This window comes from Oryctolagus cuniculus, chromosome 5 (assembly GCF_051225735.1).
Source record: "Oryctolagus cuniculus isolate XC-2025 breed Fujian yellow rabbit chromosome 5, ASM5122573v1, whole genome shotgun sequence".
NCBI classification, from domain to species: Eukaryota; Metazoa; Chordata; class Mammalia; order Lagomorpha; family Leporidae; genus Oryctolagus; species Oryctolagus cuniculus.
This window is the reverse complement of record NC_142871.1, coordinates 136,021,349-136,088,856: the sequence shown is the minus strand read 5'-3', so window position 1 is coordinate 136,088,856 and position 67,508 is coordinate 136,021,349. Positions and strand designations below refer to the sequence as shown.

The window sequence follows — 67,508 nt, the reverse complement described above, 5'->3', positions numbered from 1 at the left end:
AGCCTCCTGGCTCTTGGCTTTGACCTGGCCCAGAGCTGGCCATTTCGGCCACCTAAAGAGTAAAACAGCAGATGGAAGATCTCTCTCTCTCTCTCTCTCTCTCTCTCTCAATCTCTCTGGCTCTTTCAAAGTAAATAAATAAGTCTTAATGCACCCAGGAAGACAGCAGAAGATGGCCAAAGAACGTGGGTTCCTGCCACCCATGTGGGAGACCTGGATAGAGTTCCTGGCTTCAGCATGGCCCAGATCTAGCTGATCTCTCTCTTTCTGTGTGTGTGTGTGTGTGTGTGTGTGCACGCGCGCGCATGTGTCTTCCTTTGTCTCTATCACTATGCCTTTCAAATAAATAAACAAATCTTTTTTTTAAATGTACTTTTAGCTGGGTGGCAGATTGTTTGCACCCTGGTCGTTTGCTACACAGGACTTCAAGTACAGAAGCGTTTTGAGGTCAAATGTAATTAAATGCAATGTGACTGACTTCAGGCTTAAAACTCCCCAGACTGTCAGATAATAAATTTGTGTTGTATAAAACCACTCGACCGTGGCAATGTTAGAAAGGGTCCCTTAGACCTGCGAAGGCAGCAGATGGCCCAAGTCCTTGGACCCCTGGACACACGTGGGAGACCCAGAGGAAGTTCCTGGCTCCTGACCATTGGGGCCATTTAGGAAGTGAACCAGCGGAGAGACAATTCTCTCTCTCTCTCTCTCTCTCTCTCTCTCTCTCTCCCTCTCCCTCTGCTTTTCTGTAACTCTGCCTTTCAGATAAATAAATTATTTCTTTTAAAAAGGGGTCCCGGGGCTGGCGCCATGGCTCACTAGGCTAATCCTCCGCCTGTGGTGACGGCAACCACAGTTCTAGTCCCGGCGGGCGCCGGGATTCTGTCCCGGTTGCCCCTCTTCCAGTCCAGCTCTCTACTGTGGCCCGGGAAAGCAGTGGAGGACAACCCAAGTGCTTGGGTCCCTGCACCCGCATGGGAGACCAGGAAGAAGCACCTGGCTCCTGGCTTTGGATCAGCACCAGCTATACCAGCCATTTGGGGGGTGAACCAATGGAAGAAAGACCTTTCTGTCTCTCTCTCACTGTCTAACACTGCCTGTCAAAAAAAAAAAAAAAAAAAAAAAAAAAAAGGTGGTCCTAGGGGGCTAGCGCTGTGGCGCAGTGGGTTAAAGCCCTGGCCTGAAGCGCCGGCATCCCATATGGGCACCTGTTCAAGACCCAGCTGCTCCTCTTTGGATCCAGCTCTCTGCTATGGCCTGGGAAAGCAGCAGAAGATGGCCCAAGTCCTTGGGCCCCTACACCTGCGAGGGAGACCCGGAGGAATCTCCTGGCTCCTGTCTTCAGATCAGTGCAGCTGATCTTGCGGCCTTCTGGGGAGCAAGCCAACGGATGGAAGACCCCTCTCTCTATCTCTACCTCTCTCTGTCTGTAACTCTGTCTTTCAAATAAATAAAATAAATCTTTAAAAATAAAGGGGGGTCCCTTAGAGCAGGAATGGTAATGTCAGCAGAGATGAGTGAGGAGTTCTTGTCTTCACGCAAGAAAGAACTCAGGCATGAGACAGAGCAGTGCTCAGCAAGGTAGCAGGGTGTACAGGGGTGGGGCATCCGTCAGAACAGATGGGATAGAACCCGAGATACAGGGCCCAGTCACTCAGACTGGGGAAAGCAAGGTTACGTGAGTAAATGGAGAGAACACAGCTGGCAGGCCAGGCGGGCGGCTCCACAGAGGGCTGAGTGCCCAGTGCGCCGTCTGTATTCATCTGGGGCTCGTGAGAGAAAGTGTCCAGTTCTCCTCCCCCCTCCCTTCTCCTCAGGACAAAGAGTTTGCTGAGTGTAACTTAGGAAAATTCCTCCCCAGGTTTTGCTATGGTGCCATCAGACTGGGGAGCCCACCTGGCACAGACAGAGGAGCGTCCCCTAGGGGGCCTGCCTGGAGGAAGGGGCAGTGATTTATCACTCAGTGTATCAGGCCAGGGGCCCACTAGATGCTGAGGAGACAGGATTCTCCTGGGAGCTTCCTGGGGAGAGGGCTGAGACCACCCGGACAGTTATCAGGGTCTGGGCAGGACGTCACAGTGTGAGATCCTGGCTGCTTCCAGGGTGGGCTTCTGCAGATGTTCCGTTTTGCACAGGTCCCTTTCACATACACGCATAGGCTAATTTCTAACTTCCTACCTAGCAGTAAGAAGGTGGAGAGGACAAATGGGCGAAAAGCAGGCTCAGCTGTCCAGGCCACACAGCAGGTGCGGTGGCTGGGTTGTCCGGGACCAGTGTTGGGAGTTTGCTGAAAACAACCAGCTCCCCCCACCCACAGCCCGAGACAGAACTTCTTCTCTGTCCTGTACAGTCACAACCACAGGGAGGAAGGACAGATAAGAAGGCAGGAGGAGCTCGCCACTCCTGTAAACTTCCCAGCAGGTGTAAAACCCCCACATCACTGCCTTCAATGTCTTTTTCCTTCTGAAGAAGCCTCTCCCAGCTGCTTTCCTGGGAGCTTGCTCTCAGCTCCTCTTTTTATTATTATTTTAAGATTGGAGCAGGCATTGTGGAGTAGCAGGTTAAGCCTCCATCTATGGCGCCAGCATCCCATGTGGGCACCAGTTCGAGTTTTGCCCGCCCCTCTTCTTATCCAGCTCTCTGCTATGGCCTGAAAAAGCAGTAGAAGATGGTCCAGGTGCTTGGACCCCTGCACCCACGTGGGAGACCTGGAAGAAATTTCTGGCTCCTGGCTTCATATCGGTGCAGCTCTGGCCATTGTGGCCATTTGAGGAGTGAACCAATAGATGGAAGACCTTTCTCTCTGTCTCTCCCTGTCTGTAACTCTACCTCTCAAATAAATAAATAAATCTTTGCTTTTTATTTATTTATTTTATTTGAAAGCTAGAGTTATGGGCAGGGAGTTATAGGGGAAGGCAGAGAGAGAGAAAGAGAGAGATCTTCCGTCTGCTGGTTCCAACAGCTGGAGCTAGACCAGGCCATAGCCAGGAGCCAGGAGCTTCTTCCAGGTCTCCCAAATGAGTGCAGGGACCCAAGCACCTGGACCATCTTCCACTGCTTTCCCAGGCCACAGCAGAGAGCTGGATAGGAAGAAGAGCAGCCGGGATTCAACCAGCGCCCATATGGGATGCAGGTGCCGCAGGCGGCAGGTATGCCACAATGCCATCCACTCTCTCTGTTCTTTTAACCCCTTTCCTCTTTAAAATAAAACTCTTTTGCTAAAAATCCCCTTCTTAGTTTGTTCATCTGCCTCACATTTCACTGAGGATAGAACAAGTTCCCGGATTGAAATCAGCTGTAAGGTTGTGGGGAGCGCTCCCTTCCACTTCCAGCTGTAACAAGTTGACACAGTGAGGGCAGAAAAGGAATAAGCCCCATACGTGAAAAGGCTCAAAGCCCAAGCTCTGGGGTCAACTTTGAGTTCTCATCATAGTTCTGTCACTTCCTGCCCACACGAATATGCATGTGCCATCTCTCTAGGCCTCCTTTTTCCCACCTGTAAGAGGGGACCATGTAATAGAATTAGTGTCAGGGAAGAGAAAATGGGGAGACAACAGGGCAGCTCTGTTCCATAACAGGTCTTATAGAAATACTTTATATTTTAAACCACAACCAGGTATAACTTTTGTTTTTTTAGATTTATTTATTTGAAAGGCAGAGTCACAGCCAGAGAGAGTCTTCCATCAGCTGGTTCACTCCCCAGATGGCCACAATGGCCAGTGGGCTGAGCTAAAGTCAGGAGCCTGGAACTCCATCCAGATCTCCCACATGGGTCAGGGGCCAAGCACTTGGACCATCTTCCACCGCTTTCCCGAATGCATTATCAGGGAGCTGGGCTGGAAACGGAGCAGTCAGATGCCAGCGTCCCAGGCAGCAGCTGAACCTGCTCTGCCACGATGCCGGCCCACCATGGATAACTTTTTAAAAGATGAAACAATTTTAAAATATTAAAATAATTAAAGAAATAAAAAAGATAAAGTGATTCTTATTTTTATTTTCTAAGATAAAAACTCTGACACATTTAACTCTTAATTCTTCCCCCCAAAAAGAGTAATTACCACACTTGCGAGATTTATAGAGTTCCTTACAGTTAATATAAATATATTCCTACACAAGAATCTAATGCAAATTTAATTATATTATGTTAAAATGCTAGCCAGATTCTGCTAGGTTATCGCTGCTGTTTCTTGCACAGCTTCAGGAAGCTCAGGAGGTTGTCTACAGAAGAGACAGAACTCACACAGCAGTCACGGAAAATCGGAATAAGAAGGTCTCAGTTCTCATTATGCTGTGGACACTCCAAAGAGTTCTTTTAAAAAAAAAAAACTATTTATTTATTTATTTATTTGAGAGGCAGAATTACAGAGGGAGAGATAGAGATCTTCCATCACTGGTTCACTCCCCAAATGGCTGCAACAGCCTGAGCTGGGACGATCCGAAGCCAGGAGCCAGGAGCTTCTTCCAGATCTCCCATGCAGGTGCAGGGGTCCAAGCAATTGGACCATCCTCCGCTGCTTTCCCAGACCATTAGCAGAAAGAGGGGCAGCCTGCTGGTATCACAGGCAGAGGCTTAGTCCACTACGCCACAGCGCCAGCCCCTCCAATGTCACTTTGGACAGAAAGTACTAAGAAACTGACAAAAGCAAACACTCTACTTGGCTGTCAGCCACACAAACCAAGAAAAAGTGCAAGTGCTGACTGCAGAAGCAGCTTTCCAAGCGTGGCGACAAACCCTGGCAGATGATTTCAGATCTAAAATATGTAGGAGACAAGTCAAGATTATCTTTCTGATAACTCCGATAGGACAACTTTGAATACTTTAAATGTAACCAAATTAGCCTGCGTAGCCTTCAAAGTAGGATTGGCTCTCTGGTAACAGGCTCTCTGTAGGAAACAGAAAGCGCATCAGAACTCCGGGGACCCACAGCAGGCAGTGTGAGGGGCGGGGCTCTGGGACCCACAGCAGGCAGTGTGAGGGGCGGGGCTCTGGGACCCACAGCAGGCAGTGTGAGGGGCGGGGCTCTGGGACCCACAGCAGGCAGTGTGAGGGGCGGGGCTCTGGGACCCACAGCAGGCAGTGTGAGGGGCGGGGCTCTGGGACCCACAGCAGGCAGTGTGAGGGGCGGGGCTGGGGATCCACAGCAGGCATGTGAGGGGCGGGGCTCTGGGACCCACAGCAGGCAGTGTGAGGGGCGGGGCTGGGGATCCACAGCAGGCAGTGTGAGGGGCGGGGCTCTGGGACCCACAGCAGGCAGTGTGAGGGGCGGGGCTCTGGGACCCACAGCAGGCAGTGTGAGGGGCGGGGCTCTGGGACCCACAGCAGGCAGTGTGAGGGGCGGGGCTCTGGGACCCACAATGGGCAGTGTGAGGGGCGGGGCTGGGGACCCACAGCAGGCAGTGTGAGGAGAGACAGCAGCCCGGTGGCAGAGGATATGCAAGCATGGGGAATCCAAGTGTACTATACACAGAGCTTGCTTGTGAAACAGACACGAGGGGTGTAAAATAATCAAATAGAAGTGCAGTCTCATAACAAAACTAACCTGAACGAAGCCTAAAAACCAAAACAAGTGCTTACATAGGTGAAATAGGATCAACTCCGTCAGCAACTGGAAAAAGGAGTTACGATATGGCATGGAGTCCACAATCAGAGACTCATGTAGACGCTCTGTGGGAAAAATGAAGTCACTTGAGGAGCAGTAGAAAAGGCAGCTGTGATACAGTATCATTGATGTCCTCTGCAGGGTACTGGGCTACATAATTCAACATCAACCCATGACAGATTCTCAGAAAAATGAGAATAGAGAGGAACTTCCCCCAGCTTGGTAAAAAAGCATGTTAAAAAAAAAAAACTTAGAGCTAACATTGTGGCAAAATACAGAATCTTGTTCCCCCACAGATCAAGAACAAGGCACACTGACCATACTCACTAATCGTAGTGGTAGAAGTTCTAGCTGGTGCACTAGACAAGAAAAAGAAATAAAAAGCGCACAGATTGTGAAGAAAGAAAGAAAACTGTTCCTGTTTTCAGATGATACATAGAAATTCCAAAGAATCTACATATGAACTACTAATTGAGTAGATGAGTTCAGAAAAATCACAGAATGCATGATAAACATGCAACAATCAACTGTATTTCTATAGAAAGTACTACCAAAAATTCGTGGAAAATGGAATTAAAAGATAAGTTTATGAGGCCAGCCTTGTGGTGCAGCAGGTTAAGCTGCTGCTTGCGATGCCAGCATTCCATAGGGTGCCAGTTGGAGTCCCAGCTGCTCCATTTCCAATCTAGCTCCCTGCTAATGACCCGGGAAAACAGGGGAAGATGGCCCAAGTACCTGGGCCCCTGCCACCCATGTTGGAGAACCAGATGAAGTTCCAGGCTTCTGGCTTCAGCCTGAGCCAGCCCTGCCATTGGGACCGTTTGAGGAGCGAACCAGTGCATGGAAGATGGTCTCTTTCTTTCTCTCCCTCTCTCTCTTTCTCTCTCTCTCTCTCTCTCATGCACCTTCTGCCTTTCAAATAAATAAATCTTAAAAAAAAAAAAAACTCCATCAAAAAACTGTTAATACTAATGGCTCAAGTACTTGGGCCCCTGTACCCACATGGAAGGCCCAGAAGAAGCTCCTGGCTCTTGGGTTCAGTCTGGCCCAATCCCAGTTGTTTTGGGGAGTGAACCAGCACATAGATCACTCTCTGTGTCTCCCTCTCCCTCTCTCTCTCTCTCTCTCTAAGTCTTCCTTTAAAAAAAAAAAAAACAAAAAACAAAAAACAAAAAACAAACAAAAAAAAAAAACATTTGTTCACATCACCACAAATCTCAGCAGAAAGGTCTTTAGGTAGTGAGAAGTGTAGCAAACACTAGTTTCCAAAATTTTTAATTTTCTCTTGGAAATCTCATTTTCAATGTATGGTCATCCTTAAAATTCTAGACTTATTGTGTCCAATTGGAGAAAATGTTTACCAAACACCCACACTTGAGTAACCATGGTGTGTCATTCGTTAAAGGGAAAACAAAGTTCCTTTAAAACAAATGGCTCTATTTTCAACCAAAACAGTTTTACAAGGCAGGGCCTTTCCATCAATACACAACAGAAATGTTGCCGGTTTTGTCACACTATCTATTAAAACAAAGGGTACCTGAGGTTGGAGATTTAGTAAAACGAATGATTCATCGAGGCCATTCATCGAGGCTGGGATTGTTACTGCCCGTGCAGGGCAGGGAGGGCTACAACAACCCCCTGCATGGTTGGGTGTCACTCCTTCATGGGTGCTAAGTCACCACCATTTTATACCACAGATTTCGTGCTCCCAGTGCAAATGTCAGTGAAAAGTTAAACCACATCTTGCTACTATTACAGAAACAGTTTTGACCTCACTGGTCACTTGGAAGAGTTCCAGGGACTCCCAGGGGGCCATGGGAATACAGAACCTTGAGAACCACTGCCCTGTAGCAACACGGACATAGCAGTGGTGCTGAGTAAGCACTGCCACTCACAGAACAGAGACCAGGATGAAAGGGAGCCTTCTCTGTAAAGTATATAACCCACGACTTTAGATACTGTATAACTGCTAAAATTAGTGAATACTGGGGAGATCAAAGACATTCTAGCTGTGTTCAGTAATCATCTAGAGTTCTGATATAAATACTGATATCCTTAACTGCTGTGTATGTAATTTGGAAAACAAGTGACATTCTAATTGTGTCTGTCCTGGTTACCTTGAAAACAAGAATAACCGGTATGAAAAGGAAGGAGATGCAGATATTATATAGAAGAGATTCATTTTTAAATATGTATGCATTTTAAATATATACATTTAAATAATTTTAATTTTTCCCATTATAAATTGTGTATGTTTTTAAAACAAAGATCTTTTTAAACTTATACAATTTTTTTTGACAGGCAGAGTTAGACAGTGAGAGAGAGAGACAGAGACAAAGGTCTTCCTTCCGTTGGTTCACCCCCCAAATGGCCACTATGGCTGGAGCTGTGCTGATCCGAAGCCAGGAGCCAGGTGCTTCCTCCTGGTCTCCCATGCGGGTGCAGGGCCCAAGCACTTGGGCCATCCTCTGCTGCTATCCTGGGTCACAGCAGAGAGTTGGACTGGAAGAGGAGCAACCAGGACAGAGCCAGCACCCCAACCGGGACTAGAACCCAGAGTACCAGCACCGCAGGCGGAGGATTAGCCTAGTGAGCCATGGTGCCGGCCTAAACTTATACAACTTATAATTTTTTTAGTTTATGGCTTATTCAAACCACAGATATCGCCTCATACCTGTGCCATTATCAAAAAGAAAAAAGTCCACGAATGCTTGCCAAGATGTGGAGAAGAGGAAATCTCTATACACTGTTGGTGGGAGTATGAATTAATACAGCTGTTATGGGAAACAGTCTGAAAGTTTCCCAAAAAGTTAAAAATAGAAAAGCATGTGATCCAGAAACCTATTTACCTAAAAAAAAAAATCAGCATGTTGAAGAGACGTCTGCACTCCCATGTTCACTGCAGCACTGGTCACAAAAGTCAAGATATATAAACAGCCTGACTGTCCATCAGCTGGTGAACGGATAAAGAAAATGTGCTACATTCTCACAACGGTGAAGTGTTAAAAACAAAAAAAGTTAAAACTGAAAGAACAAGGTGCCGGTGCTGTGGCGTAACCCGTAAACCACCACCTGCAGTGCTGGCATCCATATGGAAACCGATTTGAGTCCCAGCTGCTCCACTTCCAATCCAGCTCTTTGCTATGGCCTGGGAAAGCAGCGGAAGATGGCCCAAGTCCTTGGGCCCCTGAACCTGCATGGGAGACCTGGCAGAAGCTCCTGGCTCCTGGCTTTGGATTGGCCCAGCCCTAGCCATTGCAGCCATCTGGGGAGTGAACCAGTGGATGGAAGACCTCTCTCTCTCCCTCTCTCCTTCTCCCTCTCCCTCTCTCTCTCTCTGCCTTAGCCTCTCTGTAACTCTGCCTTTCAAATAAAATAAATAAATCTTAAAAAAAAAAAAAAGCTGGAGCTGAATATTAAATAAAAACTTAAAGGCTAGCGCCGCACCTCAATAGGCTAATCCTCCGCCTGCAGCACTGGCACACCGGGTTCTAGTCCCGGTCAGGGTGCCGGATTCTGTCCCGGTTGCCCCTCTTCCAGGCCAGCTCTCCGCTGTGGCCTGGGAGTGCAGTGGAGGATGGCCCAAGTTCTTGGGCCCTGCACCCCATGGGAGACCAGGAGAGGCACCTGGCTCCTGGCTTTAGATCAGCATGGTGCACCGGCCACAGCGCACCAGCCACAGCGGCCATTGGAGGGTGAACCAACGGCAAAGGAAGACCTTTCTCTCTGTCTCTCTCTCTCTCACTGTCCACTCTGCCTGTCAAAAAAAAAAAAACTTAAAAAAATTTTAAAAGCAAAATGTCTACACATACACAATGGAATACTATTCAGTCATTAAAAGGATGACATTTTGTCATTTGTGACAACTTGAATGGAACTGGAAGTCATTGCCAAGTGAATTCAGCCATGGACAGGAAACACAAGCACCACATGATCTCATTGCTGGTGGACTCTAAAACAGGTGATCTCACAGTGACTGAGAATCTGATGGTGGTTGCAGAGGCTGGGGAGAGGGTCCAGGTGAATGAGGGAATGTTGGTTGAGGGGAATGGAGCCAAAGCTGGAGACAAAAAGGGAGGCCAGGTGTCCTGCACAGCAGGGTGACCACGGAAGGACCTTGTACTGTGCATTTCAGAGCAATTGCAAGATATTTTTGTTTTTACCCCAAATAAATTACAGATGTTTTAAAAGATAAATGTTTAGGGACCAGCGCTGTGGTGCAGTGGGTTAAAGCCCTAGCCTGAAGAGCTGGCATCCCATGTGGGCACCGGTTCTAGCCCCAGCTGCTCCTCTTCCAGTCCAGCTTTCTGCTGTGACCTGGGAAAAGCAGCAGAAGATGGCCCAAGTCCTTGAGCCCTGCACCCACGTGGGAGACCTGGAAGAGGCTCCTGGTTCCTGGCTTTGGATCAGCACAGCTCCAGCCTTTGCGGCCATCTAGGGAGTGAACCAGCAGATGGAAGACCTCTCTCTGTGTCTCTACCTCTCTCTGTAACTCTGTCTTTCAAATAAATAAAATAAATCTTTAAAGAAAAGATAAATGTATAGGCTTATTTCACATTACATAATATACACTTGTATTAAAATATTACATGGTAACCCATACACATGTAGAATTTTTAAATGTCAACTAAAATGTCTTAATTTAAGAGATCAAAATTATTAAATCCTTCAAGTAATTAAAGAGATTAATTTAAAACAAATTAATCTACTGAAAAGGTCCATCACAATAACCAAAGCCTAACTCTGAATTACAGTGTTAAATGACATTTCTCACTAAACTAAGTGAGGGCTTTCTGGAAAATGGCTGATTCCAGGTCTGAGCAGAAAAACTACATACAGACAAAGCTGGAACGTTCTATCAGACCAGATAACAATCAGAAGACTTGTATCAGAAGAGCCCATTTCATTTTTGTCGGTGAAAACAAATAGCCACTTACAGAGGCTTCCACTCACGAAAAGGAGACATCTGAGTCTCCACAAGGGTAAGCACTGCAGTGAACTAAAACCGATCAAATCCATTCCAGTCTTGCAGTTGGTAGTGACACAAAAATTAAAAATAAGACCCGACTGATCTTCTGGGGATTTCAGCAGGAAATCAATCCAGAACCTTGCAAAGCAGCTAATGGCCCCAGTCAAACTCTGATCCTGCCTTTCCACTGTGCCACTGGGAGAAGTAACAAAAGACACAAATGAAGAAGAAATGTCAGATCTCGAATACAGCTGTTCTTGCAACCTCCAGTCGTTAACAGACCCAAGCAGTTAGCACTGATGGTTGCTAACACCACAAAAGGAGAAAGGACCAAGTGTGGTCTCCAGGAACACATAGCTGAAGTCAACACAGAAAGACGTAACCATCAAAGCCAGGTGATGTGTAGTTTTTAGGAAAGGTGAGGAGTTGTCATTGATATGAGGCTCCTGGAGACCTCTGCAGTGATCAAAAACTTCTGTTCCTTTTTTTTAAGATTTATTCATTTATTTATTTGAAAGGCAGAGTGACAGAGAGAGTGGAACAGACAAGGAGAGAGAGAGAGAGAGAGAGAGAGAGAGATCTTCCATTGGCTCCCTCTCCAAATGCATGCAAGAGCTGAAGCTGGGCCAAGCCAAAGCCAGGAGTCAGGAGCTCCATCCAGGTCTCCCACGGGGGTGGCCAGAACCCAAGCACCTGGGCCCTCAGCCACTGCCTGCCTACCAGGTGCATTAGCAGGAAGTGGGATCGGAGGCATGGAGGAGCCAGGACTCAAAGTGGGCACTCTGCTATGGGGCACAGCCTTAACCCATTGTGCCATAACACCCACCCTAAAATTCTGTTTCTTGACTAGAGTGGTGATTAAAGGGGCTTTTCCATAAATAATTCATCAAATTGCACATTTTGAATATTACCCATATCTGTTTTATTTTACAATAAAATACTTTGGTGAAAAATAGAGTGGAAAACAGCGACTCTGAGCACTGTCTTCTGAAAACTGAGGAGAATGCAGCTGGAAGGCATCAGGGGATCATGGCTTACAGGGTTAGGCTGGACCACAGGGAAGCAGGCAGTGTGGGTCTGGAAGGAACGCTGTCTTTCTAGAAGGGTTTCTGGGGAGTGTCCTTGTGGGTGAGGCTAATGGAATACCTGAGTAGAAGGAAGAAGGGTGGTAGGTAGGGGATGCATGATCTCAGGCCACAAAACTCTACAATCAATTCAGAACTCGTCCAGGGAGCATGGAGAAGAGTCACTCCCAGAACACTGGCTTCACAACCGTCCTTTGTGTAGCTTCGGGTCCAGGGCCATTCACTTCAGTCTATGGTGGAAGAACACCTTAGTACGGCTGCGGTGGGAAAACAGCCCTAAGAGACCTGAGGGAGCAGTGAGAAAGGTCCTGTGAGACCACCCGCCCACACTCCAGGAGCTCAAGACACAACCCCGCCCCACCAGGGCCACCCTAGCCCTCCAGCACCCCCATGGTCTCTCCCTCTGACCAAAGAATGAGAGAGTGATTTGTCACCCAAAGACAAGGAACTGGACACAGTACCTCAGCAGCAGCAGAGAGCTGTGTCTCCACATATCCTAGAAAACACAGAGCAGAGAGAAGGGTGGAATGCCCTCATTAGGACTAAACATTGTGCTTGTCCTCGGGGAAGAAGGACGGCCACACTCAGCCCAGGATACTGCCGGCTTTAGGAAAACCTGCCCTGGGGACCCTTAAGAGGTACAGCCAGCCACGTCTGTCTCAACTCTTTGATGCTTAAGGGAAGTGGGAAGTTGGGGAAGTCCCAAGGCAGGTGGCGGGGTTCTCTCAGAGGTCAGAGGTCATTACCTTTCCAAGCCCTGATATGAATGATGGTTCCCACCAGAAGGAAGATCAGCCCAAACAGGAAGCCTGCAACTCCACTTAGCATCTTTGCCCAAGAATATTCAGACTGAGGCCCTGTGGGAAAGAGGTCTTTAGTTAGCAGACGCTCCCAATATGTTGTGCATCTTACGAAATCCCAGAGCCTGCACTGGATACCAAATCTAGAGCTATTTAGAGAAGAAATAAACTTAGAAATGGTTCTCGAGGCCAACGCTTGCACCACTGGAGCTGCCCTCCATGTGTCGCTGGTTTGAATAGCCAATAAGCATGCCCCCTAAACACTAAGACCAGCAAGAGGCGACTCGATCCCAGGGAAGCAAGTAACGATGTGATGAGCCCTCCTTGTCTATGAGAAGATGAGAGGATGGGAGTCTGCCGTGTTGCCTCCCAGCCTAACCCAAGGGCTCCAGAAGTCACCCTGTGACCAAGATTAATGGAGAGGTGACTGGGCCCCCACAGTAGCTCATATGACCCTGCCTTGAGCCCAGAGTGCACAAGCAACTAATTCTCACTCCACTCCACAGAAACGGGGCTCAGCAGGCTGGGGTGATCCACGAGACAAGTGTAGACGTCTCCAAGCTCAGGAGTCATTTCCAGCATCTCCGTGATCTGAAAGGTCCAGTCTCCGTTTCTGATAAGGCCAGTGGACATGATCCCAGCTCTCTCCTCCTGTCCATTCCGCAGCCACCTGACTCTGATGTCCCCCGGATAGAAGCCCGTCGCAGAGCAGAGCAGCAGGTTGTGCTGCCGCAGGACCGGGGTCCTCTCTGGGTACACTGTCACCTCTGGTGGCACTAGGAAGGGACAGAAAATGAGACACCGTGAAGATAGGGCTTCTTTCAGGGCTGTTACTACCCCGGATTTCTCTCCCAGATCACTCGAATGGAAACTGGGAGGGGCCAGCACTGTGGCATAGCAGGTAAAGCCACCGCCTGCAGTGCCGGCATCCCATATGGGCTCCAGTTTGAGTCCCAGATGCTCCACATCCGAACCAGCTCTCTGCTATGGCCTGAGAATGCAATGGAAGGTGGCCCAAGTGCTTGGGTCCCTGCACTCACGTGGGAGACCCAGAAAAAGCTCCTTGCTCCTGGCTTCAGATCAGCCCAGCTCCAGCCATCGCAGCCATTTGGGTAGTGAACCAGCAGATGGAAGACCTCTCTCTCTCTCTCTCTCCATCTCTCTCTCTCTCTCTGCCTCTCCATCTCCCTCTGTGTAACTCTGACTTTCAAATAAATAAATAAATCTTTTTAAAAAAAGAAATAAAGAAAGAAGAAGAAAAAGAAAACTGGGAACACAGGAAAATCTCAGTGCCCAAGGCTCCGAGATGGGAGATATCGATGTCCTCAAAAAGGATTTAGACTTCATCAGGTGCTCCCGATAGCTGCTCCTGTCTGAGACTATGCTGTCTTCAAAGTCCCTGAGGGCCCTGGGGATCTGAGACCAGGACCACAGTGACCCGACCAGTGAGGATGCTGGGTGAGACACCCTTGGGGGCAGGTCATCCTCACAGATTCCCCTGCCTGCACAAACCCATTGATCTTGAAGCAGAAAATTGCCATTCACAAGGAAGAAGCCAGCTGGCCAGGTTCTCAGGGGGCAGGTTCCTGAACCCCACCAGACCCTCCCCATGCACCTCACCTTTTCTCCCCACAGTGAAGGGAGCCCCCAGCCTGTAGTTGCGTCTACAGAGAAAATCCACAGACGCTCTGCTCCTCTCCAGGATGTCGGGCCGATTGTTCCACGACTCAGCATCAGGCTGCCCCAGCTCCGTCAGTGCCACAAACATCCCCACGTCGCTGTCAAAGTGTGCATACTCCTCCAAATTAAAGATAAACCTGACCACAAACCGCACCTGCTCTGTCCCGTTGGTGAAGTAGCAGTCAGCCTTTGCCTGAATCACAAAATCTTCTGGAAAATGAAAAGAACCATGAACCAGCCCCCACCTGGACAATTCCTTGCCTGATGAATTATGTCAGATCACAGGGATTTCAGAGGAAGACCTTTGACCTCAGAGTGCTCAAAAGCACAGCGCTGAGAAAAGAAACAGAAGGTGATGCAACCCAGGAGAGGAAGGTAGGGAGGGTCGGGTGGAAAGTGTCATCAGGTTCTCAAAACTGCATAGGTAGAACAATGAAATGTGTCGCCTGTGTATAAACTTTAAACAATGATATGTTTCTAAAAGCCACCCTCATACTTAAAGACATCCCAGATACATTTGGGGTGGATCTCTTTGTAGCGGAGGGAGTGAGAAGGGAGACAGGGGAAGAAAGGAGAGAGTGTTGTTGTGGGCAATGACTGAATGAGCTGTGAACCGGGTAGGATTAACTCAGTTCTATGCACTTGAGAACAACAGCAATGAAAGGAAATTCAGGTCAAGATAATCACGTAGGTAGTCAGGAATGACTCGAAGGATAATTATATCGAACTTAAGTTGTAAATTTACTTTCATTTCTAAGTTCAGAGCCTCTCCAAGAAATACCCAGCTGAAAATAATGAAGGATAGAATTAAAAGGGAGAGAATGATCCTGCGGGGGAAACAGGACACACAGCAGACTCATAGAATGGCAGCACTCCTGCCTCAGAATCAACCCTTGGGACATTCGGATCTGGCTAAAAGGTCCATGAGATCTCACAGGCATGGAAAGCCATGACACGGTGGCAAAAAAAAAACAATCTAAATGAAAGATCCTGGTGAACAAGACCCCAGCAGAAGGAACAGGCCATCAAGGAGAGAGGTGCCTTTCTCTGAAGGGAGGAAGGAACCTCCACTGTGATACGGCCTTGACTAAACAAGTTCAGAGTCGGTGAACTCAAGAGGCTTCCATAGCCTAGACAGTTCATAGCAAGAGTCTCGGGTGATTGCTGACATCATAAATAAGAGTGCCAATTGTTAAATCAACAACGGGAGTCACTGGGTTCATGCTCCCCATGCAGGATCTCTTGTCCTTAATGTGTTTTACTATGAAACTTAAAAACAACACTACTAGTCGAACAATACCCTATACCTTGTGCGGTTGTGTGGGTGCAGTCTGTTGAAATCCTTGCTTAGTATATACTAAGTTGATCTTCAGTATATGAAGGTAATTGAAAATGAAACTCGATGAAGGGCGGGATGGGAGAGGGAGTGGGAGAGGGGAGGGCCACGGGAGGAAGGGAGGTGGGGGGGTGGAACCACAACAATACAAAAGTTGCACTTTGTAAATTCACATTTATTAAATAAAAAAAAACTATATAACAAACAAAACAAAAAAAAAGAAAAAGAAAAAAAAGAACTTAATATTTTACCCTTTTAGTATTTTTTATGTTCTACTTAAAACTATTGGTTGAATTCTGTAATTAATACACAATTACTCTTAGGTGTTTAATTAATGCTATAACTAGTACTCAAATAGTATTTTACACTTTGTGTTTCTGTGTGGGTGTAAACTGTTGAAATCTTTACTTAATATATGCTAAATTGATCTTCTGTATATAAAGATAATTGAAAATTAATCTTGATGTGAATGGAAGGGGAGAGGGAGTGGGAGAGGGGAGTGTTGTGGGTGGGAGGGAAGTTATGGGGTGGGGGCTATTGTAATCCATAAGCTGTACTTTGGAAATTTATGTTCATTAAATAAAATAAAATAAAAAAAAAAGAAATACCCAGCTGAGCCATAGGATGACCCCCACAACCATGCTCATGTCTCTCTCTCCCTCCCTCTCCCTCTCCCCCTCCCTCTCCTTCTCTTTCTCCCTCTCCCTCTCTCCCTCTCTCCCTCTCTCCCTCTCTCCCTCTCTCCCTCTCTCCCTCTCTCTCCCTCTCCCTCTTTCTCCCTGTCTCCCTCTCTCCCTCTCTCCCTCTCTCCCTCTCTCTCCCTCTCCCTCTCTCTCCCTCTCTCCCTCTCTCCCTCTCTCCCTCTCTCTCCCTCTCTCTCTCTCTCTCTCTCTCTCCCCCCTCCCTCCCTCCCTCTCAGAAGCCAGTCTCAGGGGAGAGCCCAACCTCCTGTTCCCCACCATTTACATACTTCTCCATCTCCCTTTACAGTCTGATTCAGGGGGGGAATCTGAATTTTCCATCATCACTTAAAATCTGATTCTCTTCCAGGTGTTCTGTTTAATGGATATTTTATAAACTCGGAATGGTTTCTGTTCTCTCTCTCTCCCTCTCCATCTATCCCTCTCCCCCCTCCCTCTCTCTCCCTCTCCCCCCTCCCTCTCTCTCCCTCTCTCCCTCTCTCCCTCTCTCTCTCTCTCTCCCCCCTCCCTCCCTCCCTCCTTCTCAGAAGCCAGTCTCAGGGGAGAGCTCAACCTCCTGTTCCTCACCATTTACATACTTCTCCATCTCCCTTTACAGTCTGATTCAGGGTGGGAAATCTGAATTTTCCATCAACACTTAAAATCTGATTTTCTTCCAGGTGTTCTGCTTAATGGACACTTTATAAATTCGGAGTGGTTTCTGTTCTCTAAGAAGGATGATCCCCTCCCCGTAGGTTTGTTCCTGTTTCGTTTTTAACAAAACTCCTATATGCAAAGGGCATTCTGTTCTTAGCACACTGCATCCTGTTTTCTGCTTATAGATATGTGCTTTCATGCTCTCAGATTGCTTCATGTTTGCACTGCCAGTGTCCTCAGCCAGAAAATAACAAATGACAACCCGCACTCGTACTTAAACTGCACTACAATTCTATGCAAAAAGCAAGATTCTAATAAATGACAGAAGAAATCACCTTTCAATTTCAGGTGTCCACAAACACTGCCTTTAGATAAATAGAGAGACAGTCATAATCACCACAATAAACTCCTGGTTGAAGAGTGGCAGCCACTCTCACACTGCATCAGCTTCTACTGCTCCCATGGCTGACACTGATACAATAAGGAATCTAAACAAGGCTAAACGCTTTCCTCCTCCCTGCCTCCCTACTCCTTGAATCTGTGTCCCTTCTCCCAGCAGACCAGCATGGGTGGAAAGAAGGGAAGGGGTACTCTTCAATACTGTCAGCGGGGTGAGCACTGCTCTTTGAAACCAGAAGCCACTTCCGGTCCAGTCTATGACCTGAATCTATAGGAAAAGTCATCCCTCCCCAGGACAACTGTAGCATGCACACCCTGAACAAAAGACTGCTCTTACCTGGAGAGTCTCCTTGAGTCATGGAGTAATCCAGCCTGATCAGATTCACCAGCAGAGCCACCACCCAGGGAACCCACTTGGAATCCATTCTGGAGAGAAAAAAATAAAAGAAGATAGCGAATTCATTAGCTTGTTCAGAGCTTGCCCCACATCACTCCATCAACAAAAAATTCATTAAGAGTAGAGATCACTTTCTTGCCTTCCCGAGATTGGAAACTCCTCAGACTAACAACCAATCAAGACAGGAGAGCTTTGCATCATTAGGTGCCGGGTAGAACACCATAGAATTGCATTATATCATTCAAGAATTGTTTACTGCAGAATCACTGACAGTAGCTCAGGCTACTGGGAAATGGGCTGGAAGAAGGGAAAAGGTACTCCACATTGTATGGGGTCCTAGAATAGCTGGGCAGGTTGCCCATTGTGTATCCTGCTGTCTTGATCTCGTGCTGCCCCTTGCCTGCTCTGACCAACGGGTGTCCCTTCCCATGGAGGCGCTGCCATTGCCGCTGGGTGTATAAAACAAAGGAGAGTGGACAGCATTCTGAAGCGTGCCTCCAGAGGAGTTAGTGGGTTATCAAGGAACAGAAGACATAGAAAATAACCTAGAGGGGGCCGGCTCTGTGGTGTAGTAGGCTAAGCCTCTGCCTGCAGCACCAGCATTCCATATGGGTGCTGGTTCGAGTCCCGGCTGCTCCCTTTCCATTCCAGCTCTCTGCTTACGGCCTGGGAAAGCAGTGAAAAATGACCCAGATGCTTGAGCTCCTGCACCCACATGGGAGACTGGAAGAAGCTCCTGGCTCCTGGCGTTGTCCTGACCCAGACCTGGCTGCTCATCTGGGGAGTGAACCAGCAGGTGGAAGAGCTTTCTCTCTGTCTCTCCCTCTCTGTGTCTGTCACTCTACCTCTCAAATAAATAAATTAAAATTTAATTTAAAAAGAAAATACCCTGGAGAGTACACTTTCCCGAAAGCCAGGAGAGTCATGTGAAAAGAAAAGGAATATGAATAAGATTCTCAAAAGAATAAAATACTGCAAAAAATAGAAAATAAGACAGTGCTGGGGGCTGCAGTCAGCAAGATGACAGGATAGGGCCCTCCAGCACTTGTCAGCCTGCAGAAACACAAATTTGAACAATTATCCATGCACAAAAAATACGTTCAGGTTAGAAATTACAGCACCGGAGGTGTAGCACAGAAATAAGAGCCACACTGAAGAGAGTAGGAAGCACTGTTTTGCATGACCCACGTCACCCCTCCCCCCACCCAAGCAGATGGTGTGGGGACAGAGACCCTGTGCATGACAGAAGGAAGAGATGTAGACACCAGACTTCACCTCACACTTCAGCACCAGGCACTGCAGTAAACCCAGCACTAAGGATGCCCCCAAGGCACAAACTCCTGGCCTGGTAGACTCAGTCTCTGGGCTGCCCCACTGCCAGCCAAACCCAGTAGCCCAGGCTCTGGGCCATGTCCAGTGCAAGGCTGGCACCAGGTCCATTCACTCCTGAACCAGCACCAGGTCAGCTCTTGAGGTCTCAGGCTCCGGGACAATATCTGTGGACTGAGCCTCCAAGCCTGCCCCATGCCAGGCAGGATCTCACAACCACAGGTTCTAGGCCAGCCTGGTGGGCTTGAGATCTGGGTGTGCCTGAGTGCCAGACTGGGCTCAGCAGCTCCAGGCTCCAGACTGCCCCATTACCAAGGTAATCTCCACAAAGTTAGGATCCAGATACACCCTCAAACTAGGGTGGCCCAGTGACTGCCCCCAATACTAAGCTAGTCCCTGGAAGACCTAGACTTCAGGCCAGTATCCATGAACTCAGCTGCAAGCCCAGAACCTACAAATACAGGTCCCAGGCCCATCCAGTGCCAAACCAGCTCTTTCAGACCCAACCCAGTGCTAGGTCAGCATTGCTGGCCTTAAGCACCAGTAGGCACTGCAAACAGAGGCTCCAAGCCTATTTAGTACTCGGCCAGGCACCCTGGCGCCACCCTCTGTGCTTCACTCTGTGGCTCCATGCTCCAACAGACCTACAGTCGAAGCACAGGCCAATGTATCAGGAGCCTGGTCCATTCCAGATCTCAGCATTGAGCCAGCTCTCCAAGGCCTAGACTCCAGGATGGCCACTGTGCACCAAGGTCCCAGGCCAGACCACAGGGCTCTAGGACCTGGACCAGCCCCCTTGGTGGCCTGTCCTCCCAGCCTTCAGGCTAGCACTAGTGGCCACAGGGCCAGAACTTGAGATCCTAGGCTCCCAACCAGCCCTATTGGACCAAGGCTCCACACCCACCACAGCACCAAGCAGCCCCAGCCTCCATACCAACCGCTCAATGCCAGGTTCCAGAGGGACCAGGGTCCAGAATTATTCCAGCATACCCAGGATCCAGGATCACCCCAACTGATCCCATTGCCTGGCCTCCAGGACTACCCCTGCAGTCCAGTCCCTACGGACCCAGGACTCAGGACCAAGGACTGCCACTTGCAAGCCTGCCACTGACTCTCTGGCCAGTCTAGACTCTGGACAGGCTGAATGGTGAAGCATTTGCCCAGACAAAGTCTGTCTTCAAAGACTGCAGCAAGTCCTCCTTCAAATGTACAGACATCAACAAAAGACCCCCAAGAAACAGAAAACCCAAGAAAACAACACCATTGAAGAACAGAACAGGCACGTTCTGTTATGTGGAGATATATAAACAATTTGGCAAAATTTCAAAATTGCATTAAAGAGCTCAGCGAAGTTCAAAAAACTACAGATAAACAATTCCATTAAATCAAGAAATAAGTTATTAAAAGAATAATTTTAACAGAGAGATTGAAATTATAAAAAATATTCTGGAATTGAAAAATACAGTAAATTAAATAAAAAATATAATAGAAAGCATCAATGGGAGAATTAAGTAAGCAGAAGAAAGAACCTGTGAGACTAGGAAAGTTATTTGAAAATATACAATCAGAAGAGAAAAAAAGGAATGAAAATGAAAGAAGAAAGCTTACAGATTTATGAGATTGTGTCAAGAGCAAATACAGGGGCAGGCAATGTGACCTAGAGGGTTAAGCTGCTACCTGCAGTGCCAGCATCCCATATGGGCACCGGTTCTAGTCTCAGCTGCTCCACTTCCAATACAGCTCACTGCTAATGCATCTGGGAAAGCAGCAGAAGATGGTACACCTCAGGGCACTAGAGAAAGATGAGCAAATTCAGTCCAAGGTTCGAAAAAGGAAAAAAACAAAGACCAGAACAGGAAAAAAAAAAAAGAAATACAAATGGAAAAAAAATAGAAAAGATCAATGAAACTAATAACTAGTTTTTGGAAAAGATAAAATTGACATTTACCTAGACTAAGAAAACAGAATGTTCAAGTAAGTAAAATCAGAAACAAAAGAGGAGATGTTATAACTGATACAACAGAAATTCAAAAGATTACAGTACAGTATTACGAACAAATTGGATAGCCTAGAAGAAATGGATACATTCCAAGGCACATATGACCCACCAAGGCTGAATCATGAAGAAACAGAAAATATGAAAAAAGTTAATAATGAGTAAAGAGATTGAATCAATAACAAAAATTCCCCCATCAAAGATGCGTGGGCTTATTTCTGGAGTTTCTAGTATGTTCTATCAATCTGCATGTCTCGTTTGCAGTTGTTTTGGTTATAATAGTCCTTCAGTGTGTCTTGAAATCTGACATTGCAATGCTTTGGTTTTATCTTTGCTGTTTAAGATTGCTTTGAATATTCAGGGTCTTTAGACCCTGAATTTTAGAATTTTTTTTTCTTGTTCTGTAAAGAATATCCTTAGGATTTTGATGGGGAGTGCATTGAATCTGTAAATTGCTTTGGAAATAATATAAACAAAGTGAAGAGAAAACCAACAGAATGGGAGAAAATATTTGCAAACTATGCATCTGATAAGGAGGAACAACCAGAGTATATATGGAGCTCAAGAAACTCAACAGCAAAACAAACAATCAAGTTAAAAAATACAGGCCGGCGCCGTGGCTCACTAGGCTAATCCTCCGCCTAGTGGCGCCGGCACACGGGGTTCTAGTCCCAGTCGGGGCGCCGGATTCTGTCCCGGTTGCCCCTCTTCCAGGCCAGCTCTCTGCTGTGGCCAGGGAGTGCAGTGGAGGATGGCCCAGGTGCTTGGGCCCTGCACCCCATGGGAGACCAGGAAAAGCACCTGGCTCCTGGCTCCTGCCATCGGATCAACGCGGTGCGCTGGCCGCAGCGCGCCGGCCGCGGCGGCCATTGGAGGGTGAACCAACGGCAAAAGGAAGACCTTTCTCTCTGTCTCTCTCTCTCTCTCACTGTCCACTCTGCCTGTCAAAAAAAAAAAAAAAAAAATACAGGCCAGAGCTGTGGCTCAATAGGCTAATCCTCCGCCTGCGGCACCGGCACACCAGGTTCTAGTCCCGGCCGGGGCGCCGGATTCTGTCCTAGTCACTCCTCTTCCTGTGCAGCTCTCTGCTATGGCCCGGGAGTACAGCGGAGGATGGCCCAAGTGCTTGGGCCCTGCACCCGCATGGGAGACCAGGAGAAGCACCTGACTCCTGGCTTTGGATCAGCGTGGTGCACCGGCCCCAGCGTGCCAGCTGCAGCAGTCCTTGGGGGGTGAACCAATGGAAAAAGGAAGACCTCTCTCTCTGTCTCTCTCTCTCTCTCACTGTCCACTCTGCCTGTCAAAAAAAAAATGAAAAAAATAAAATAAAATAAAGAGGCAAAGGGCCAGTGCCACGGCTCACTGGGCTAATCCTGCGCCTGTGGCACCGGCACGCACTCCAGGTTCTAGTGCTGGTTGGGGCGCCGGTTCTGTCCTAGTTGCTCCTCTTCCAGTCCAGCTCCCTGCTGTGGGCCCAGAGTGCAGTGGAGGATGGCCCAGGTGCTTGGGCCCTGCACCCGCATGGGAGACCAGGAGGAAGCACCTGGTCCTGGCTTCAGATTCGGATCGGTGCAGCACGCTGGCCGTAGCAGCCATTTAGGCGGTGAACCAACTGAAGGAAAACCTTTCTCTCTGTCTCTCTCTCTCACTGTAACTCTCCTTGTCAAAAGAGAGAAAGAAATAGACAAACAGACATTTTTCAAAGGAAGAAATACAAATGGCCAACAGACACATGAAAAAATATTTTCCACTCTCAGGTTCACTTCCCAAATGGCTGCAACCCAGCCAGGAGCTTGGCACTCCCTCCAGGTCTCCCATGTGGATGCAGGGGCACAAGCACTTGGACCATCTTCCACAGCTTTCCCAGGCACAATAGCAGGGAGCTGGATCGGAAGAGGAGTAGCTGGGACTTGAACCGGCACATGCAGCAGCTTAACCTGCTACACTCCCACGCTGACCACTCCATGGGCATTTTGAAGTAGCCTCATGTTTGTTGGGTCAAGCTGTGGTGTTGAGGACATCCAGCCCAAAATAGAGTAGCTTCACATATTGAACACTGTAAGCTGAAGGTACTGAGAACCGGCAGGTACCGGAAGGAGCCTCGGATTTCCCCTTCTCCCATGAGTTCTTAAGATCTGCATGTGAGAGATGTGAAGGGCTTGTGTACAAAGACGGCAGTCAAAGGGAGCTCGGCAACTGAGTGGCGACTTCCTCAGGTCTGTCCCACACACTGTATCTCCTTTGCAAATGGAGGAATCGCCCTTCTTGAGGTTGAGCAGATGGGAACGTGACACAGAGATGATCAGAAGCAGCAAAAGCATGAGGGGAGAAGAGAGGTACACGTCTGAGCCAGTTTCCCTCCTCGGTGGGCAACACCATGGCCGGGCTTCTGCAGATTCTCCCAGAGATCAAGGGGAAACCATGAGAAGAGCAGGGCCCAGAGCACAGAGGTTAACCAGGCTTCTGTTTGGAGACAGAGGGAAGAGGAGGCATTCGATGGCAAAGCCGGGTGAGGGAAGCTTGGACACCATGATGCTGAACCGAGATTTAAGAAGCTGAGCTTTCTTCCTTCTGGTATAAAGGTATCTGAGGTCCATGAACTCCAAAAGACAACTTGCCTGCATAATCATAACAGCTACTATTTTTCTGCTGCTTACTATGAGTCAGCTTTCTAAAGCATTACTGGAATGGGTGTGTGTATGTGTGTGCATGAGAGAGAGAGAGAGAAAGAGAGAGAGAGAATCAGAAAACAAGCCCTTGCAGGAGACACTACTGTGGTCTCCCTTTGACAGATGAAGTGATGAAGAAATGAGTTGAAGATCACAGAACCAGGCTGTGCTTTTCCCATCAGAATGCAGTTCTTACTTAGGGACCCAGGAAACCTTTGTTCCTATACCTTTAGCATCTCTGTGGTGATAAGATGTACAACAATTAAAACTCACTGAAGTTTGTTGTAAGTATTTTGTGGCAGGACAGATCTCCATCAGGACGTCACATCCTATCTGACAGAAGGAATTCCGTGATCAGCAGCATGCAAGCAACGGTGCACAAACTGGCTCTAGGCACAGAGGAAAGGACTCAGCCTTAGTCACGACCTGTGAAGGTCCCTTGCAACAGCCTCTGAGACATCCTGGATGCCCTGAAGCATCTGATCCTCCCTCCACAAGTTTCTGAGTCATTTACTGTGTCCAGTGTCGGTGTCCATAGTGGAAGGTCTGGGCTCTTCAACTCGTCAAAGAGACCGTGCAGCTCTGGGAGATGGCTGATAAAGGGAAAGGTGGTGGTCGGCTTCATTTCTCTCACATTTTTATTTTTACCTTCTTTTTTTTAACTTTTATTTAATGAATATAAATTTCCAAAGTACAGCTTATGGGTTACAATGGCTTCCCCCCCCCATAACTTCCCTCCCACCCGCAACCCTCCCCTCTCCCACTCCCTCTCTCCATCCATTCACATCAAGATTCATTTTCAATTATCTTTATATACAGAAGATCAATTTAGCATATATTAAGTAAAGATTTCAACAGTTTGCACCCACATAGAAACACAAAGTGAAAAATACTGTTTGAGTACTAGTTATAGCATTAAATCAGAATGTACAGCACATTAAGGACAGAGATCCTACATGAGGAGTAAGTGCACAGTGACTCCTGTTGTTGAATTAACAAATTGACACTCTTGTTTATGGCGTCAGTAATCACTCTAGGCTCTTGTCATGAGTTGCCAAAACTATGGAAGCCTTTTGAGTTTGCTGACTCTGATCATATTTAGACAAGGTCATAGTCAAAGTGGGAGTTCTCTCCTCCCTTCAGAGAAAGGTACCTCCTACTATATTAAAAAATAGGGTGGGGTACCTTAGCTTTGTCTTCCTCTCTGACTGGGGTTCCAGGCTCCTGGCTCCAGCCTGACTCACCCATGGCCATTGCAGCCTTCTGGGCAGAAGGAAGATATTTTCTCTCTCTCTCTCTCTCTCTCTCTCTCTCTCTCTCTCTCTCTCAAAAACAGAGTTCAGAACAGTGGACTTACAGAGTTGCAATTTCTGAAAGTAGGGATTACACACACACACATACACACACACTAAATATGCATTAAATCTTTTCTGGAAAGATAAACATGAAGCTTGGCTCATGGGTTGCCCATGCAAACCATGGGTTAGGAAGGGAGTGAGACTTTCTTGCGAAGATTTTTTGTGTCTTTGAATTGTAAACTGCATTTATATATTGCCTACTTAAATAAATTAACATATCATATATTTTAAACATAGAATATTGGGAAGACAAGTATATACAGAGAATCTAGGCAAGTCTCTTGAGAAGTTGCAAAAATCTGGACAAATTTCACGTTTTCCAAGCTATGTTCCCCAGGCAACTTGGGGAATATTTCTAAAACTCCATTTTCTCATCCTTAGAATTGGATAATAATACCTGCCACATGACAAAGACATAACACGTATGTCGGGCATTTATCACAGCAATTGCACACACCAATAGCATCCAGTGGGTGACCACTGATATTTGTGATTCTAATTCACAAGATTCTGCAAAGCGCTAGGTTCAAAGCAGGACCACTAGATGGCATCAGACTCCTTTAACTCACTCAGCAGCAAAACCCAAGGGAGATCTGTCTCCCTTATGCCCTCCCTTCCTTCCCGGAGATTCTGACAACTCTGGGTCTGCTCCTCTTGATTCACAACTGCCATGTGGACTCCCACAGATCATCCCACCGGACAAGGGCACAAAACACTTGAAACTCCACCTAGGGCAGGGCGGCAGGACAGGGGGTGTTTTCAGTTGCTAAGGTTTCCTCTCTCCGTTCCTGTCTTCCTTCACAAAGGTGGAGCATGCTGGCTGGGAAGCACGCTGGCAGAGACCAGCGGGAGAGGAAGCTATGGGACGAGGAAACCAACCGATGATGGGGGCAGGAAAGGTGAAGGAAAGGAACTGTGGGGCAAACTGGAATGACTGGTGTCTGTGGTCGCCAGCCAGCCCGCACTGGCTGAGCTGTCTGGCCAGCTTGAACACTGCAGTGATCAGGACACATCCTCTGTGCCTGGGAGTTTCCCCCTGAGATCAGAAAGTCTGGGGACCCCTGCAGACCTGAAGACCTGCTGCAACCTCCTGTATGCCTCTCAGATGCATGCATTCTCCTCTCAGCTGTCACTGATTACCTGTGTGATCTCAGGCCAATCGCTCTATCTGTAAGGATGTGACTGCTACATTGTTTCTAAGGTGACTCCCAGGTTTGGAGTATTATGATCCCAGGGTGCAATTGTGCAAAGACTTTTCCAGACCAAAATCTTCCACGGGGGCCTCCAGCTTCCACAAAGGCAGCAGATGCAGGAATTGTTATTCCCATTCTACAAATAGACAAAGGACATTTGGTGGGGGAGAGGGAGGAGTTGAGCCAGGCTTCTCTCTCTCCGGGTGCTTATTTCATCCCCTCAGTGTGGAATCTGGGAGGGAAGTTGGGTGTGGGGCAGCAGGGCAGCAGCAGGATGAGGCAAAGGCTGGTCTGCAAGAGAAAAGTCCCTACTCTCACCTCACCCTGCTCCCAACACCTGCCAGGCAGGAGGAAAAAAAAAGCCTCCCCAACAGTAGTTCTGGCAAGGTCACTGCCAGCACTGGAAAGTACCTGCTGATTCCGGGAATGTGAAAGTTTCTCTTTCCTAGAATGGGAGCCTTCCAAGGTTAAGTCCCACACAGCAACCAGTGATGTTTGCAGCACTGGATGCTCATTGGCTGGGATGTGTAGGGAGGATTAGAATCTATTCATGTATCCAGGGACGTTTAATTCATTGTCTTCTGTAAATGTGGGCCCCGGGCCAGGCAGCAAATAAAAACATTTAATAAGATACACGGCCTTGTTCCCAGGAGCCCATGGCCTAGTGGAAAGATAAGAACAGGACCGACGGCCAGCGCCGTGGCTCACTAGGCTAATCCTCCACCTTGCAGCACTGGCACACCGGGTTCTAGTCCCGGTCGGGGCACCAGATTCTGTCCCGGTTGCCCCTCTTCCAGACCAGCTCTCTGCTGTGGCCCAGGAGTGCAGTGGAGGATGGCCCAAGTCCTTGGGCCCTGCACCCCATGGGAGACCAGGAGAAGCACCTGGCTCCTGCCATCGGATCAGCGCGGTGCACCGGCCGCAGCGCGCCGGCCACGGCGGCCATTGGAGGGTGAACCAACGGCAGAAGGAAGACCTTTCTCTCTGTCTCTCTCCCTCTCACTGTCCACTCTGCCTGTCAAAAAAAAAAAAAAAAGAATGGACCGGTGTTGGGGGCAGGGTTTAGTGAGAGCTGTGCTGAGCTCTAGGAGCAAGAGAAGCATGTGGGAAGGGCACCCTCTCCAGCCTGAGGAAATAAGTGAGGCTTCCTGGAAGATTGGAACCTGGGGGCGGCATCTTGGCTCACTAGGCTAATCCTCCGCCTGTGGCGCCAGCAGCCCGGGTTCTAGTCCCGGTCAGGACACCGGATTCCGTCCTGGCTGCTCCTCTTCCAGTCCAGCTCTCTGCTGTGGCCCGGGAGTGCAGTGGAGGATGGCCCAAGTCCTTGGGCCCTGCACCCCCATGGGAGACCAGAAGAAGCACCTGTCTCCTGGCTTTGGATCAGCGCAGTGCGGCGGCCACGGCGGCCATTGGAGGGTGAACCAATGGTAAAGGAAGACCTTTCTCTCTGTCTCTCTCTCTCACTGTCCACTCTGCCTGGAACCTGGGTTAAGTCTTGAACTTGTAGAAAATCAGGGGAGAGTGGGGCAGGGGACGGGCAAGAAACCGCACCCACAGAGGCACGATGGTACCCGGGACAGCAACAACCTGCTGTGCCTGGACCTGGGTGTGAAGGGACAGGGAGTCAGGTGGGCTGGGAGACGCATGTGCTCTGCGAGGACGAAGCGCACCTGGCGGGCTTCACGGGAGTGACGCCATCCTGCATGCCTTCTGGAAAGAAAGGGTGGTTGGAGGAGAGAACCAAACGGAGGGAAACTTCTCTGGAGATGAGATCATCCAGACTACAAGTGAAGGCTGGACCAGTGGGACCAGAGAGAAGCCAATGGCTCAGAGCTATCGGGAGCTGGAAGCAACAGAGGCTTGCTTGATCTGAGTGAGGGCTACAGATTATGAACATGAGATGCGATACCGTTTCTTGGTTCAGAGTGTGGATTCTGGGGTGAATCTGTGTAACCTTGGCAGTTTCTTTATCTGTAAAATGGGGGCATTAACCTCATAGGGTCGTGGATAAGGTTGAAAAGTGATAATGCATGCAAAAGTCTATCATAGTCACTACCAGTATTGAAACTCCATGAATGGTAGCTCTCATTCCTGTTCCTGTTATTATCAATCTTGTTAGCCCTGGGAATGGTGCTCTGACTCTACACAGAAAGGTAATGTCCCGGCCAGCACTGTGGCTTAGCGGGTAAGGCTGCCGCCTGCAGTGCCAGCATCCCATATGAGTGCCAGTTCAAGTCCCAGCTGCTCCCTGCACCCGTGTGGGAGACCAGGAAGAAGCTCCTGATTCCTGCCTTCAGATTGGCCCAGCTCCAGCCATTGTGGCCATCTGGGGAGTGAACCAGTGGATGAAAGACTCTCTCTCCCTCTCTCTCTCTGCCTCTGCCTGTCTGTAACTCTGCCTTTCAAGTAATTAAATAAATCTTGACAAAAAAGAAAAAGAAAGGTACCATCATGAATACTTATGTCATACAGGAAGTTTGTATCTCAAAGAACAGATAGAGGACTGTCAGGCAGGCCAGTAAAAGACCAACTGTGGCTCTGGGAAGTGAAACAATGGGTAGCTTTACTCTTCTTTGTACTTCTCTACATTTTCTCCATGAATGTACACTTACTTGCACATGTGTTAAGGAAAATATTTAAAATATATTTATTATGGCACAGTACACTGTTCTGTACCTGAAGAGGCTCTAATCACCAAGGAGCTAAGGTTTCCAGACACACATCCCAGCCTCACTCTGACTCCCCCACCCCTCTGCCCCACCCCACCAAAAGCACACAGCGCCCACTTCTTCACCACGCCTCGGCTTCCAGGAACAACCATCCAGGGCACAGCCCCGGGGAAAGTCAGGGCAGCAGCACGTGGGTCACGGAGACAGCACGGAGAAGGGCCCAAGGCCCCCCGGGGCCTCAGTCCTGCAGCTGCTGCTGCACCAGGCGGCTGTAGAGGTCCTGGCCCTCCCGGAGCTGGGCGGGCTCCAGCAGCCTTCCCTGCCTCAGCACCAGGATCTGGTCGGCGTTCTGGATTGTCTGCAGCCTGTGGGCGATCACCAGCACCACTCGGTCACCCTGGGACTTCCAGTCCTGCAGCTGAAGGGAGAGGTCCACCAGGCCTCAGGAAAGGAGAATGGGATAGACACCTGCTACGCACTGAACAAGATTTGGCTCCGGAAATCACGCCGACGTTTCATTCCCCAGGTCATAAATGGATGGTACCAAGAGGCTGGAAATTAATCCAGTTCTGCTGCTCAGGAGGTGGAGCTCGTGAGAGGTCCTTAGGTTGCTGGAGGGGAACCCTCAGAAGAGGGTGGTTATAAAAAGGACAAATGGGGCCTGAGCCTCATCAGGAGGCCTATGAACCTCCAAACCATGGGCCCAACTACGTCTCTTTCTTTCATTCACAGCTTGTCTTAGATAGTTGTTATAGTGATGGAAAACGGATTGCTACAGCACCACAGTTGAACTGGGACCCGTCTCTTGTGACTTAGGGTGAGGAAGGTGTGAGATGGGGTGGTGGGAAGGGGTGGTGGCTAAAGGCCGGCACTGCCTCCTCTCTTGGCTGTGGCTGGGGGACAGGAAGGGGAACAGTGGCCAAACCAAGGGTGTCTGTCCCATGCCACCTTGCTCTCCATTCCAGTCCCCGGGCCCAGGAAGGCCCAGACGCCCTCCCAAAATGGGCCATTCGTTCTCCACCCCCGCCACGACTGCCAAGCATGCCCCCAGGACCACTGCCCCCGACCCTCCCACGCCAGTACTCACGGCCTGCTCACACTGCACGTCCAGGGCACTGGTGGCCTCATCCAGGATGAGAACCCGTGGGTCCCGCACCAGGGCCCGGGCGATGGCCACACGTTGCTTCTGTCCCACAGCCAGCTGACTCCCCTTCTCCCCGACATCTGAGGAAGCCAGAGAAATCCCCTCCCTGAGCTACAAGTGACCACAACACTCCTCTTCCCCGCAAGGAGGGGCGAGCACCGCGGCTGTGTCCCCTGGGACCAGCCAGGAGGGAGGAGGGCCCAGTGGGAGGAGGTTCCGGGGGCTGAGGGCGTGCACAAGCTGCTGTGTGGAGGGAGTGCTGTCTGCACCGCCCCCTGGGAGAAGAGGGAAGGAGGGAGGGAGAGGTCAGGATAGAGGAAAAGGCAGAGAAACAGCAGGCATCCAGCTTCAGGGACACAGCGCTCAGTCCAGAGCAAGCCCCATTTTCTCTGGCCCCAGGAGCAGGCTTACCGCGCTCTCCATACCTGTGAATATCCCACGCTCCATTTCCCTTATGAAGTCGTCCGCCCGCGCAGCCCGCACGGCAGCCATCACCTGGTCGTCCCCGCAGTTCGCAAGCCCATAAGCGATGTTGTCCCTCACGGAACCCGAGAACAGCACAGGCTCCTGCCCGACCACAGCCACCTGTGCACAGGGGATGGCCGCAGAGGGTCACGGGTAAGCCCCAGAGCAGGGCCCCTCTCCTCCTCGCTGCCTCCCGCAAGACCCCCAGCGCTTCCGCCCGCGATCTCCCCTCCTCTCTGCAGGCGCTGCTTCTCTCATCCGCTGGCTCTCTTCTCCCGCCGCGCCCACCTGGCGGTGCAGGTAGTGGTGCTCGTATTCTGAGATGGGATTCCCGTCCAGCAGCAGGCGCCCCCCGGTGGGCTGGTACAGATTCTGCAGCAGCGCGGCCACCGTGCTCTTCCCAGACCCGTTGGGTCCCACCAGCGCCGTCACCTCCCCGGGACGGAGGGTGAGTGTCAGCCCCTAGAAAACCGGCAAGAGTTAAGGGCCTGCTTCCTCTCCCTCAGGACTCCAGCTTGGCAAGCTCGGCTTCTCAGAGGCAAAGCTCTGCGGGCACAGGCGAGGGGGCCAGGCTCCCCAGCCCACCCCCCGCCACCCCCAGCCGTGGCCTCTTCCAGGCACCTGCAGCACAGGTTGGTCAGGGCGACTGGGATATGCAAAGGAGACGTCTTGGAATTCCACGAGCCCCTGCAGCGTGGGAGGAGCCAGGGTCCCCGCTGGGGGCAGATTTGGCGTCCGGTCCAGGTAGCGAAACACTTTCTCAGCAGCTCCCACGTTGCTCAGCATATCCCCCCACATGTACACCAGTGTCTGGAAGACAGCGGCGGGCACGTGGGGCTGATCCGACAACCCCCCCCCCGCCCCGCCCCGGGGAACCAGCTCCCAGCTGCTCGCCCACTCCCGGCCCCTCTGCCCACAGCCAGGCTTCTCCCCTTCCTCGCCCAAAGCGGATTCTCCACCCTTAGCTGGACTCGCGGATGGAATCTAAGAGCAGCATTCGCAACTTAAAAGCCCATGGCACAGCGGGTTAATCCTCCGCCTGAGGCGCTGGCATCCCATATGGGCGCCGGGTTCTAGTCCCGGTTGCTCCTCTTCTGATCCGGCTCTCTGCTATGGCCTGAGAAAGCAGTGGAAGATGGCCCAAGTGCTTGGGCCCCTGCACCCCCTTGCGAGACCAGGAGGAAGCGCCTGGCTCCTGGCTTCCCCCCTCCTTTCTCTCACTCTCTAACTCTGACACCCAGTCCCACATCAGAGAGCCTGAGTAAGATTCCCAGCTCCAGCTCCTGATTCTGGTTTTCCTGCTAATGCAGACCCTGAGAGGCAACGCCTATGGCTCAAGTGGGAAACCTGGGTTGCATCCCCCACTCTCAGCTTTTCCCCAACCCCTGCCACCCAGCCCAGGCATATGGCATTTGAGGGCTGAGCAGCAAATGGGAGCTCGTTCTCTCTCACTCTCTCTTCCCCAGCCCCCAGCCCTGTCTTCCTCCCCATAAATAGTAAGTGAATAGATAAATAAATAAACAAACCACAAGGACTCAATTAACTCAATCCAGGCTGTTAAAAATAAACTCTACAGAATAAACAACCTATGTGTTCAACAAATAAAATGTAATAGGGAAATTTTTGTTAGTGCAACAGGGAGAGAGGAAGGGAAGAACAGAGAGAAAAGGAGAGAGAGATTTAAAGACTTCTCATCCAGTCACACTATGTGGAATCTTAGTTCAGTTCTGATTCAAGCAACTGTTGCATGTATGAGACAACTGTTAATTTGACCACTGGATGTATTTGATGAGTTTGAGAAATTATTGGCCTTTTTCTTGGTATGATAATAGGCATGTAACTATATACTTAAGATCTTTGTATTTTAGAGACATATATTTACATAGGAAGCTATTACTTTCTTAGATTTGCCTCAAAATAATACAGCTGTGAGGAAGTGGGTGTGACTACAGATCAAACAAGATTGAACACAAACTGAAAATTATTAAAACAAGGGATGGGGCCACACAGGTTTGTTATATTGTCTCTTTTTTCTGTGGCATGAATTTGAAATTCTCCAGGACAAAATTAGTTGGGTTTTTTTTGTGTGTTGTTTTAATGTTTTGGTTTTTGTTTTTGTTTGTTTGTTTGTTTGACAGGCAGAGTTAGACAATGAGAGAGAGAGACAGAGAGACAGAGAGAAAGGTCTTCCTTCCACTGGTTCACCCCCCAAATGGCCGCTACGGCCGGAACTACGCCAATCCAAAGCCAGGAACCAGATGCTTCCTCCAGGTCTCCCATGCGGGTGCAGGGCCCAGGCACTTGGGCCATCCTCCACTGCCTTCCTGGGCCACAGCAGAGAGCTGGACTGGAAGAGGAGCAACCGGGACTAGAACCCGACGCCCATATGGGATGCCGGCGCCACAGGCCGAGGATTAGCCAAGTGAGCCAAGGCACCAGCCCTAGTGTTGTTTTAATGTTTAAGGGAGAGAAATAAAGCCCAAAGCTTGGGAAGCCACAAGAAAAGAGCGCGTGCGGGCCCCTCACTCACGTGCACATAGCGGCCCACCTCCTCCTGGTAGAACAGGAAGGAGAGCAGCCCACCCTGCGTGAGCTCGCCAGCCAGGATCTGCCGCAGCCCGCAGTTCAGCATCAGCACCTGCATCCCCAGTTGCAGCAGCTGGGACAGGAGGAGAAAGCGGTGAGCTGAGAAGGGGTCTCCCCATTCTATCCCCGCCCTGCCCCACCCCACCCCTGCGGGATTGAGGACCGGCTCTAGGCTCCCCAAGCCTTCCCTTGCCCCCTCTGGGCTCCCTCCATGCAACCACGCCGCCGGCCACCTCACCCTGCGCAGGAGCAGGTACAGGGCTCGCTCCAGGTCTCGTCGCCACCACAGCTGCCGGCATTTTTCCAGGGCCTCCTTGTAGCGACAGACTTCGTGCTCCTCGGCCCCAAAACTGCGCACGGTCGGCAGCCCTCCGACGGCCTCCCGCACCACCTGCCCTGCCCTCGCCACCGCGTCCTGGATCTCCAGCAGCACCGCCTGGCAAAGTGGGGCAGCGGACAGGTGGACCACGGGAGCGGAGGACAGCCGGCCCCAGGTCTCAATCCAGCCCAGCTATCTGAAAATGGCAAGCTGCTCTTCCCCTCCAGAAGGAATTAGCACAACCACAATGAGGAACAGCACGGAGGCTCCTCAAAAACCAGTCTACGACCCAGCGATCCCACTTCTGGGTCTACACCCAAAGGAGATCAAATCAGCATATCAAAAACACACCTGCACTCCATGCTCACTGCAGTGCAATTCACAACAGAAGCTATGGAATCAACCTAAGTGTCCATCCATGGAGGAATGGACAAAGGAAACGTGGAACAGATGCATAAAGGAATATTATTCAGCCTTAAGAAAGAATGAAATCCAAGGACAGGCACTTGGCTGAATGGCTAAGCCGACCAGTCAGGATGCCCATGTCACACACCAGGGTACCTGAACCCACACCCTGGGAGGCAGCAGGTGATGGCTCGAGTCCCCACCACTCAACGTGGGAGACCTGGAGTGAGCTCCTTGCTCTTGGCTTTGGCCTGGCCCAGCCCCAGCCATTGTGGGCATCGCAGGCATCATTTGGGGAGCAAACCAGAGGATGGTCACACTCCTTCTCCCTCTCAAATAAGTTAATATTTTGTAAAATAAATAAATAATGAAACCCTAACTTTGCAGCAAAGCTAGTGGAACTAGCTAGAGATCAGGATGTTAAGCAAAATACACCAGACACAGAAAAGCACAAATGTGAAAGCGTTAAAAATAATCATAATAATTGATCTGAACGTAGAACAGTGATTTCTAGAAGCTGGGACCCGTGGAGGAGGGGAGAGCAGACAGAAGTAACAAGTTCTAGTTTCCCACAGCCCAGCGGGTGCCTAGAGTTCTCAGCAATGCTCCGTGTGCGTGCTGTGCAAACCCGGAGGTGAGGAGGGAATAGACCCCAAGCACAACAAAAAGGTACGGAAATGGAAAAGCTGGCTGCCTGGTTCGATTGACTTACACTGTGCAAATATGCTGAGATGGTGCACTTTATGCCATAAAAATACACAAGTAGTGCATGCTAATAAAAAATTCATTCTGAAATATTTTCTTTTTCTCTGAAATGCATGGAAGAGGGGAGACAAAGAAAGAGAGAGCTCCCATCCGCTAGTGCACTCTCCAGATGCCTGAGATGGCCAGGGCTGGGCCAATGCTGACGCCAAGACCTGGAGACTCAATCCAGATATCCCATGTGGGTGGAAGGAGCCTCATTATCTTCTGGGAAAGATGCACCCCCCCCACGGGGTCATGATCTTCTGAACTCCCACACCCCCTGGTGGATGCCTGGGTAAGCAGGCTGCAGTCTACACATACGCTCTCCTTTCCACTCTCAGCACTGAAAAGAGATTCTCTCTCTCTCTCTAGGAGGTCCTCTAGCTACAAATGTGGGATCGCACTCCCCTCCAAGCTCTGTTCTCCCCACAGGGTTCCGTGTCCAGTACCTGGTGGCGGCTGCTGTACACCTTCTCGGCTGCTATGGTGAGGGGCACGTCGAGCAGAGAGAGGAAGGTCAGCTGGGGGGACGCGTACAGCATGAAGCCGTACAGCCCCACCACTTTCACCAGGCTTCGCAAGAGCACATTGGCGTTCAGAGGCAGCCAGCGGCTCATCAGCAAGGTGTCGGAGCTCAGCCGTGAGTTCAGCTCTCCTGGAGAGGACGCAGCCGCAGGTGAGGAACCGGAGCCTCCCACGGAGCTCCCACCTGCCTGTCCCTCCACCCGCAGAGAGCCTGGGGGCTGCAGCCCTACTCTGTTCCAAGGGAGTCAAGAGGAGCCCCAGGCCCTGGTGCCTGGGTGGAGGCAGGAGGGTACCGGGCTGGGGCGGGGGGGGGGGGACACAGCAGACCTGGACTCCAGGCCTCACCTGTCTTAGTCTCCTGGAAGAAACCCAGGTCCTGGCGTAGCAGTGAGGAGAAGAGCTGCTCCCGGACCCGCACGTTGATTCTGGACATGATGAGCATGAAGAAGCCTCCTCGGCAGCCTGCAGACAGCGAGCTGTGGGGTCAGGCGGAGAAGGGGCGAGGGGGTGCGAGCAGAAGGAAGAGAAACACAGAATCAGAGACAGCAGCGGAGAGAGGAGACAAAGAATCGAGGGGGAGGGGAGGGGCATGAACAGAGCAAGAAGAAAGGCGGTGTGGGAGCCACATCACAGCAGGCACAATTCCACAAGGGTTCATGGGGTCTGCACTGTGCTAGACACCAGGGAAGACAAGAGCTACTAGGAAGAGAAGCAGCCTGGTGCTGGCATCTGCCTGGCCTCCATGCACCGCCCCTCCAGGCTTCTCCCCCGTCCTGGCCTCTCCTCCCCTGCCCCAGCATCCTCCTGACAGCCACTGATGCTCCTCTACAGGAACTGCAGCCATGAACCCCTGCCCTCCCCATCCACGGAGCCCTGGGGTCGTGCTGCCCACACGATCATGCTTGGAGAATTGCCCCTGGACCAACACTAAGGGAAAACACTAAAACCTACAGGCAGGTGTTCCATGGGTTTCTGCTACACATTTAGTTGTGACGGTCAAGAAGCTGTGGGTACTGCCAGACACGAAATAATGAGGGACTGGGCGCTGGTGAGCGAAGTGAGAAAGCAGTCAAAAATGGTGAGGCTGGTGTGGGACTGGGAGGAAGGCACGGACGTGGGTAGGAATAAGAGGAGGGAGCCACTTCACTGAGGACCAGGAGGCAGCGTGATACCCTGGGAGTTCTGGGTCCACGAGGGCCACCCAATCAGGATGGATGGATGGATGGATGGATGGATGAAGCAGATGGATCTTAAGTACATGCACGCCTATTTTAAGTATCTGGGCAAGAAACGGTCTGAAACTAGCATTGGGGAAAGGAGGGGCCCTGCAGATTTGGGTCTAGCAAGTGAGCCCAACTGCCCTTCACCTACCTGCCAACAGAGAAGAGGCACATGAAAAAGATGGCGCTGACAAATGCCTCGGGCTCAAAATCACTTCCCAGGATGTCAATCACACGACCGGAATAGTGAGGGATTACGGTCTCCCCTGCCAGAGGCCCGAGCGGGAAACAGACGTGTGGGCAAGTGCAAAAGGGCTTTTGCCCACCTCCGACCCCAACATCCTCCCCACTCACCCAAAACAGCAAACACCAGGAAGACGGAGGCAGCGGCGAGGAAAGGCAGGTCTGGCCTGGAGAGCTTCAGCAATCTCCACATCAACGCTCTGCTGTCCTCCCGGGCCTGAGCGCCCTCTGCCGCTCCCGGGGAGCTCAGCACAGCCCACACGGCGCAGCTCAGCCCCGCCGCCCCGTAGCCCAACAGCAGCCAGCTCCACGGCGCGGAAGCCACACTGGCTGCGGGCGCACTCGCCGCCCCTGCGACCAGGGCCCTCAGCGAGAAAAACAGTGGCGTGGCCAGGCACAGCACGGGTAGCCGGGTCCTCACCAGCCCCGACAGCCCTCCCAGAGTTAGCAGTCCCCACAGCCCCCCGAGTCGCAGGGTCCCCTCCAGCCACAGTCCTGGAAGCCCCTGGGGGAGCAAAGCCCCCACAGTCCCCTGAAGCAGCCAGAGCAAGGCCAAATCCGCCACCAGCAGCGAAGCCCAGGGTCTCGGGTCCGGGAGCGGCATGGCGCTACCTAAGGGGACAGGTGAGAAACTGGAGAGCTGATAACCAGTCCTCGCCCCAGTCCAGAGCTCCCGGCTGTCCCCAGCCTCTCCCTGCAAGACGTGGTACCCGGCGCTCAGCAGCGCACGACTCCCACACGGGCGCCGTTCCCGTTCAGCCCAGTACTAACAGGAAAAAAAGTCCTCCTGACCCCGCCCCACCCGCTCCTGAGGCTACCCCACCTCCACACTCCTCAGGATCCCCAGCGATGGGGAGCAGGGGCGTGGGGTGGGTGACGGCGTGGAGTGCCGTCTGTGCCCCAGGCCTCTGTCCGCAGGAACTCACCGGCGGCGGCAGGCGGCCCTGGAGGACTTTCTCTTAAGGGGCAGGGACTGAGCCCTGAAATCCCCTGCCTCCGTCTCAACTTCCTTCTCTACCTGGGTCGGCCCAGACGCTCTGGCGGCGAGGGGGGCCCCTGAGCTCTCCAGGGTTTCGCTTTCGCTTCCCAGCCCACGCCCTCTTTCTGCGCGAGCGGCCACGCGGTGGCGCGCGAGACCTGCGTCCCCCGCTGCACCTGCTTTTCCCAGCCCTCGCTCACGCCGCCCCAGCCCGCAGCGAGTCTTTTTGCTCTTAGCGGCCGTTACTCCGAAATGGAAAACTGCCGAAGTGTTCCATCGTCGTTAGGTAAAATAAGGCTGTTTTTTTGTTTGTTTGTTTGTTTGTTCGTTTGTTTTGACAGGCAGAGTGGACAGTGAGAGAGAGAGACAGAGAGAAAGGTCTTCCTTTGCCGTTGGTTCACCCTCCAATGGCCGCCGCGGCCGGCGCACCGCGCTGATCCGAAGGCAGGAGCCAGGTGCTTCCTCCTGGTCTCCCATGGGGTGCAGGGCCCAAGCACTTGGGCCATCCTCCACTGCACTCCCTGGCTGTTTGCAGAATTGGGATGCTTTGTAGTTGCAGCAATACTGACTGTTCTCAAAGTTACCACCTCCAGCTCCAAGCTGGCTTAACAGGCCATGCACGCTCATATAAGCCACATCCTGAGGGGGAAGCCCGAAGGATTTCTCCCGGAGGGAAGGTCCCAGCCACTCTCACCCGGCCGACGGGGCTCCCCGCTTACAGGCTGTGAACTGAGGAGGCCCCTGTGCTGCCCAGCCGCATCCGGCGAGCAGGGCACCTGCTCAGCTGCCTCTGAGGCTGCCCTCCACGTTCTGACCACAGCACCACTTTGTCTCCAGGCATACTAACAGTAATGAAAACAGGAATCAGATTTCTATGGGGTCTGCCAAACCCAGAGCCACCTGAGAATTTGTTGATTCTAGAAATGACTCTTCAGGTTGGAACTGTTTCCAGAAAAAAAAAAGTCCCCAGAGGGAGGATCCCTTGAATTTCAACCTACAGATTAAAATGTGACTGGCGTGAATACCAGTGAGTCACTTGATATTGAAAATAGTGGGCCCTTCAAAGTGGAGCTTTGAAGTCGGGGATTACTAACGTTTCTCCAAACCAGTAGTTCTGGGATTTTAAAGCTCTCTCCACAGTGAAAAGAGCTGCAGGCGGGACTGCCTGTTTTCAATGACTCCCCTTGGCAAGGTGCTGTGCTCCGTGGTCAGGGCTATTACCCATGACCCAGTGCATTACAGAGTCTCGCCCTGCCTGCTTCTCCTTTCTGATATGGGTCCTGTGTTTCCTCCTCATTCTCTCCGCTTCAGGGAGCCCTCTTTACTGCGTCACCCTGTCATCTGCCATGGACCGTGACACCTCATGAAACTGAACCCCTCGTGTCCCCCTGGACGCCTGGTATCCAATATCTTCAGAGTGCATTTCAGGGTCACTAGCACAACCTTTACGACTTCCACACACACGCGTGAGGAGGGAGCTTTTTCGTCTTTCTCTGCAAAGTCCAGAGCACCTGCTCCAAGTCCCTTCTCCCGGCAGCCCAAGCCCTTCACAGCAGACCAGGGCAGAGTCTCCAGGTCGGAACTCTTTAGAAAGAACCCTCACCCATGTGAAGCTGCAAATAAGAGCTCACACATGGCAATGTCCAGCCTTCCCGGGGCCCTGAATGTGAAGGGAACCCCAGGAAGAAATACGGGGGGGGGGGAGTCCCATTTTTTAGAAACAGCCTCTCTTTATTTCCTGGCCCTTCCCCCACAGCCCTCACCCCCCACACACCCCCCGCAGCCACAACACGGAGGCATCTATAACCGGTCTCCTTTATTGCGCTCAGCAGGGCACCCAGAAGGCTCCCCAGAGCAAGTGCTCATTGACACGGAGAACACACCGGGGTGCACCCGGCCACCCCCGACCGGCGCTGAGCCTCGTCCTTCTCCTGAGGCCTAAGCTGGCCCAGGTCCCCTGAGTGGGCCCGGCCTGGGCGGGGGCAGGCTGGCCAGCCGCCACCAGCATTACTGCTTGGCTTCCTGGTACTGGTACATCAGGTCACTGACGTCGGTGCTCTCCACTTTCACCCAACCGTCCTCCTTCATGTGGTACACTGCGGGCCAATGAGAAAGGAGCAGCGTCACCTTTCACCTTTCACCCGCCACGTGCTCCACCCCCTTTGTGCGCTGCAATGTACTTCCGGCTCTGGAAGCCACCTGCCACCCAGCTTTCTCTGAGTCTCGCGATCTTGAATCTCATTCTCGGTGTGGGCACCCTGACACAACGGATTTAAGCTACCGCTTGGGACGCCTACATCCACATTCAGAGTGCCCGGTTCTAGTGCCCACTGCCCAGCTACTGCACATCCAACCCAGCTTCCTGCTGATTCTACCCTGGGAGGCAGCGAGAACTTGAGTCCCACCACCCAGGAAGGATGCTCAAACGGAGTTCAGGGCTCCTGGCTTAGGCCTGGCCCAGGCCTGGCTGTTGTGGGCATTTGGCAAATAAACCAGCCAATGGAAGATTCTCTCTCTCTCTCTCTCTCTCATTCACCCTCCCTTGTAAGTAAACTACAAAAAACCTGGCTCCTTCCCTTCCTCCCAGATGTGGCCATGGGAGCACGGGTCTCTTACTATTGACAACGCCGCCAGAGTAGCTGTCTCTGTGGGTGGCGTGAACAATAGCCCTGCGGCCGAGGTCATAGGCCTCTTCAGGGCTGAGGTTGGGCCGATAGCCACTGTCCATGACCCCGTAGGCGTAGGTGTTCCCGCTTCCAGTGGAGAACATAGTTCCTGAGAGCCGAGTCCCATTCTCATCCACGTAGTAGAGACCAGGACCCTAGAGAATGAAAGAAGATTCCAGATTGAAACTGGAGAGGGAACTGTTAGTAACAGAGGTGCAACGTTGAGTCATAAAACAATGTATCCAAAAATTCTAAATTGTGGGTATTTGGCCTAGTGGTTTAGATGCAACTTAAAGCACTGTATCCCTTATCAGAGCACTGGATTCAATTCCAGGCTCAAGCTCCTGATTCCAGCTTCCTGCCAAACCCTGGGAGGCAGTAGGTGATGGTTCAAGTACTTGACTCCCTGACACCCATGTAGAGGACATGGGTTGTGTGTTCCCAGCTCCTAGCTCCACCCTGGCTGAACCCCAGCTTTTTCAAACACTTGAAGACATGGGAGCTATTTCTCTCTCTCTCTCTCAATACATTTTCCAAAATTAAAAAAAATGCTCATGAAAATAGAAGTAAAAGACAAGCCTAACTTAAAAATGAAATTACACAAAACCATTTGAATTATGACAGCACTTTGTAGAATCACAGAACCTCTGAAATAAAAAGGGAAAAATGAACTTGGAATCAGGCATTGTAATAAAAGGGACAAATTTTAAATATATAAATATATATGTGTATGTATATATTTATATAACAGTCCAACAAACACTAGAACAGTCCCAGAACCAAGGGTTCCAGAGGTGGGAGGGGGGACCATGGCTGTCTCATCTGGGGGGGGGGCGTGGGGGACGGAGCTCACTCACCTTCTTGTCCCAGCCACAGATCATGCTGCCCATGGAGAGCCCCATGCCGCGGTACTGGAACATCATGTTGGAGAGCAGTTTGGAGGCAGCTGACACCGAGATCCGCTCCCCATTCCGAAGGTAGTACAGCCTGGGGGTGGGGGGCAGGCAGGACTGAGAAGATCAGCTCTCTCCCGCCACTCCGCCACTCCGTGGGGCAGCAAGTGATTGAAGACACACACATTTGAGGATTATTTGGTAGGAGCTAACCATCAGGGAAAGCTTTAGAATGTGAAGAATCTCAAGGGAATTGAAAAGCCGACTCTCCCACAAGGTTGATGGCATCAGAGCTAAATAGCTGATCAAGTACAGGGCATATGGGCAGGAGCACAGGCTGGGATTTGGGCGGTGTTACCACCCAAAGGCTGTTTGTGAAATATTCCATTAGCACTAACCTGGGGCACAGGAGACAAGGGTGAGGAGCAGTGACTGACTAGCAGGGACTGACCCCCAAGCTAAGAAAGGGGAGAGGGGATCGGAGGCCTCGCTCACCTGCACTCCTTGGCCAGCAGTCGCTCCCAATACTGACAGTCGGCTGCAGAGCCAGACATGGTGCCAAGCAGGTAAGGGTTAATCTCAATCACCTTGTTCACCCTTATGGTGGCTGGAAGAACAGGGGGTCTTGAGGGAGGAGGAAGGACCCCATGGTTCTCCCCATGTATCCTAAGTCAGGGTCGCCCTTAGCTTTGGTGCAGATGCTGGGCTGCTAATGAAGGGGGTGTCCAGCTGCCCAGGTGCTGCCCACCGGGCACACTCACCAATGTAACTCCCGGCCGAGGCCCGGGAATCCACTGCCACGACCACGCCGTGCTGGAACTTGAAGGCAAGCGTGGTGGTGCCATGGGCCATCTCAATCTGTACATTCCTGTCTCCATCCCGGCCCAGGGACTGCAAGAACTCAGTGGGCTGAGAGAGAGAGGATGGAGAGGGAGACCTGTGACAGCTTCCACAGCTCAGGCTCGGGGCAGGCTTTTGCCAAGGATGGGGACGAGGCGGGTAGGAGCTGTCAGAGCAGACAATTAACAACCTCTAGAAAGAAAGGGCTTGAGAGAAGGGAAGGAAGCAGCACAGGGCACCCCCCACCCCGCCCCCTTGCATTTTCTAGAGCAACGAAAATGAGCAATGGTGACTTGCGGCGCATTTCGATCCATTCCACCGTCAGCACGTACGGGAGAAGCACTTGAGACCTAAAGTAATTGAGCCTGCATCGCCCGGCGGCGAGTCGCAGAGGCAAAGCCAGCAGCCCAAGTTCCCAGGTTTCCAGAAAGGCGCTGGGCAGCCCCTAAACCACGGATCGCCACAAGCCGACGGAAGGGGCTTCGGGATCTGTGCGAGGTGCGCCCTCTCGACTTCCCAGGGGCGCGCCCTCCGCACTGCTCACTCTCTGCCCTAAGCGGCACTTCCCAACCTTGGGCCTCTAGCCTCACGTGGAACTCCCCCTCGCCGGGCCCCAGTCTCTGCGCTAGCGGACGGAACCCGCCGCCTCCCCCATCTCCGCCTCCGGCAGGGCAACCTCAAAGCAGACCCTGAGACCGGCGGTTCCTCGGCGCTCTCATTCCCGCAGCCCTCCGGGCGTCCTCGCTGCACTGACCTGCATCCCCCGGGGGAGGGCGAGCTCCGGAGATCGCATGGAGAAACTGTAGTGTCCCGGGTCCGAGCCAGACCTGTCTCCCGCCGCCGGGATGGCCCAGTGCGGCCGGCCCCCTCGCGAGGCTCCGCACACGTCCAGCAGCGCCATGGTCGCCCCAGCACCCGGAGATCCGTCGACCTTCGCACGAGGAAGTGAAAGCGAAAGCCACAGCGCCGCGGGGGAGGGAACCAGCATTTTTCCTGCATCCCTCTCCCCTTTCCACGAAGAGGCCTTGGCGGGCGTCTGAACCGGGGCTATCGTGCCGGGGACCTGCTTGGCGCTCCGCCTGCACCGAGGTCGAGAGACGGATGGCAAAGGGCAGGCAGGGAAAGGACGAAAGGGAGAGGCGCCCTCGGAAGCCCCCTGGTGAAGGGTCGCAGTCAGAGACTTCGGCAGGTCCCGGGGTGGGGGGGGGAGCAGGTCGGGAGTGGATAGGGTGGGGTCACCTACAGGTGTGGAGGTCAGCAAGGGCTGGGGGCCCACTCCCCGGGGGCGTTCATTCTAGCATCATTTTACAGCAACAGAGCGGGGACTGGAGGACCGGGCACTGGGTCCTTGAGGACAGGTTCCCAGCACAACTGGTCACTAGACCCGCAGCGGGTGGGAACAGGGGCGCCGGGGGAGAGGGCGCGGCCTCGGATCTTCCGACGCAGTCCCAACCCAGCAGCCTCATACACCCGCGGCCGCGGCGGGAGCTCCGGGGTCCGCTTGCGCCGCGCACCTTGCCAGCCGCCGCCCTGCGGTCCGCACCCTGTGCACTCCACGCCTCCAGACCCCGCCTCTCCTTGCAACCTGCGCCCGCGTAGTCTGCCCAGCAACTGGCAGCGTCACAGGATCCGGGCCCGCCCCAGAGGAGGGGATTCACCAGCTAAGGGCGCCCGCTACTCTGCGATTACCCAGGCAGGTGCCACTTCTGAGCGGCTGAGCTGGGCGGGAAGAAGCAGAGAGGGGAGGTGGCGAGATGTGGGCGCCCCAGCGCCTTCACTCGCGCTAGTCTTTCCGCTCTGCAAGGCCGGCCGTGCTGGGGCGGCCGCCGGCGCCCTGCAGAGGGCTGGTGGCTCCCGGTCTTGCTCATCCTTGGGACCGGCGCTCAGCGGCGTCGGTGGGGAAAGGGCCAGGGGAACCACGAGAAATCGAAAAGGCACGGGAGCACTTAGGGCTGCGAGGCACTGCGGAACGCGAAGGCGGGGAGCCATCGGCTGCGAGAACGCGCCCTGCAACAGATGGCAAGCCCGTCAGTGTGCCGAAAACAAGGGACAGCACAGGACAAAACGCCGACTTTATTATAAATATCAACACCCACAGGGCGCTTATTGGCCAGTATGCATCCCTGTTCCCTTTCTGTTCTTCTGAGCGCGCCCTCTCTTTTCCACGGTGCTATCCACACCAAAGCAGCCTCCTCAGCTCTAAACTCGGTTACCATAAGGTGTTAGAAAACCCATGTCTGTCTTCCAGAAGTCTGCATTGTTGAGACAGTGACAAGGAGGCGGCAAGTCAAAGCAAGTTCCAAGCGTCACCTAGGGGGGTACATTTTAGGATGCAACTCCGAGCAGCCTACTCTGCACCCCTAGTAAGGTCTCTGCTCCCAAGTTCTCCACCACAGCGAGGAGGGGGAGAGGCGGGGAGGGAGTGTGCAGGCCCGAGCACAGTTTCATTCTGGAGCGCCTGCAGGAGCCTCCACCATGGCCCAGTAGCGTCCCCTCTTCTCCATGAGCTGCTGGTGGGTTCCCTCCTCACACACAACGCCTCCTTCCAGAAAGAGGATGTGGTGCGCCTGCTCCACCAAGCTGAGGCGCTGCGTGATGAGCAGCACAGCGCGAGAGGCCCTCCCAGGGCTTTCATACAGGATCCGCTCCACCTGCGGAAAGAAGGCGGCTCCGTCACAGCCAGCGACCACTCCCAGCACAGGAAGACATGAGCCCGGCCAGGCCTGGCACAGACCTCGCAGGGCCACTGCCAGTTCGGCCAACAACCTGACAACAGTGAGGATTCCCGTTCTGGGTGCTGCTCTCCAGTCCCTTGCTTTGTTAAGGACTGTTCACGGGAGGCAGCCCCTGGGATACAGAGAACCCAACAGGGAAAGAGTCCAGTGGAGAAACCCACAGGAGCAGAATGGAGGTTGAATGGTCTTTCCTCTCTGCCTTCTGGCTGGGACTTGCACATGAGATGTTAAGGAGAACAACTTGTAGTAAAGAGTTTGAGGATCTGGGTCTGAATTTGGGTCTGAATTTAGGTCCAGACTCATATATGGTGTGGAGCAGGTTGTTCAAGCACAAAATGAGGACAGTAGTGCCCAGCTCACAAGGATTTGTGGTGAATAAATGGGAGATATGGTGTATGTCCTCTAGCATGTCTGGCACACAATACAATCGTAATTCATATTCATATTAACAGGGTGGTCTTTCCCTTATGTTGGACTGTAGTTTTTCAGAGTCTGGAGGCAGTCTTGTGTAACAGGTTCCGAGTTATCCTAGGGAGAAGCTACAGGGAGCTGAGAATTCCAGGACTACTTTGGACTTTATGATGCTAGGGCAGCTACCGTGGGATGAGTGAAAGGAGCCAGACTGGGTTAGATGGAAGGGGAAGAAGATGGCACCCTCACCCGTAACTGGTTGTCTGCATCCAGGGCACTGGTGGCATCGTCTAGGATGAGCACTCGTGGTTTCCGGATCAAAGCTCGGGCCAAGGCCACTGCCTGCCGCTGCCCCCCTGACAGTTGGCCTCCAGCTTCCCCTACATCTGCAGAGTCAAGAGCCAAGATGAGAGCTGGGTGTGCACACATACATGTACACACATGCACACCTACACTCACACACACACCAAGGACTGACGGATGTGCCTGCACAGAGGAGGCTCTAAGAAGGTGAACAGAGTTGAGGGTGAGATGGTAAAGAAGCTCTAGGAACAAGATCTTATACACTATCAGCCCAAAGTCCACGGACAGAGGGAAGTAAATAATAAAAGCAAGCCTTCCTGGGGTTTCAGTAGAGATGTCTGAGCACCTGTGTCGTAGCCATGCGGGAGTCCCGAAATGAAGCCATGGGCCCCTGACTCCACTGCAGCAGCGATGACTTCCTCCAGAGTCGGCGTCTTCATCAGGCCGTAGGCAATATTTTCTCTAAGACTTCTTGCAAATAGCTGTGGCTCTTGCCCCACTGCAGCCACCTGCGACAAACATGATGAAGAGTCACGGAACAAGGAGCACTGGAACAAGGTTATCTAGAAGCTGACGACCAGGTCACAAAACCACAGGCCGGCTCCTGATCACACCCTCATCTCCACCAAAGGTCTCCTATCATCGCCTAACTCTTCTCAAAGTGCCCAGTGAGAGCGCTGATCGCACCTGTTGCTCCCTTCTTCCTCACCTGTCTGTGCAGGTAGCAGTGCTCATATTGGGGAAGGGGTTTCCCGTCCAGCAGCAGGCGCCCCCCGGTGGGCTGGTACAGATTCTGCAGCAGCGCGGCCACCGTGCTCTTCCCAGACCCGTTGGGTCCCACCAGCGCCGTCACCTCCCCGGGACGGAGGGTGAGTGTCAGGCCCTGGAAGCCAGAGAACCACACAGTAAGAGGCAGACTGAGGCCCCTGACCTTGAGATAGACACTGTCCTGTTACACAGCATGAGGTCTTACCCAAGAGAAGAAAGGAGGGAAATGGAGAAGTACAAGAGTGCTTTCAACATTTTGTGGGAAAATAATGTTTGTTTTGGTGCAAAACAGGTTGACATACATGCGTAGTTTTTTCACACTATTCATTTTTTATGAACTTTTTTGAAGTATCCTTGAATAACACGCCTACCTTCCCCCCCACACACACAGCAAGAGAGAGCGAGAGAGACAGAGAGCCTTTGAGGCAAGGTCTCCCCTAGGTTGATGAGATGGAAGATTAGGTGAAGACAAAGATCTATGATGCCACACACTTGGTGCCAGACACCAGCAAGAAACAGAGAAATTCAGATGGAAAGAAAGGGAAGAGATGGGAGCCTGCAAACACAGATTTTGCTGTAGAAATTCCTTGGACTATGAAAAGCCTTCTATTTGAAACCTCTTCTCCATTCTCCTTGGAAGCCCAAAATGATTCTTGAGTCTGGGGTTTATGGGACAGATGACCTGTATCAGTGCCTTTAAAGGGTTAGAAGGATGTGTGCTTGGAATGAGCCCAGCTGAAACCAGAAAGGAAGCTGAGGATGGCAGAGTTGAGGGTTGGGTCAGTGGGATACAGGGTTTTGTAGGTCATACCTGCAGCACTGAGACTTCTGGACGGTTGGGGTAGGCAAAGGAGACGTCTTGGAACTTGACAATCCCGTTCAGGTTCACGGGAATCAACTGACCACTAGGTGGGCTGCAAGGGGTCCGGTCCAGGTATTCAAATATTTTCTTGGAGGAGCCCACAGCCTTCTGCACATGGGGATAGGTGGAGAGCAGGACCTGGAGGGGAGGTAAGAACAGTGAGGGGGGGAGGGCAGAGACATAATCTGCTCACCAGCATTGGGAGATGTGTGAAGTGTAAAGAAGAGAAGGGAAATGACACAGACAGTGACAACACAGGGGAAGGAGCTTCATGGGACATGAAACTGCACCAGCCTCACCTCAACAGCCGTGGTGAACTGGATCTGGTAGAGAACAAAGGTGACGAGGTTCCCACTGCTCACAGCCCCACTCGTCACCAGCCGCCCCCCCATGTACAGGATTACCACCTTCAGCAGCATCCCTGAGATCTGCAGAGAGACCACAGAAAAGGAGGATTGGATTAGAAAAGGTTAGGGGGTTCACAAGAAGTCAGAGTTGCTAGCAAAAAGGAGATGTAAAGTCCATGCCCCCAAGTAAACGGGACAGGCTCAGTAGGTAGAAAGGAAAAAATGAAACGCAGAGAATCTGTCTCAAATACACATCATCGAGGTCCTCAGCAGCCCCATGGTCACCGTGTGTGGGGAGCATTTTACTCTTCACCAAAGTCTTTCATAGTGTGATGTCAGCTAGCGAGAGCCTTACCTGGGGCAGGCATTTGGCACAGCAGTGATGATGCTCCTTGGGACGCCCAGATCCCATATTGGAAGGTTGGGTTTGAGCCCCTGTTTGCTTCCAATGCGGTTTCCTGCCACTGCACACCCTGGGAGGCAGCTGACGATGCCACTCCCGTGGGAGACCCTGATGGAGTTCCAGGCTCTTGGCTTCAGCCTAGCCAAGCCCCTGCTGTTGTGGGCATTTGGGAAGTGAATCAGTGGAAGGAAGATCTCTCCCTCTCTCTCTTTCCCTATTGCTCTGCCTTTCAAATAAGTAAAAATTAAATAAAAACTCTTTCTTAAAGGAAGGTTAAATCATTCCAAGTCTTTAAAATAAGGCAATAATTTCAAAGAAGGTAAATTTCTTGCCAGAGCTCACAGAGCTAGTAAATGGCTGCATCAAGCCAAGAACTTACTTTTTCCAGATTTATTTATTTATTTGAAAGGCTGAGTTATAGAGAGGTGAAGAGACAGAGACACATAGAGAAGGAGGGAGGGAGGGAGGGTGTATGTGTGTGTGTGTGTGAGAGAGAGAGAGAGAGAGAGGTACAATCTGTTGGTTTACTCCTCAAATGGCCACAATGGCCAGGACTTGGCTATGCTGAAGCCAAGAGACCAGAATTATATCAGGTCTCCCACATAGGTGGGAGGGGCTCAAGTACTTGAGCCTTCATCCACTGCTTTCTCAGGCACATTAGCAGGGAGCTGGATTAGAATTGGAGCACCCAGAACTCAAATCAGCGAGATGCTTGTGTCTCAAGTGGCGACTTCACCCACTGCACCACAATGTTTAACCCAACGAGAAACTTCTGACTGATAGTCTAGGCCTCCTCCCATCACATCAGAGATGCCCTCATTCCTGGCTTCCCATAGCCCCGTGGCTCTCACTGCTCATCCACACACAATCAGCATGAAGTAGGCCAAGATGCAGGACCTTATGGCTCCCTGGGTTTCCCGTGGACATCACAGGAAGGCCCCAGGATGAGAAGACACAGCGTCTCTCTAACCTGTGGATTTTGTGTGGCATAGTGAAAGGAAGCCACACAGCATCCTTAAAAAGAGGGTGGGAGTTAGGAACACTAAATGGACAGACCAAGCCTCGCGTTGCTAGGATGAAAACACTGAACCAACCACTTCCCAGCAGAGGAGGAGTGGGAGCAGGGCCACGGGAAAGTGAGCGGAGTCGAGACATGCGGGAACACGGGACTAGGTATTCATCCCCATGTGCTCACACTGGTGCTCCACAGGTTAACTGCATAGGCCACGGCCTGCTTCTGGTTGAAGGTCTTGACTTCCTGAAGCTTTTTCCTAAACTTCTGGGCCTCGCCCTCCTCATTGGCGAAGCTCCGGACTGTAGGCATAGCGGACAGAGCTTCAATGGCCACCTGGCTGGACTCTGCCAGAGATTCCCGCACCTGCACTTCCAGCAACTGTGGAGACATATAGACAAGAGAGGTCACATGGAGTCAGCCAGCCATAAGGGACACTGTATCCAAGGCGCCCGGCTGGAATTCAAGGTGAGGAGAGGCAGAGAGACATGAGAAGAGAGAAAGGGACACAGTTTGGCCGCCAGGGTAGTAAAGAGATATGGAGGAGAGGACAACAATACAGAATGGATTAAAGATCATATTCATAATAGTGGGCAGAAGTTAAGAGAGAAGACAGGAAGAACATGAAGTGCAATGTTGAGCAACCTGGGAACATGAACTATAGGGGTAGGGAGTTCCACAAAGATGGTGAATCAGCGAGAGTACAAGGAGAGAAACCTAGATGTGGGAGGTGAGGGGCTGAGCCAACTCCCTGGACATACCTCATACCATTTTCCCAGCTTCTTAGGCAGAAGGAAAAGCAGAGGCAGGGTGAGCAGTGTGACCATGGTGAGGGACAGTGACTCCCAGAGCATGAGCCCCATGAGACACAGCCCCCGCACCAGGTACCACAGCAACAGGCTCAGCTTCTCACTCAGCGACTCACTCAGGGTGGACGTGTCCTCTGTTACTCGTGATGTGATGGCACCTGCCAAGGTCAGGGAGAAGAGAGTGGAGAGAATGACAGGTTCTGAGTGGTGAGAGGAATGAACAAGATGCCAGGGGGAGGGGTGTCAACATGGTGGTCTCAGGAGGCTGGGGCAAATACAGTTAAGGGTCTGGGGAGGTCCGATTCTCAGCACAGGGAGAGTGTACATCAGATGGGCCAATCCTGGACAAAGACCCTCATCTTAACTCTCGGGTCCTTAATGTGCACATGAACTTCTGTGTCTCTGAAATCTTTTTGTACCATAACGAACATCTATTTCCCATGCTAAATGCACAGGCAGAGCTTAAACCACTGACAGAACAGAGCTGGTGTGGAGCACGGCACCAGGAATCAAGAGACAGGGTTCTAACCCCAGGTGGTTCTTGAAGCCAGATGTGACCACATGAGGGTCTGCATTTAGGGTTTCGCTCTGTAGAATGAGGTGGTTGGATGTCACATCAAAATCTCCAGACTTGAAAGTCTGTATTTCTACCTAAGTACACATATGGAGAGATTTAGGGGGAAATCCTTGGTCTAAAAAATGGATTTTTCTTAAGGTAAAGAGGACAATATTTTGCTCCTGAGCTACATCAAGAAATAACAGACAACCCCTGTAAACATGCAGTTGAGTGGCACAGAACCTGCTCACAGCCTGGGAGCCCACGGTGCCCTGTCTGCCTCTGGCCTGGCAGTTGCAGGCAAGCACCGTCCTGGATGCTCCCCACGGGACCCACTCTGCTCTCAGTGTATAAATTCACAGAGAAACATGAACAGATGACAACAGAAAATGGGATTGGAACAGTGGAAATCAGCAATTTTGCACAGGAAGCTTTGGGAGATATTTATTGTAGTCTGCCTGAAGTTGGGACAAAATTGAAAACACAAGACGAGTTTGGTGCTTTGGAAAGTGTGAAAGCTGCTAGCAAACTCTTCTCTGTCAGGTGAAGTAACTGAAATTAACAATGCCCTTCACAGAAACCCAGAACTCAACAAGTCTTGTTATGAAGATGGTTGGCAGACCAAGAAGACACAGGGGCTGGTGCTGTGGCATAGCAGGTAAAGCTGCCACCTGCAGTGCCAACATCCAATATGGGCACCAGTGTAAGTCCTGGCTGCTCCACTTCTGATCCAGCTCTCTGCAATGGCCTGGGAAAGCAGAAGATGGCCCAAGTCCTTGGGCCCCTGCACCCATAATGGGAAACCCGGAAGAAGCGCTTGGCTCCTGACTTCGGATAGGCCATTGCAGCCATCTGTGGAATGAACCAGCGGATGGAAGACCTCCCCCCCCCCCACCTTTCAAATAAATAAATCTAAAAAAAAGAAGACATCCCTTCAGAACTCCAACAGTGAAGAAGCCTATGAGAAATACATTAAAATCTATTGAAAAATGAAAGTGAAACCTTATATGAACTAGTATCAAATAACTTATTCCAGCTCAGTTGTCTCAAATTATTGGCAACCAGAAGACTTAAAATAGAAATTTTCAGCAATATTAATGGGAAGAGATACTACTTTCAACTCTGCTACTGGGTTTCAACTCCCCTAACTTTGTAACAATTGCCAATGAACACAGTACCCATCTTGTTCAAATACCCTGTGATTTTTTTTTTCACACTAGGCTCTAGTTTTCAGAATGCATGAAATTATCTGTGGCAAAAACTAGTTATACAAACAATGTCGGCCAGCGCCGCGGCTCAATAGGCTAATCCTCCGCCTTGTGGTGCCGGCACACGGGGTTCTAGTCCCGGTCAGGGCGCCAGATTCTGTCCCAGTTGCCCCTCTTCCAGTCCAGCTCTCTGCTGTGGCCAGGGAGTGCAGTGGAGGATGACCCAAGTGCTTGGGCCCTGCACCCCATGGGAGACCAGGATAAGTACCTGGCTCCTGCCTTCAGATTAGCGCGGTGCGCCGGCCACGGCGGCCATTGGAGGGTGAACCAATGGCAAAGGAAGACCTTTCTCTCTGTCTCTCTCTCTCACTGTCCACTCTGCCTGTCAAAAAAAAAAAAATGTAATTCAAGGATAACAGTGCCATCCTCAAGCCTTATGTAATATTGTAACTTGCTTGTAGCCATCCCCGGATTGGGGTCCAAATATGGAATGATCTTTCCATCGGCAGTAACTGGGAACGAAGAACAGTTTTTGCTATTCGTACAGTGACCAATACTGTCTTAATTTTTGCAACGTACTTCATTTGCTGGTGCTGTTTTACAGAGGGAAGCAACAGCTCTGCCAAAAAATAATAAACATAATAAAATGTTCAACTTCCTTGTTTAAAAAAAAAAACAGACACAGAATAACAGACAGAGAGACAGAGAGCTGTCAGTAATGAGTAGTGAGGGAGGAGCCTGAGAGTGTACAATGAGTTTCCTGAGAAACCTGTTTGGTTCTGCTGGAAAAACTCCGTCTCCTGGCGCAGGACGGCCCGAAACACCTCTCCCTGCAAGTGGGCGTGTGAGCGGTCCATGGTGCTGTTGTAGATCCCATCACCCAGGAACTCCAGCAGGGCACTGGAGAGGAACAGGGAGGAAAGGGTGGGATGTGTTCAGGAAAGGGCGGCCGGGTCCCAGGCGCCCCTGCAGAAGCCCCCCACCTTCCCACGCCCTCTTTTCCAGGGTTCCCCCTTCTCAGCCCCCAGACCTGGCTACGGTGAGAATGGACATGAGAGTTAAGTTTCCAGCGAAGGCAGCGGCTGTCCCATCCTGGACAATCCAGTCAGTGAGGCGGCCAGTGAAGAAAGGAATGGCCATCTCCCCTGGGCAGAGAGGAGCGGGCATCAGTGGTGGAGGACCCGTCTAGGTGGGCCAGCCGGGCTCAGACCGCCCCCTCGGCCCCTCGCCGGCACCCCCGAGGCGGGGGGAACAGTGCACAGAGTGGACGCTGAGGTCGCAATGCCACACCTGGACACACAGCCGTGTGGCTGTCCCATCAGACCTCCCAGCAGGTTAACAAAGAAGGCTGGAGATCAAGGAGGAAGATGAGGAGGAAGGACTGGCCCAGATGGCGCAGTGAATGAACAGGCCCAGCCCAGGGTTCCAGTGACTACACCCCAGGGGTGTCCTCAAGACCCGCGCTAGGGCACTCTCCACCGACCCCTGTCTCCCGGAGCCCACACCGCCCTGCCCCGACCCCTGCCTGCTCCCTTCGCCCCGCCACCCGCTTGCTCACCTAGGCAGGAGAGGACCAGCAGGGTCAGGACGAGCGGCAGGCGACGGATGTCCGGGCCCAGGCAGCCCAGGAGCCGGCGCACGGCGTCTACAGAGCCCCCCGGGCTAACGGGCCGCCACAGGCTCCCGAGCAGGTGCCACAGGGCGACCGCGGGCAGGGCGGCCGCATAGCTGAGCGCGAAGGCGTCGGGGCGACTTCCCCAGTGCAGGAGCCGGGTGCTGCCGGCGTCCCGGCGGACGCCCCATGAGACCAGCTCTCGGAACAAGGCAAGTCCTGGCAGGGCCAAGCCCAGCGCGGCCGCCAGCGGCTCCAGAGCGGCCAGGCCTCCCGCGACACGTGCACTCCGGCCCTGGCCTCCAGCCGTGGCCTCGAGGACGGCGCGGGCCCCCAGCCGCAGCACGGCCCAGCGGCCCAGGCCCGCCGCCCACACCCGGAGCAGCGGCCACGCCGGGGGCAGCAGGCGCGAGAATATGCCGGGCAGCGCCACCCGGAGCAGCGCCCAGTCGGCCAGAAGCAGCAGCGGCGCCCCCAGCCACGCCAGCGACGCCCGGCACGGAGCCGGCGACCCCGAGCTGGCCATGGGCGCGCGGGTGCGGGTGCGCCGCTGTCCCCGCGGACCGGGCGCTGTCGGGGCTCGCTCAGCGCCGGGACCCGCGTCTAGGGGCGGGACCGGGGGGCGGGGCTCTAGGAAAGCCCCGGGAACCGGCGGGTCCTGCTCGCCTTACCGAGAAGTGCAGCCGTTTAGGGGAAAGAGAAATCGAAAGCGGCAGGCTTTCAAGATCCGCCCAGGCTACTTTGGATGCTAGCGTTGACGTCAGAGCTCCGGCTCTGAGGGGCAGCCCAGGCGCCCCGTTTTCTCCCGCACCGTACACACCATGCACTCCTCTCCCCGGCTCCTCCAAACCCACTCGAGCCAGTTTTCCCACCGCGGCCCCGGCCCCGGCTCTTTCGTCACCGGTCTCCGGGCAGATCAGCCGAGCGCAGGTTAGCGCCCCGGCGCGAAGCCTCGGCGCGCGGACGCGGGCGCCCCCTGGTGGGCGCGGCGAGGGGCGGAGCCGCGGACCCGGCGCCGGGCGCTGGCGCGGGTTGGAAACCAGCGAGCCTCAGTCAGCCAGGAGCGCGGCGCCCGGCCGGGATGCTGCGGGCAGGAGCGCCTGCCGGGGACTTGCCCTGGGCCGGCGAAGTCCACACCGGGGTAATGGGCCTGGGCTTGAGGGCTAGTAGAGGGGTGGAGGAGGTCGAGCGGCCGCGGGACCCCAGGGACGCCGAGGAGTTGCAGGGAAACAGCTTGTAGCCGCCGGGGCTTGCACCATGCACCGAGCTTGGGGGTCCCTTTTTCGAAGGAGGTGGGCTAGGGGCGGTGAAAGTCGGGACGGTCGAGGACCGTGGACGGGTGCTTTGGCTCTTAGCTGGAGGAATCAAGGTGGGAAGCTGCTCTAAACCGCTTTCGCTTTCGCTGTGATCAATCCGTGGGGAGTCGGTTAAACCGAAAGAGGGGCTCTGGGCCGTGGGGGGCTCGGAGGGAGTGGTTCTCTGTGCGCAGCGAGGGGCACGCTCACGGAGAGGCAGCAACTCCTCGCACAGACCTCTGATTAACTTGTCCCTGAGCAGCTCACAGCCCAAGCCCTCATAACGGGGTTCGCGGCGAGCTGGCACAGCCCCCTCCCCAGAGTGGCCAGGAAGGCTCCTGCGGCCCCCGCTGTGTCGCCCCTATCCACTCCCACGCGCCTGCAGGGGGCCCTGCCAGGGGGCGTAGCCCCAAGGCTGGGTGGCTTTCTGCCCTTGGATTGCGTGCTTGGCTGGAAGGCGACTTTTCACAGAGGCAGAGAGCTACCCCTGTTCTCGGCTAAGTCAGAAAATGAAGTCAGGGCTTCTGGAGGTGAGAAACAGCTGTTAAGACCGGTCTCCCCTCATCGCTGCCGAGTGAGCAGTGAGGAATAGGAAGTGGAAGTCCAAAGGAGATCGGAGTGAGACCCGGGTGTTAACCCCAGGTGTGCCATTAGTTCTGCCATTGGCGTTAGCACCTAAGTTTCCTCATTTGAGCCAAGGGTGTTCAAGGTTCTTCCCAACAAAACAAAAGTAAAAGCAGAGGGTAGCGTTGCCTTGCTTCGCTGCTCCTGTATTCTCTTACCTGGTTGCCTCTAATCTGTTCCCCAGGCTGCTGGGATAGCCGCTCTTGATCAGAAAGTTCTTAAGTGAAACCTTTGTTTTTGTGGAAGGTTTACTTGTTTATTTATTTATTTATTTATTTATTTAAAAGACATAGTTACAGAGAGAATCTTCCATCCACTGGTTCACTTCCCAAAATGGCTGCACTGGCTTAAGCCGGACCTAGCTTATCCAGGTCTCCCGTGTGTGTGGATGGGGCCCAAGCACTTGGGCCATCATTCTGTGCCTTCCCAGGCACATCAGCAGGGAGCTGGATTGGAAATGAAGCAGCCAGGACACAAGCTGGCACCCGTATGGGATCCAGCGTCACAGGGCCTGGCAGCGGTGTAACCCACTCGGCCACAATGCTGGCCCGGAGGCCTTGATTTGAAAACATCGTGTGTGTTCCTCGTTGCTTCCCTCCCGTCTTGATTCCCGGCTGTGCCAACCACTGACTTCGTCAATGCTACCCATTGCCAGGTGAACTGATAAAGCTCACTTGTGATTAAGTGCAGGGGCTGAGGGAGAACTCTTGAGTTGAAAAGAGACCTGAGCTTTTGATTCAAGTTCACTGTAACGTACTCTGCATCAGGTCTGTACAGTACTGCACACACGAGAGCACCTGTCAGGGAGACAGTTCATCTGAGGGTCAGCCTCATGGCCCCGGGATGTCCCTTAGCCCTCCCCTGAAAGGAAGCACTTCTATGGCTCAGTGCCCGCCACGCTCCACCGGGAAAGGATTCCATGGGGGAAAGCAGAGGCTAGGGGCTGCAGTTCTTCCTTGTGTTATAGCACAGCTTGTGACATCCCCCTGGAGCTGGATAGAGCAGTAGAGAAAGTGGAAAGACAGGGTGGGGGGTGACCCTGCTCTGGGATCAGCTGTGGCCCGGGTTACTGTGTGACTTTAGCCATCGCCCACCCTCTCTGAGAGTGATTCCTGACAGTGGCCTCTGTGTCTCTGCAGACAACCATCATGGCCGTGGAGTTTGACGGGGGTGTTGTTGTGGGTTCAGATTCCCGGGTGTCTGCGGGGTGAGTACCAGTGGGGAGGGGGGGATGATGACCCCACAGATCAATATTACTTACAGTATAGTTCACAGAACATAGCACAAGTCTCTCAAAATGTTAACAAAGAAAAATCGATGAGAGGCACTTTTTTAAATGTTTCTTCTTCATTTTTTAAAAAGATTTATTTATTTGAAAGAGTTACAGAGAGGTAGAGGCAGAGAGAGAGAGAGAGAGAGAGAGAGAGATCTTCCATCTGCTGGTTCGTTCCCCAAATGGCCGCAATGGCCGGAGCTGGGCGAATCAAAAGCCAGGAGCTAGGATCTTCTTCTGGGTCTCCCACACGGGTGCAGGGGCCCAAGCAGTTGGGCCATCTTCTACTGTTTTCCCAGGCCATATCAGAGAGCAGTATCAGAAATGGAGCATCAGGGACTTGAACTGGTGCCCATGTGGAATGCCGGCACTGCAGGCAGGGACTTTACCTGCTATGCCACAGCGCAGGCCCAGCACTTTTTCTTAATAGCAGTGTTTATGTTATGCCATCTAAACCTGAGAATACATCTAATTTTGATTAAGACATGTAATAACTCATTTTACGGAAGTCATTTATTTTCCTGCTTTAACCCAAGTATTAAATGTCATACTATTCTCTTGCCAACAGGCAGGCAGTGGTGAACCGAGTGTTTGACAAGCTGTCTCCCCTACACCAGCGCATCTACTGTGCCCTCTCTGGCTCAGCTGCTGATGCCCAGGCCATAGCTGACATGGCTGCCTACCAGCTGGAGCTCCATGGGTATGAAGCTCAGGGCTCCTGACTCCATGTCCGCTGGAGCACCCCCCCCCCCAGCCCGAGAACCCTGGCACAATGACCTCTCCTAGGAGCACTGCATTGAGAAATAGGGATTCTTGTTCGCATGTGGTAGCTTTGAACTGGTGCTGGAATCTCTGTGCCAGCATCTGTACCTGTCAAGTGGAGATAATAGCACATACACCCTCCCCAGGTGGTTATTTTTAGATGGAATGACTTACGGGAAAATGATACAAATCAAATGATGTATTTAAAATGCTACACTGCTGTCCTAATATAAATGATCAGGAAGAAAATAATGGCCCACTGTCATATCAGGAGTTGCCATATCGAGAAATCATGGTCATTGGGACAGAACTGAAGCTTATCTGCTTTTATCCATTAGGGCTTGGCCCTGGCAGCCAAAAGATGGGTGAATGGATAGGTGCGGGTGGGTGGGGTTAGGGAAAAGGGTGAACAGTTGGAAACTTCTTACCAGTTGGGGGTGTGGAGCTCCAGGCCCCTGTGCACGTGGGAGGAAAGTGGAGTTTGAACTATTGCAGTGTGGGTTCCAAGTGTCACTTGGCAGGGATGATGGTAAGGACACAGCAGGCTGTGAGTTGAGGAAGCTATGCCCACCCTTACTCCTTGTGCTTCCTTCAGGTTGGAACTGGAAGAACCTCCGCTGGTTCTGGCTGCTGCAAACGTGGTGAGGAACATCACATACAAATACCGGGAGGACTTGTCTGCACACCTCATGGTTGCTGGCTGGGACCAGCGTGAAGGGGGCCAGGTGGGTCCCTCCATGCACATCCTCCTGCAGGCACAACCTCCTTGCTTCCCACAGAGGGAGACGCCAGTCCTGGGTCATTTTAGCAATGAAATCCAAAGACCCTGCCTCAAAACGCACGGTCTAGTCCCAATTGCTGGGGACTAGAGCAAAAGGGAGCTTCACCCCAGGGTGCAGAGACCACCCACTTGTCTCAGTGGGGAGGGGAGGCTTGGTGATCCTTCAGACTCACCTGGCAATGTCCCCACAACCACACCGCCAGGTATATGGAACTCTAGAAGGAATGTTGATCCGACAGCCCTTTGCCATCGGTGGCTCCGGCAGCACCTACATCTACGGGTACGTGGACGCCGCATACAAGCCAGGCATGTCACCCGAGGAGTGCAGGCGTTTCACCACAGACGGTAACTCGCCAAGCGGGCTGCGCCGAGGGAGGGTTGTAGCCTGGGAATGCAGACTGCATGGAGTAGGAAGAGGAATACATGGGTAGCCATTTATGTGAATGTGCAAACTAGGAAACGGGATGGGGACATGCGGACAGGAGGGGTACACCACAGGTATTTTGAGGAGACCACGGTGGGATCTATCATCGCCATAGAAACCATGGAGGCGCAGGTGACTTGGCTCAGCTCTTAAGAGCCGATTGTTGTCCAGCGCCACAGCTCACTAGGCTAATCCTCCACCTGCGGCGCCGGCACTCCGGGTTCTAGTCCCGGTCAGGGCGCCGGATTCTGTCCCAGTTGCCCCTCTTCCAGGCCAGCTCTCTGCTGTGGCCCGGGAGTGCAGTGGAGGATGGCCCAAGTACTTGGGCCCTGCACCCCATGGGAGACCAGGAGAAGCACCTGGCTCCTGCCTTAGGATCAGCGCACTGCGCCGGCCGCAGCACGCCGGCCGCGGCGGCCATTGGAGGGTGAACCAACAGCAAAGGAAGACCTTTCTCTCTGTCTCTCTCTCTCACTGTCCACTCTGCCTGTCAAAAAAAAAAAAAAAAAAAAGAGCCGATTGTTAAATCTGTTACACATCTGAGGATTTGTGCACTGTGTGCTGTGTTATTCGGAACTTGAAATCAGCACTTATGTCGTGGACGTCAGCAGGTGCTCCATGTGAAGGCTTGATTGATTGATTGATTGATTTTAAAGCCTGTTTCTCAGCACAAGGCAGATATTGCTTCTCTGAAAGATGGGTTTGAGGAGAAGGGGGAGTGGGTTTGAGGAGAAGGGGGAGTGGGTGTGGGCAAGAGGGGAAAGCAAAGATTGTTGACGCTCCGCCACTCTCTCTCTCTCTCTCTCCAACGTGAAACCCCTGCAGCTATCGCTCTGGCCATGAGCCGGGATGGCTCCAGTGGGGGTGTCATCTACCTGGTCACTATCACAGCTGCTGGCGTGGACCACCGCGTAATCTTGGGCAATGAGCTGCCGAAGTTTTATGATGAGTGATTCTTTCTCAGACTTGCTTCCTCGTTTTGTAATAAACTCTCTGAGAACAGAAGCTGGTATCGTCAATAACAATGGGTGCCCTGTTCCTTCTCTCCCAGGCCTAAAACCCCTTCCCAGAGAGAGGTGATTGGCGTCTGCCAGAGGTAGACAGGGCCCACCACATGACAGATCGCCCTCTACTGGTGATTGTGAGACATGACAAACAATAAAAAGTCCCATTCTGATGAGGGTGCAAGTGAGGAGGCTAAGGCTGAGCAGTGCTCAAGCCAGCCACACACAAGCATTGACAACAGCAAACTCACATGTGAAAGAACTCCTTTCCTGATGCATTCATTCACATCACAGATCAACACGTGAAAAGTGCTAAAATATTTGGGGAGAGAGCAGTTCTGACTTTCAGTGAGTAATAACAATAACTCAAAAAAAAAAAAAAAAGCTACATTGACTGAGCCAGGCATTCAGAAAATGCTTTACAAATTTTGTCTCTTAGAACCCAAACAAAAAGAAACAAACAACAAACAAAACCACCCTATATAGGTGCTATTCTGATATCTATTGAAGGAGATGAGGCTTAGAAAGATTAAGCCAGGGGCCGGCACCGTGGGATAGCAGGTAAAGTCACTGCCTGCAGTGCTGTCATCCCATATGGGTGCTGGTTCGAGTCCCGGCTGCTCCACTTCTAGTCCAGCTCTCTGCTGTGGCCTAAATGCCCCTGCACCCATGTGGGAGAGCTAAAAGAAGCTCCTGGCTCCTGGCTCCTGGCTTCCGGTCATCCATTGTGGCCATCTGGGGAGTGAACCAGCAGAGAAGACCTCTTTCTCTCTGTCTCTGCCTCTATGTAACTCTGTCTTTCAAATAAAAGAAAGAAAGATTAAGCCAGGGAGTAGTAGGCTTAAGCCTCTGTCTGCAACACCAGCAGCACATATGGGCACCAATTTGAGTCCTGGCTGCTCCTCTTCAGACCCAGCTCTCTGCCATGGCCTGGGAATACAATGGAGGATGGCCCAAGTGCTTGGGCCCCTGCACCCGCATGGGAGACCTAGAGGAAGCTCCTGGCTCCTGGCTTTGGATCGGCTTAATTCCAGTCATTGAGGACATTTGGGGAGTGAACCAGCAGATGGAAGACCTTTCTCTTTGTCTCTCTTTCTCTCTGTCTGTAACTCTACCTCGCAAATAAAATAAATAAAATCTTTAAAAAAAAAATGAAGTCCTTTGACCACAGTTCTGAGGCTGGGATCTGGGATCTGGTGTCGCCATCCCCCCTTCTTCCACCACCAAGTAAGACTTCCCATCCCCTCAGCCTCCAGGTGTCGCCTCCTCTTTGAAATCTGTCAAAGTTAGCCCAGCGACTGGCTGGCAGTTAGGCGGCTGTTAGCAGCTGCCTGAGTAACTGCCTCCAACAAAGAGAAATTTAGATCCTATCTTTGCCGTGCACTCGCTGAATGACAGAACAAACTGCTTCCTTTCTGTGAGTGCGCATTTCCTCTTCTGTGACAAGGAAGTGCTGACTGATTTCTAAGGTGGTTTACAGCCAACACTCAATGCCGGTTTGCTAATGATGAAGCAGTTAAACCAGCCCGACCACCACTGTAGTAGCAGCTCAGGCTAAACACAAAGGAGAACATGGAAACCCCTAAAATTACAAAAGCCTTGTTTCTGATGAGGCTGAATTTATTTTGGATTTTAAAATAATAGTTTAAGAACCTATCTCTCGAAGCTGGTGTTTCTCGCCACAGGTTTGGGATACCTGTTTCCCGTATCAGATCACCCGATTCCGGTCCTGGCTGCTCTACTCCTCATCCAGCTTCCTGCCAGTGTGCACCCTGGGAGGCAGAGGTGATGGCCCGAGTACTTGAGTCCCTGCCACCCACAGGGGAGCCCCAGCCTGAGCTCCAGGTTTCTGACTTCAGCCTGGCCCAGTCCTGCTGCTGCACCCATTTGAGGTGCATTTGGGAATGAACCGGTGGATGGAAGATCTCTTGCTATCTCTGTCTCTCTGCTTTTCAGGTTAAAAATAAGGGGAGGGGGGATGCCTCCTAGAATATCTGGGGCATGGAAAATTTTTTAATAAAAGAAAAGGAAAACTTATCTCTCCCTATCACTGACCACAACTAGGAATTCTGGAAATATACGAAACGCGAGGACTCTGAAAAGTAAACAAAGGCAGGTAGGTTGTGAAGAGTCAGAACTTGAGAAAGCAACCCTCCCCAAGGGTGGTTTTCCACTCTTTCCTTATTCTTCTCGAAGCTTTGCCCTGGATTCAGGCTTCAGGTACAAGCATTAAATCTCCAAAACAAACACCTGATGACAAAGGGACACCTAAACTTCTCATGATGAACTGAAAGAAAAATAAAAGCATGGACTTAAAAAGGCAGCATAAAGGAAACCGGCTCATCCGGAACAAGATGGTAGGCCAGCGAGTTAAGCCTCAGCCTGACACCGGCATCTCACGTGGGTGTGCATCAAGTCCCGGCTGCTCCACTTCTGATCCAGCTCCCTGCTAATGGCCTGCGAAAGCAGCGGAAGATGGCCCAAGTGCTTGGGCCCCTGACACCCATGTGGGAGACCTGGAAGAACCTCTAGCTCCTAGCTTTGGGCTGACCCAGCCGTAGCCATGGTGGCCATCGGGAGAGTGAACCAGCAGATGGACAATCTCTCTATCTATCTCTATCTCTATCTCTATGTGTCTCCCCCTCACTCTGTAATTCTGACTTTCAAATAAATAAACAAATCTTTAAAAAAATTTGATGGTAAAAATCTTACACAGGGACACCATATGGCTTCAAATATATTCATTAGAAGCAAAAATTTCAACATTAAGTGACCTAAAATTTCTCCTCAAAATTTTGGAAAGAGTAGTTGAGCAAACGTATACAAATAAGAGGAAAAAGAATTTATAAAAATAAGAACAGAAAATAATGAAAAAGAGAACAAAAACTAGGTAGTGAAGGTCCACGAAACCAAAAGCTGTTCCTTAAAAAAACAGTTTTAAGTTATTCAACCTAGAACAGGACTGAGAACATGGATTGAGGGAAGAGAAAACGAATAACAAAATACAAAATACAGAAACAATAGAGATACACATAACTGAGGATATTACAAACAAGTATACGCTAACAATTTTTTTATTTAAAGATTTTTATTTATTTATTTGAGAGGTAGAATTGTAGACAGACGGCGGGGGAGAGAGAGAGAAAGGTCTTCCATCCACTAGCTCACTCCCAAAAGGCCGCAACAGCGAGAGCTGAGCGAATCTGAAGCCAGGAGCCAGGAGCCTCTTCCAAGTCTCCCACACGGGTGCAGGGGCTAAGGACTTGGGCCATCTCCCACTGCTTTCCCAGGCCACAGCAGAGAGCTGGATCAGAAGTGGAGCAGCCAGGACTAGAACCGCCGCCCATATGGGATGATAACACTGCAGGTAGAGGCTTATCCCACTACACCACAGCACCAGCCCCTGCTAACAAATTTGGAAACCTAGATGAGTTGGCAAATTCCTAGAAAAATTAAAGCTACCAAAATTGCCTCAGAAGCCAAACTTGACTATGCCAACAAATATTGAACAAAAAGGAAGCTTGTCAGTGGTCTCCGATGAAGATATTTTTTTCAATGCCCAGATGCTCTCACAGATGAGTGACATCTAACATTCAAGAAACAGGTAGCTCATATCTTATGCACTTTTTCCAGAAAATAGAAAAAAAATGCCCAGTTAATTTCACCAGGCCAGAGTCATCTGGATTCTAAACTGAGGTATGGAAAATTCAGGGACAGAAACTATTAGGCACATTTCACCTTGAGTATAGATGGGGAAAATAATTATTTATAAGCTGAATTCAACAGTATTAAAAATAATAATAACACATCAAGCCCAAATGGAGGGGCTGGCACTGTGGCGCAGTGGGTTAACACCCTGGCCTAAGCACTGGCATCCTATATGGGCGCCAGTTCAAGACCTGGCTGTTCCACTTCCTGTCCAGCTCTCTGCTATGGCCTGAGAAAGCAGTAGAAGATGGCCCAAGTCCTTGGGCCCCTGCACCCGCATGGGAGACCCAGAGAAAGCTCCTGGCTCCAGGTTTCGGATTGGCACAGCTCTGGTCATTGTGACCAATTGGGGAGTGAACCATCGGATGGAAGACCTCTCTCTCTCTCTCTCTCTCTCTCTCTGCCCTTCCTCTCTCTGTATAACTCTGACTTTCAAGTGAAATAAATAAATCTTAAAAAAAAAAAAAAAAGACCAAATGGAGGGGCCAGCGCTGCGGCGCAGGTTAATCCTCCGCCTGCGGTGCCAGTTCTAGTCCCGGATGCTCCACTCCTGATCCAGCTCTGTAATGTGCCAGGGAAAGCAGCAAAGATGTCCACATGGGAGATCCAGATGGAGTCTCTGGCTCCTTGCTTCGGCCTGGCCCAATTCCAGTCATTGCAGCCTGTTGGGGAGTAGACCAACAGATGGAAGGTCTCTCACTCTGCCTCTCCCTCCCTCTCTCCCTGTACTCTGCCTTTCAAATAAATAAACAAATATCTAAAAAATCTCAAAAAAAAAAAAAAAACTACTACCATCATAACTACTGGTTTCACAGAGCACTGGAGTTTAGGTCAATGCATAAGAAAATAAAGAAAAATGAGGAGAATGGAAAAACTATTGTTATATGGCCATCCACTTTATAAATAAATCCAAAGCAGGAAACTATTAAAATAACAAAAAAATCAAAATTTTTATATGTAAGAACAGTTACAAAAATTGACAGCATTTTGCTACAATAAAATGAAGAATTACAATAAAAATTAAGAAATATTTACAGTAGCCAAAAATTACAAAGTATGTAACGATAAATTTAATCAGAATTTACAGAAAATGTAAAACTCCACAAAGTCATTGAATATAATTTTAAGTAATGGACAATCTTTTTCTTTGGGTAGGCACAGTCTTACAGAGATACCAACTGTCTTCTCTCCCCATATTGACCTTTAGGTTTAGTGTAACTCTGATTGAACCTCCACTTCTCCTTTTTGGGGAAATTTGTAAATTTTCTCTAAAATATATATGTGGCAGCCAGCGCCGCAGCTCAATAGGCTAATCCTCCACCTTGCGGCACCAGCACACCGGGTTCTAGTCCCAGTCGGGGCACCGGATTCTGTCCCAGTTGCCCCTCTTCCAGGCCAGCTCTCTGCTGTGGCCCAGGAGTGCAGTGGAGGATGGCCCAAGTCCTTGGGCCCTGTACCCACATGGGAGACCAGGAGAAGCACCTGGCTCCTGGCTTCGGATCAACGTGGTGCGCCGGCCACGGCGGCCATTGGAGGGTGAACCAACGGCAAAAGGAAGACCTTTCTCTCTGTCTCTCTATCTCTCACTGTCCACTCTGCCTGTCAAAAAAAAAAAATATATATATATATATATATATATATGGCAAAGGCCATAAAATATATAATCAAGACTAAAAAAGAAGAGACTTGTCTTAAGGGATAATAAGACCTTCTATGGAATATGAGTATAAAAAGGAAATGAGATGTGGAAGTAGAGAGCTGATACAACCCCACATACATAAGGGAGGCTCATCTGCATTACACTAGCACCATAAGTTACAGAGAAATTGCAGGTGATGTCACAGAAGTTGTTAGAAAAATCTGGGGCCGGCACCACAGCTCACTTGGCTAATCCTCCACCTGCGGTGCCAGCACCCCAGGTTCTAGTCCCGGTTGGGGTGCCAGATTCTGTCCCAGTTGCTCCTCTTCCAGTCCAGCTCTCGGCTGCGGCCTGGGAAGGCAGTGGAGGATGGCCCAAGTGCTTGGGTCCTGCACCCGCATGGGAGACCAGGAGGAAGCACCTGGCTTCTGGCTTCGGATTGGCGCAGCACGCTGGCCATAGTGGCCATTTGGTGGGTGAACCAACGGAAGGAAGACCTTTCTCTCTGTCTCTCTCTCTCACTGTCTGACTCTGCCTGTCAAAAAAAAATCTGGTTTCACCATATAAATAAAATAAAATTGGATCCTGATTATTGCCACATACAATAGCAGACTACGGGTGGGCTGAAGTCATGAAAGAAAAAAATGAAAATTTAATAGAATAAAATGTAAAGGGTATCTTTGTGATGAGGGGCACAGAAGAACTTCTTTATATAAAATTCCAAAATCCATAATGGGAAATATTTTATTATTTCATTACATCACAACTAAAGTTTTTTTCAAATGAAATGAGACCATGGGCAACATTTATACACAAGCACTGGAGTAGGAGAGGGCATTTGAGTTGTGTGAAACCAAGCAGGGAGAATGTCCAGGATGTACAAGGGACGCTTCCAAGCCAGTAACAAAAAGGCAGCAGCTCCCAGAGACACCTGTGTAAAGGATACAAAACACATAATTTAAAATTTTAAACTTATTTCATTATTTGAACGGCGGAGGATGAGAGTCAGGCAGATTTCCCGTCTGCTGGTTCACTCCCCAAATGCCTGCCACAGCCTGACCTGGGCCACATCAGAGTTTGGACTTCTACATCCAGGTCTCTCCAGTGGGTGACAGGGACCGGGCCTGGGGGCACGTTAGCCAGAAGCTGGAATCAGAAGCGCAGCCGAGACCTGGACAGAGCCACTCTGACGTAGGTGTGAAAGTCCCGGTCGGTATCTTAACCACTGCACCAAATTCCTGCTCCAAAACTGGATTTAGAAAAGAGGAAACACAGAAGAGGAAGGAGCCTTTGAAGGGGTAATGAAGCTCAATAGTCATCAGAGCAAGAGGCACTGTACCCGCCAGCCTGGGAAACAGAGGGGGCGCCAAAGGCGCTGAGCAGGTGCAGAGGGAAAAGGCCGCGTGTGCTCGCAGCCGCGGAGGCATAACCCACGCAGCCGCCCTGGGGGAACCTCGGGATGCTGAGTGCAAACACCTGGGGTCCCACGCTCCTCTCCCGGCTGCCCATCCCCCTCCCCAGCCCTGACCTATGGGCCCTCAGGAGGGCCAGTCCAGGCTGTCATTTGCAGGATGCTTGTGGTGATGGCCATGGAGGCCATCCCTTGTCTGTCAGGGAGAAGGTGGGAGAAATGCTGTGAGCACACAAACAGGAGTTCCAAGAAGTTTAAAAAAAAAAAAAAATCCAGCCCCTCTGCTATCTCCTGCAAGTCTGTGAATTAGCTGGCTTTGAGGACCATTGACGGGGCCTGTGCTGTGCACAGCAGGTAAAAACTGCCACCTCCAGTACCAGCATCCCAGATGGGCACCTGTTCTAGTCCTGGCTGCTCCACTTCCCACCCAGCTCTCTGCTATGGCCTGGGAAAGCAGCAGAAGATGGCCCAAGTCCTTGGGCCCCTGCACCCACATGGGAGACCCAGAAGAGGCTTCTGGCTTCAGGCTGGCCCAACCCTGAGGAGTAAACCAGTAGATGGAAGATCTCTCTCTGTCTCTCTCTCTCTCCTTGTGTAACTCTTTCAAATAAATAAATTTTTAAAAATTTATATAAAAAAGAACCATTGATGTAGCCATAAATTCAGTGCTTTGTCAAGAAACTGCCTCAAAAAGGTCAGGTGGAGTTTCAATGGGAACTACACTAAATTTAGAGATTAATCAGGGTGTGGGGTTGATATCTTTTTAAGATTGTGCCTACCCAGCCAGCACCACAGCTCAATAGGCTAATCCTCCACCTGCGGCACCGGCACTCCGGGTTCTAGTCCCGGTCAGGGCGCCGGATTCTGTCCTGGTTGCCCCTCTTTCACGCCAGCTCTCTGCTGTGGCCCGGGAGTGCAGTGGAGGATGGCCCAAGTGCTTGAGCCCTGCACCCCATGGGAGACCAGGAGAAGCACCTGGCTCCTGCCTTAGGATCAGCGCACTGCGCCGGCCGCAGCGCGCCAGCCACGGCGGCCATTGGAGGGTGAACCAACAGCAAAAGGAAGACCTTTCTCTCTGTCTCTTTCTCTCACTGTCCACTCTGCCTGTCAAAAAAAAAAAAAAAAAAAGATTGTGCCTACCCAAGAACGTAACAGGACTCTGATATTTAAAATACATTCAATGACTGAAAGTTTTACATTTTCTATAAATTCTTTTTTTTAAGATTTATTTATTTATTTGAAAGTCAGAGTTACAAAGAGAGAGAAGGAGAGGCAGAGGGCAAGAGAGAGGTCTTCCATCCACTGGTTCACTACCCAATTGGCCGCAATGGCTGGAGCTGTGCCAATCCAAAGCCAGGAGCCAGGAGCTTCTTCCAGACCTCCCACGTGGGTGCAGGGGCCCAAGGACTTGGGCCACCTTCTACTGCTCTCCCAGGCCATAGCAGAGAGCTGGATTGGAAGTGGAGCAGCCAGGTCTCGAACTGGCGTCCACCTGGGATGTCGGCACTGCAGGCGGCAGCTTTACCCACTGTGCCACAGCGCTGGCCCCTTCTATAAATTCTTGATGAAGTTAATCACTACATACTTCAGGGTTTTTGGCTACTGTAAATGGTTTTAATTTTCCTTGTCATTCATGCCAAACCGCCATTTGCAGCCATGCCCAGCCTGTGGACAGCCATTTTGTCTCCTGAAATTTCCCCTGTCTCCCTGCAGCAGAA

General features: G+C 51.5%; 5 protein-coding genes across 10 annotated transcripts; 1 reads left to right on the top strand and 4 right to left on the bottom strand.

The window, feature by feature from the left end:
* Window positions 1–11,464: 11,464 nt before the first annotated feature.
* Window positions 11,465–17,722, bottom strand: LOC100351416 (HLA class II histocompatibility antigen, DO beta chain). Of its 3 annotated transcripts, none has more exons than XM_008262758.5 (6): window positions 17,541–17,722; window positions 14,072–14,341; window positions 12,946–13,227; window positions 12,398–12,508; window positions 12,113–12,147; window positions 11,465–11,936 (listed from the first exon to the last, which is right to left on the bottom strand). In XM_008262758.5, exons 1-6 carry the CDS (start codon window positions 17,626–17,628, stop codon window positions 11,928–11,930), a joined length of 795 nt encoding a protein of 264 aa, XP_008260980.4. In that variant the 5' UTR covers window positions 17,629–17,722; the 3' UTR covers window positions 11,465–11,927. The 3 variants fall into 3 exon arrangements, with proteins under 3 accessions (XP_008260980.4, XP_089190234.1, XP_089190235.1); XM_089334108.1 differs by having other exon boundaries at window positions 14,072–14,338; XM_089334109.1 differs by having other exon boundaries at window positions 14,072–14,229.
* Window positions 17,723–28,768: 11,046 nt separating this feature from the next.
* Window positions 28,769–37,534, bottom strand: TAP2 (transporter 2, ATP binding cassette subfamily B member). Of its 2 annotated transcripts, none has more exons than XM_008262759.5 (12): window positions 37,392–37,534; window positions 36,577–37,077; window positions 36,374–36,488; window positions 35,348–35,478; window positions 34,927–35,132; window positions 33,248–33,445; window positions 32,954–33,082; window positions 31,045–31,233; window positions 30,712–30,885; window positions 30,384–30,543; window positions 29,902–30,038; window positions 28,769–29,232 (listed from the first exon to the last, which is right to left on the bottom strand). In XM_008262759.5, exons 2-12 carry the CDS (start codon window positions 37,067–37,069, stop codon window positions 29,053–29,055), a joined length of 2,112 nt encoding a protein of 703 aa, XP_008260981.3. In that variant the 5' UTR covers window positions 37,070–37,077; window positions 37,392–37,534; the 3' UTR covers window positions 28,769–29,052. The 2 variants fall into 2 exon arrangements, with proteins under 2 accessions (XP_008260981.3, XP_002714655.3); XM_002714609.6 differs by having other exon boundaries at window positions 37,289–37,440.
* A 1,709-nt stretch (window positions 37,535–39,243) lies between these two features.
* Window positions 39,244–42,760, bottom strand: PSMB8 (proteasome 20S subunit beta 8). Its single transcript, XM_002714610.6, has 6 exons — window positions 42,598–42,760; window positions 41,765–41,912; window positions 41,499–41,610; window positions 40,968–41,097; window positions 40,061–40,265; window positions 39,244–39,540 (listed from the first exon to the last, which is right to left on the bottom strand). Exons 1-6 carry the CDS (start codon window positions 42,742–42,744, stop codon window positions 39,452–39,454), a joined length of 831 nt encoding a protein of 276 aa, XP_002714656.4. The 5' UTR covers window positions 42,745–42,760; the 3' UTR covers window positions 39,244–39,451.
* Window positions 42,761–43,900: 1,140 nt separating this feature from the next.
* TAP1 (transporter 1, ATP binding cassette subfamily B member) lies at window positions 43,901–53,550 on the bottom strand. Of its 2 annotated transcripts, XM_002714601.6 has the most exons (11): window positions 52,816–53,550; window positions 52,288–52,402; window positions 52,027–52,157; window positions 49,446–49,651; window positions 48,868–49,065; window positions 47,222–47,350; window positions 46,872–47,060; window positions 46,002–46,175; window positions 45,639–45,801; window positions 45,239–45,375; window positions 43,901–44,494 (listed from the first exon to the last, which is right to left on the bottom strand). In XM_002714601.6, the coding sequence occupies exons 1-11, from the start codon at window positions 53,393–53,395 to the stop codon at window positions 44,288–44,290; spliced, it is 2,229 nt and encodes a 742-aa protein (XP_002714647.3). In that variant the 5' UTR covers window positions 53,396–53,550; the 3' UTR covers window positions 43,901–44,287. The 2 variants fall into 2 exon arrangements, with proteins under 2 accessions (XP_002714647.3, XP_089190232.1); XM_089334106.1 differs by lacking the exon at window positions 52,288–52,402 and having other exon boundaries at window positions 52,816–53,170.
* Window positions 53,551–53,920: 370 nt separating this feature from the next.
* PSMB9 (proteasome 20S subunit beta 9) lies at window positions 53,921–59,033 on the top strand. 2 transcript variants are annotated; one of them, XM_002714657.6, is made up of 6 exons: window positions 53,921–54,010; window positions 55,928–55,995; window positions 56,630–56,761; window positions 57,419–57,548; window positions 57,808–57,949; window positions 58,854–59,033. In XM_002714657.6, exons 1-6 carry the CDS (start codon window positions 53,951–53,953, stop codon window positions 58,979–58,981), a joined length of 660 nt encoding a protein of 219 aa, XP_002714703.3. In that variant the 5' UTR covers window positions 53,921–53,950; the 3' UTR covers window positions 58,982–59,033. The 2 variants fall into 2 exon arrangements, with proteins under 2 accessions (XP_002714703.3, XP_089190233.1); XM_089334107.1 differs by lacking the exon at window positions 55,928–55,995.
* Window positions 59,034–67,508: the final 8,475 nt, after the last annotated feature.

Excerpts from the sequence above, each read along its gene's own strand:
- TAP2 (XM_008262759.5), bottom strand. The coding sequence starts at position 37,069 with ATGCCGCTCCCGGACCCGAGACCCTGGGCTTCGCTGCTGGTGGCGGAT. Across the intron at positions 35,479-36,373 it reads TGCCTCTTCTCTGTTGGCAG|CTCGCTGTCTGCAGGCTGCC; the intron begins GTAGGTGAAGGG and ends CTGACCCCACAG. Across the intron at positions 33,083-33,247 it reads TGTACCTGCTCCTGCGCAGG|CTGCTGCAACTGGGGATGCA; the intron begins GTGAGGTGGCCG and ends CTCCTGTCCCAG.
- PSMB9 (XM_002714657.6), top strand. The coding sequence starts at position 53,951 with ATGCTGCGGGCAGGAGCGCCTGCCGGGGACTTGCCCTGGGCCGGCGAA. Across the intron at positions 56,762-57,418 it reads TACCAGCTGGAGCTCCATGG|GTTGGAACTGGAAGAACCTC; the intron begins GTATGAAGCTCA and ends TGCTTCCTTCAG. Across the intron at positions 57,950-58,853 it reads CAGGCGTTTCACCACAGACG|CTATCGCTCTGGCCATGAGC; the intron begins GTAACTCGCCAA and ends AAACCCCTGCAG.
- TAP1 (XM_002714601.6), bottom strand. The coding sequence starts at position 53,395 with ATGGCCAGCTCGGGGTCGCCGGCTCCGTGCCGGGCGTCGCTGGCGTGG. Across the intron at positions 49,066-49,445 it reads AGCTGGGAAAATGGTATGAG|TTGCTGGAAGTGCAGGTGCG; the intron begins GTATGTCCAGGG and ends ATGTCTCCACAG. Across the intron at positions 45,376-45,638 it reads CCCGCATGGCTACGACACAG|ATGTAGGGGAAGCTGGAGGC; the intron begins GTGCTCAGACAT and ends TTGACTCTGCAG.
- LOC100351416 (XM_008262758.5), bottom strand. The coding sequence starts at position 17,628 with ATGGATTCCAAGTGGGTTCCCTGGGTGGTGGCTCTGCTGGTGAATCTG. Across the intron at positions 14,342-17,540 it reads GACTCAAGGAGACTCTCCAG|AAGATTTTGTGATTCAGGCA; the intron begins GTAAGAGCAGTC and ends TTCATTTTCCAG. Across the intron at positions 12,509-12,945 it reads CCCCGTTTCTGTGGAGTGGA|GGCCTCAGTCTGAATATTCT; the intron begins GTGAGAATTAGT and ends TCTTTCCCACAG.
- PSMB8 (XM_002714610.6), bottom strand. The coding sequence starts at position 42,744 with ATGGCGCTGCTGGACGTGTGCGGAGCCTCGCGAGGGGGCCGGCCGCAC. Across the intron at positions 41,098-41,498 it reads CTGCTGGCCAAGGAGTGCAG|GCTGTACTACCTTCGGAATG; the intron begins GTGAGCGAGGCC and ends CCCCACCCCCAG. Across the intron at positions 39,541-40,060 it reads CTCTGGCGGCGTTGTCAATA|TGTACCACATGAAGGAGGAC; the intron begins GTAAGAGACCCG and ends ATTGGCCCGCAG.